At 23.8% G+C, this 72,089-nt stretch overlaps 2 protein-coding genes and 2 pseudogenes across 2 annotated transcripts in view; 3 read left to right on the forward strand and 1 right to left on the reverse strand.

The window, feature by feature from the left end:
* Positions 1-100, reverse strand: part of LOC145839322 (kelch-like protein 25) — a 1,434-nt gene extending 1,334 nt beyond the window's left edge. Inside the window, exon 1 of the mRNA XM_082946913.1 lies at positions 1-100. This exon is cut by the window's left edge and continues 1,334 nt beyond it. Coding sequence (XP_082803039.1) covers positions 1-100 — 100 coding nt within the window.
* A 24,094-nt stretch (positions 101-24,194) lies between these two features.
* Positions 24,195-39,576, forward strand: LOC145839323 (uncharacterized; annotated as a pseudogene).
* Positions 39,577-39,655: 79 nt separating this feature from the next.
* On the forward strand, positions 39,656-45,838 carry LOC145839324 (uncharacterized; annotated as a pseudogene).
* Positions 45,839-48,400: 2,562 nt separating this feature from the next.
* LOC145839325 (uncharacterized) lies at positions 48,401-56,538 on the forward strand. The gene is made up of 3 exons (XM_082946914.1): positions 48,401-48,709; positions 54,121-54,218; positions 55,716-56,538. The coding sequence occupies exons 1-3, from the start codon at positions 48,401-48,403 to the stop codon at positions 56,536-56,538; spliced, it is 1,230 nt and encodes a 409-aa protein (XP_082803040.1).
* Positions 56,539-72,089: the final 15,551 nt, after the last annotated feature.

Consider the following 72,089-nt stretch of genomic DNA (forward strand, 5'->3'; position numbering starts at 1 on the left):
AATGCTGCAAGAAGATGTTATAAAAGTATTCTTTTAGGTGTCTGAGGTTTAGTAGTTTACAAAGTTTGAAGTAAAAATGGTAATTTTCCAATGTAAGCATTTCTTCGCAAATATATTGTTGAACTTTGGTACCCCCAAGTAAATCTTCTGCCTTTAATAAGTCAATGATGTTTGTTTGATTCAGTTCTAGTTTACCTATAGTTAAAAAGCTTCATTAGTTTTCTATATTTCACACTGTGTAATCATTACTGTACAATTTCTTATATAAAATGTAAATATAAACTTTACCAGATAAGGAACAGATACATTTTAATAAGGAAAAAAAGTGTTTTTTTTTTCTCCTATGTAAGTTTATAGTTTTTGGCTAAGTTCTGTTGTTTATGTTAGTTAAATAAAACAAATTAAACAAGTTTTTTAACTTAAGTTAGAAAAAAAAATTATTTTGTGTTGTTAAATACTAACAAATAACATCGTAAAAATCGCTTCTAAAAAATTTAACTACTGTTATTACTTATTTTGTTTGAATTATATAAAAAAATAATATTTTTTGTTTTTTGGTTAGTAGGAATACATAAAAGTAAAATATACAGTAATGTTTAAAACTATATGTTTTTTAACCTTTTGATTATTAACATTTGCTTTTTATTTTAAAATATTATAAATATAAGCGTTTCAAAAAGTAGAAAACAACTACCTGTAGTTAAAAAACTAAACATGTTTTGCAATGTTAAATCAGATATACTCGTTAGGTTAAACGTTCCTTTCTTGATGTTCTTAAAATGTTTTATTGTTCTAAAGTATCCAAAGTTTTCGTAAAGAAAATCAAACGAAACATTAAAGTTATTCTGTCCACAACCTGCTTTTAACACCGCAGTAATATTTGCGTGATCTGACTTTCCAATTTGATATTTATTCAAGTATTTTCTTAGTACTTGCTTCAAACTTTGTGTTTTTTCTATACTGTCGTCGAGTAAATATGGTGAATTTTGTGAATAACAGTTTCCCATTTCTTTATATTATAAATATCTTTTATTTATTATTTTATTTGAACCTAAACTTTTTCTATTTAAATTATTAAAGATTAATTAAAAATATTTGATTTTGCACTTACTAAACTAAAGTTTTTTTGTTAATATATAAAGTCGACGCTAATTATGATGTTTTATTGTAAACATGTTTGTAAAATACTTAAAATTAAAAATAACATTAAGAATATAATGTATTTAAATTTTAATTGTAAACAATTTTACATGTCATTTCGTGAAACCTTTTTTTTTATAACACTACTTGCATTTAATAGTAAGATTTTCAATATGTAAACTAAGTTTGTTAGTTTATTAGTTTTAAGCTATAAACTGTTATTAGATGAAAACTTAAACTTAATATATAATATAAATAAGTATTATGCTAGTTAACGACAGCTATTTGTTATTTTGATTCTAATTCATTACACAAAATATTCAGTTCATTTATGTAACTATAATTAAGTTTTAGAACTGTTGAGTATAAATGTATAAAATTAACTAAACTAATCCGAACAAAAAAACTAACATTAAATACTAACTTAAAGTACATAGTAATACAAAATAATAATAAATAAACTTAAATGAAATGTCATCAAGACGCGTAGTTTAGAACGTTGCTGCATATCTGCAGAAATGTATTTTATTGTGCAAAAAAATCATTTTTGTTTCAATTTTTCAGCTTTGAAAGATTCTGTTATTTTAGCTTTTTGTTACATTAATACCTAGTTTTGCAATCTTGAGAGACAGTTTTTACATATAGGTACTTATTAGCACTTAAAGCGTTATTAGAAATAAATAAGATGAATACTATTAAATTTTATACAATTTGGTTAGGTCAGATTTCATATATAAAAAAGCAAAGCATTGTATCGAAATCGTTTTGAAATCTAAAATTATTACTTTTACTTTGAGAAAATAAAAAAAGTAAAAAGTTAATGAGATTTCTGTTTTATTGAAGTTTTTGTATCGACTTAGAAATAAGATTTTTAGGAAATTTACATTATTTTGTGTCACAAAAAGGCAAAAAAAGACAATATATATATGCAACAATTTGAATAACAAGAAAGCATCAACATTTAATTGCAATAAAATAGATTTTCTGAGTTGTAAATTACAAAATTGAATCACTGTTATAGACAAGTATACAACAAATAAATTAAAATACTGAGCATATCATTTTAATTTTTTTTCATGAAAATTTAAGTATGTAAACCTTTTTTTTGAATAAATAAATTAAGAAAAAAAAACGATAAGCTTGCAACATGTATAACTAAGATTTAAAAATCAATAGTTTTTTTTATTGGAAATAAAACAAACAAGTTGTAGATTCTTTTGTATAGTATTTGAAAATATTCAACTTGCATTTTGTTCTCAAGACTTTATAATTGTTGAGGTACAGTTTTTTTACAGTTTTCAGCTTAGTTAAAAAAATTATATTTTACATCAGAGGTCGGCAAACTGCGGCCCGCGGGCCAAATGGGGCCCTTTATGTCAAAATCTGCGGTAAATCTGAACTAGATTTAGGGATGGTAAGTTGATTAAGTTTGTACATTGTTAATCAAAATAGTTAAATTCAAGCAAATAAACAACTAAATATTGCCAAACGCTTAGACTATCAATATTTGAAGATTTTTAATCTCAGGCCAACTAAGTCATTTTTAAAATTTTTGGCTAGAATTGCTTTTTGTAAACAAAAATATCAGGGATGTTTTTGTTGACTCAGGCTGGCTTTTTTGCTTGAAAGAGTCATTAATTAAACTTATGATGTATGTTTTGCTAAATCCACAGTGTTAGTTTGAGCTATAATATATGTTAAATTTCAAGTCTTGGAGCTTATAAAATTTAAAGTATTATTTATACTAATGTGCACATTTAAGTGTGAACAATCAGTGTTACCAAAAAATTTGAACCCCGGAAAAGCTTTAAATTTGAAAATTTATGCTTAAAAATTCTGTAAAAAAACTTGAGTTTGAGAATTTTTGAAAAAACCTGGAACTTCAAACAATTTTTACATGTAAAGTAATAAAATTTCGATTTAACACAAAAAACTTATGAAATAATTATTTTTCTATTAGAAATTATATTTAAGTAGTTTAAGATTATTTTCTAATATTGATACATTTGTTAAGACATTTCCTTTAACTTTAATTAAACTTTCTAATAAAAATAAAAGAAGGAATTGTAATTCCAAAAACTTTGTTTTGGTGAATTGCACCTTTACTTGTAAAATTTCACCGATTGTTGTGCTTCGCCTTGAAACTGAACCAAGAAATTCTACTAAATGTCAAAGTTAGTAAAAACACCTTTAATAAAAATTCTCAGATGAGCAATAGCTTTTTTTATCAGTGCTCTCATGTTAACAGATTGATTAAAGTCTTAATTTGATTTATGCGACTATAACCTTAATGCATTTTCTAAACACGACTTCTAGTTGTCATTTAAGAAATAAATAAAAGCTTTTCATTACCGCCAACATAAATTCTTTAGAAAAATTTTCAATTATAAACAGTATCTCATTTTTAGTAGTAAATTTTGCTACTTTATAACTTGCCTTAACAATTTTTTCTAATCATTCTGTAGTAACTTAAGATAATCATGTGCTTTGTTGGCAAAACTGACTTTGGTGATTTGTTTTTTTATCGTTTCTCGCAATAACTCCAAGCTAAAGTTTTTGTTTTATTCTTGTAGCTCGTCTTATATTTTACAATTACTATTTTTAATGAAATATTCTTATTTCAGATAAAGAATTGCTTAAATGCTTAATAAAAAAATTAGTTTTTTTACTTCGCTAATGACTCAATAGAACTTTTGTTAAATTTGTTTAAAAATCTTAATTGCCCATTCCAGCTGACTTATGTTTTTTTGGCATGTAATTTATTTTCTGTTGATAACCTTCGTTATTTCTTTATGTTGTGAACTTTATTTTAACTTGGTTGCTACACAAACAGGCTATTTTAAAAGCTTGAAAACTCAGGTGTGTGTGAAACTTTTATTTCCAACACTTTAAAGAAATCTTTCAATTTTTAGAATAGTTTTTATGCCTGTAGTGTAAATTACTAATTGTAATTTTTTCTTGTTTTCCTAAATTTTGTGTACTTTTTGATAATGATGATATTTTAACTAGGTATTTAAGCTTGATTAACAACTATTTATAAGTTTTTTCAACTTTTAATAAACTTAGGCTGGTTTGATACAACTCAGACATTTTTGCTTTTTAAGTGGCAACCATGTAAAATACTAATTACTTATAAGATATTTTATTAAAAAATTTGAGAATTAGTTATGTTAAAGAATTTGTTTTAGCTTTCTGGAATACAAACAGGTATTACTTTTATTAAGTTAACTAATTAATAAATTTTCTAATGAATGTAAATTATTTAACAGGCAAATACTTTTTTTGAAGTAAATATTCTTAGAAAGATGAAATTAGGAAATTTGATAATATAACAAATGTATAAAAGAAACCCATAAACTGTTTTTCAAGTTAGGTTTTTATATAGAGTTAGGTTGTAAGTAAAATTACAAAAGTATTAAGTTTAATTTTTTAAATGCAATCAAAAGTACATAGTTTATTAACACTTAAGTATATTAGTCAATGTAAATTCTATTCTAATAAATATTAATCTAAATAGGCATTCTATGTATTGCTAAAAGTCATTTAAAATAATAAGGTGAATAAAAGTAAAACCTTTCTTTAGTGTGACTAAAACTAAAACTAAAATATTATTCAAATGTCACTAAATGGAAACTTGAAATTTGGGCCGCGACCACCAATTGCCTGCCGACCCCTGGTCTAGTTAGCTAAAATAACTACTAAATTTTATACATGTTAGATCTTTCTGCAGATGATATCTTTATACTTAAAAACCATTTTAAAAGTATTTTAGGACTAACTTGTTGCTCACTTTCCTTTAAACTCCTAAGAAATTTTATAAAGTGTACTTTAGGATTATGGCAGGCAAGTTATTTTGAATAAAATGCGCTAAATATTTAGCAGTTATAATATTTGAAACTAAGATTTACGTGGCCAAACTTAGCTAGGGTTTTAGGTACATTAAGTTAGCTGGTTAGGTTGTTGAGCGTTTTTAGGTTATTTTTTACAGAGTCAGTAACTGCAAAACAATTGTATTTCTAAATGTATATTAGAGAAGCTTAAGATTGTGCTAAAGGGAAAATCAGGAAAAACTTGACGCTAAAACTGTTAAGGGAACAAAGGTAATGTAAATAAAGAAGAAAGGAGTTCAATATAGAATTAAGCATTTCTATAGAAGGACCAACTACACACACTGTCAACTTCAAAAAATTCAGAAAGTTATTATAAAAATGTCGGCAAAATTATAAAAGTATTAAGTTTTTCGAAAACATTTTAAAACTTTCATCTTGTTTAAATGAATCAGCTGAAAGCAAAATAATTAAAAACATAAGCTCCAGAGAATTAGAAAGTATGTTAAAGGCGTTAAAGTTAGTATTTTTTTGAAGCTCAGGAAACAGCACGTGAAGTTACTAGTAAATTTTTTTTTGAGTTAGAGAAAAGGTTTTTCGTGAGAGTTGTTCTAAATTTCAGTTTTTAAGTGATATTTCTGAAGTTTTTCCCATAATTAATATTCGTAAGCTTAGGCTAACACTTTGAACCATAAAAACAGTTATCCTAAAGAATCATTGGAAATTTAATAGTTCAAGGAAGAAGGTTTAGATCAGGGTTTCCCAAAGTTTGAAATAATGCACGCTGGGAAGATTTTAGTTGAAGAGGATGGGAGGGAAGATATTTTTTAATGCGCGAAAGAGTTTAAATCCCTATGTAAACTGCAGATACTAAATGAAAGTTTTGTTGTTTGAATAAAATAGAACAGGTTAAAAAGCAGGATGAGCAATACCAAGTTAAATGCATTGGTGTACTTTGAAATAGAAAAGCACTTAGTTAATAATAAGGTTCAAGAAGAAAAAACAAGAAAGCATTTACATGTTTTTTAGGCAAAAATACCAAAATGAAATTTTTATACAAAAAAAAAGTATTGTCTTATAACTTATTTTTCGTTTTTTGTAATAGCCAACATGGAATGCGGTTTATTACCCTACTAAAAGATAATAAATACCCTAATGCAGGGGTCGGCAAACTGCGGCCCGCGGGCCTATTGCGGCCCGCGAAGGGTAAATCTGCGGCCCGCGAGCATGTTATTTTTTTGAATGGAATGCGGCCCGCGAAAGAAAATTTTGTGGCCCGCGAACATGTAAATGTGGCCCGTTGAGCAAAATTATATTTCTAGTTAAATTTTTTCGGTAATTCGACTTAAGTTAATTAGTTTGATTTTAAGTCTCTCATTGTCTGTGAATACATTTAAAATAAAAAAGTAATAAGAAATAAGGTTCATTTGATTTTCGTTTTGACACATTTTAATTTTTTATAAGTTTTCTATGCACACCAACTTAAAAAAATGCTCATATTTTAAACCACTTTTTATTTATTACTTTAATTAGTTTAAGTTTAGTTTATGCAAATTTTTCTAACATTGTTATTTATACATGTCATATCTAAATTTGTACAGACACATTTAAAACAATATATATGACATAAGCTAATATAGTTTTTGTTAGGTATACATTCTATTTTTCAAACATTGTTTTTTTCAAGCTAAGTTAATTTTTCTGCCTTGCATATCAGTACAAACAATTGCTGTTTTTTCGAGCTACCTATTTAATATAAACTAGATATAGGGATGGTAAATTTATAAAGTTTGTACATTGTTAATCAAAATAGTTCAAATTCAAGCAAATAAACAACTAAACATTGCCACACACTTAGACTATCACTTTTTGAAGACTTCAAATCTCAGGCCAACTGAGCCATTTTTGAAGTTTTTGGCTAGAATTGCTTTTTGTATACAAAAATATCAAGAATGTTTTTGTTGACTCAGGCTGGCTTTTTTGCTTGAAAGAGTGGCAAATTAAACTTATGATGTATGTTTTACTCAATCCACAGTGTTAGTTTGAGTTTTAATATATGTTAAATTTTAAGTCTTGCAGCTGATAAAATTCAAAATATTATCTATATTATTGTGTACATTAAAGAATGAACAATCAGTGTTGCCAAAAAGTTGTATCCCGGAAAAGCTTTGAATTTGTGAATTTACGGTTAAAAATTCTAGAAGAAAACTTGAATTTGAGAATTTTTGAAAAAACCTGGAATTTCAAACAATTTTTACATTTAAAGTAATGAAATTTCGATTTGACTTAAAAAAAATTAACAATTAAATGTTTTTTTATTAAAAAATATATTATAGTAGCTTAACAGTATTTTTTAGTATTGATAAATGTTTTAAGACATTTTTTTAAACTTTAATTAAACTTTATACTAAAAATAAAAGAAGGAATTGTACTTCCAAAAACTCCGTATTGGTACATTGCACCTTTACTTGAAAAATTTCACCGATTGTTGTGCTTCGCGTTGGAACTAAACCAAGAAATTCTAAAAAAATGTCAAAGTTAGTAAAAACATCTCTAATAAAAATTCTCAGATGAGCAATAGTTTTTCTATCAGTGCTCTGATGTTAACAGTTTGATTAAAGTCCTAATTTGATTTATGCGATTTTATAACCTTAATGCATTTCCTAAACACGACTTCATGTTGTCATTGAAAAACAAAAGTTTTTCATTACCGCTAACATCAACTGTTTATAAAAGTTTTCAATTATAAACGATTACTCATTTTAGGTAATAAATTTTGCTACTTTATTACTTGCCTTAACAATTTTTTCTGATTATTCTGTAGTTACTGAAGTTAATAATGTGCTTTGTCGGAAATGACTTTGGTGATTTTTTTACTGTTTCTAGCAATAACTCCTAACTAACGCTTTTTTTTTATTCTTGTAGCTCGTCTTATATTTTACAATTAATATTTTTAAATGCAATATTCTTATTGCAAATAAAGAACTGCTATCATGCTTAATAAAAAAAAACTACTTCGCTAATGACTCAATAAGATTTTATACTTTCGTTAAACTTGTTTAAGAAACTCAATTGTCCATTCCAGCTGACTTATATATTTTTGGCATGTAATTTATTTACAGTTATTAACCTTTGTTATTTCTTTATGTAGTGAACTTTATATTAACTGGATTGCTACACAAAAAGGCTATTTTAAAAGCTTGAAAACTCAGGTGTGTGTGAAACTTTTATTTTAAACACTTTAAAGAAATCTTTACATTCTCAAAATAGTTTTTATGACTGTTGTGTAGTTTACTAATTGCATTTTTTTCTTGTTTTCTTTCACTTTGTGTACTTTTTGATAATGATGATATTTTAACTAGGTATTTAAGCTTGGTTAACAACTATTTTTTAGCCTTTTCAAATTTTAATAAGTTTAAGCTGGTTTGATACATCTCAGACATTTTTGCTTTTTAGTGGCAACCATGTAAAATTCTAATTACTAATAAAATATTTTATTTAAGTAATTGAGAATTAATTATGTTAAATCATTTGTTTTAGCTTTCTGGAATACAAACAGGTATTAATTTTATAATGTTAACTAATTACTAAATTTCTTAATGAGTGTAAATTATTTAACTCGCAAAAACGTTTTTTGAAGTAAATATTCTTAGAAATATGAAAAAGTGTTGATAATATAACAAATGTATAAAAGTATCCCATAAATTGTCTTTCAAGTTAGGTTTTTATAGAGAGTTAGGTTGTAAGTAAAATTAAAAAAGTTTTAAGTTTAACTTATTAAGTGATTATGAAAGAACATATTTTATTAACAATATTAGAACATATTTATTAAAGTATATTAGTCAATGTAAATCATAATCTAATGAATATCAATTTGAATAGACATTCTATGTATAGCTAAAAGTCATTTTAAATAATAAGATGAATAAAAGTAAAACTTTTCTCTAGTGTGACTAAAACTAAAACCAAAATATTGTTCAAATGTCACTAGAACTAAAACTGCGACCCGCGAATACTTTGGAAACTTGAAATTTGGCCCGCGACCACCAACTGCCTGCCGACCCCTGCCCTAATGGATGCTTATATCGTACTCAAACTCTAAACCATAATAAAACTTTAACATAATTGTAACTAAGTAGTCTTTAAGAAAGCTAGTATATTCTATCCATTTTTTAAACTAGGAATGACTTGATTGAACATTTGTTTTGAAGAACTATTGTAACACTAACAATTATTTAAAGAACTAAGTAGAGTATACAAAACTTTATGCTTAAGAAATACCTCAAATGTTGTTAAAACTTTTAAACTAATGATTTACTGGATCCACTATTTAGGATCCTGTCGGATCCAGATTCCATTCTTTTTTTTTTATTTAAGAAAAAGCCAGGTTTAAATATTGATTTAAATTATGATCCGGACGGATCCTTAATGTTTTAAGTTGAATGTTTGTTGTTGAATAATATAAAATATACTACTTAAATTTCTTTTGCATAGGTATGTATTAAGCTTATATTTTATAAAAAAAGTTTATGAACTTAGTTTATAACAATAGTTAAATTTTATCAGTGAAAAATTAGTATTGCAAATTGAGTAAGTATTAATAAAACATGTCTAGAAAATCTGGAGATTAAACTTTTTTAAGTTCCTAATTTTTAAATATTTCTTAAAAAAATTTTAAACTTTCTAAAAAATAGTCACACTGATATTCAAATAGTTAAAAACTACAGTCTATCACATAATTTTTTTTAATTTCTAAGTTTTTGACAATTGAAAAAAATTCTGAGTTTTTGCAGACTTTTTTATTTAGTTTTTTAAATGTCAGGTTTACTGGTTATATGACCACCAAGCATAAACTATAAAGCTGTCCTGAAAAACTACTAATTTTACTTTGTAACCTAAAACTAGCCTGAGTTATTCTGGTTTAAATATCCTGAAAAATACCTTTTTCTATATACCATACCTTTCAAACTTTGTTTCTTAATAAAAATATTTAAGTTCTGCTAAAGTTGATGTTAATTAAAATAATGTTGCGATAATTTGCCAAAGTGTAAAAATAGAAAGGCAGAGGGATATTATAAAATTTAATTAACTTTTATAATCAAGTCTTTCATTAAAGTACGGTTAAATAAAACAAAACAAGTAGTAACAAGTATTGCTTTTGATTCATTTATTCTTATCTAATATCTAAAAAAACAGTTATGAAGTTTAAAAAAATTCTAAAACTATCTAGATATTTTTTATAAAAAACTGTTCAGCACTAGTTATAGAAAAAAAATAATGTAAGCATAGTGTCTTGAGTTATCTAAAATAATGAAAAATAAAAAAAAAACTTCCATAGTTATCCTATGTTTACTTTGTAGGCTGAGTTTGTAGCTGCCATTCTTGTTTAATATAAACATTATCCTTAATAAAATATTTTATAAGTATATAGAGAATAAAGTTTTTAATACATTAGGTTGATGAAATTTTAAGAGGCAGCAGTTGTACAAAAAAGTTTAAAACTTTTTACAGAAAAACTTTTTACTCTTAATATTCATCTATGACAGGGTTGGTAAAAAAAAAATTATCAAATGAAAAATAAAATCAAAGTACACAATTACTGCAAAAATTTTAGTAACAGAATATTGAATAAGCTGTATTTGCAAAGTTTTACATAATTTAATATATTCAAATGATAATAAATTAGTTCAATTAACAATGTAAACACTTTAAACAAATTCAATTACATTAAAACTGAAATATATGTTTTATATTCCAAAAAACAAAATATTAAAACTTTCTAAATAAAACTAAATTATAGACTAAACTGTATACTAAATTATAGAGTCATTAGAAGAATATAATCTGCGAAAAACTGAAATTAACAACTGACTTTTTCTACTTTAATTTATGTATGTACTTGAATGTTTACAACAGAAGATTGAATTAGCTAAACTTTAAGTAGTCTGATTCGCTTGACTAATTTGATACATATTAAACATTCAAAACAGAACAATCTAAGTATACAAAACTAAAAGAAGCTGATCAAAGTAATTAAAGCTTTTTTAAACTTACTAGATCTGGATCCGGCAAAATTTCATCCAGGATGATTCAGATCTTTTTTAAAATTTAAGATCCGGCCGCTTCAAGAACCAAAGAAAAAAATGTAAGGTCTGGCCGGATCCGGATATTTTTAAGTACAACATTTCACCTTTATTTAAGTATTGCTCAGTTATAACCCGCAAAAAAATTAATGAACTATAGTTAGTATTTTATTATTATATATTACTTTTGATCTATAAATTCGAATATTTAAAACTGAACTTAGAGCTTTAAACGGGTATTGCTCAGCTATAACACGCGCACAAATTCACCACGATCAAATCTCAACTGTTTACCTGAACTGTGATATTTGTGAAAAAAGTTTTAGTACAAAAAGCAATGTAAAAAGACACATGTTAGTTTATACTAAAATAAAAGAACATCAGTTTGAAGTTTGTGAGAAGAAGTGTTTTCAAAAAAAAAATTAAAACAACATTAGGTGACTTTTACTAAACTAAAACTTTATGAAAATGAGTTTTTTTTTCTTTAAATTTTTCAAAAGCACGTTGCAGAACTTTTGCTTGACTTCTATTTTGTTAGCGACAAAAATTTTACTGATGTCTTAATTCCAACAAGATGTTTTAGTTATGTCTTTTAAAAGTCAATAGATAGTATAAAAGTTTAGAAATTTAAAAGTATTAAGATAAATGCTATTTAATTTGTAGAAGAGTGACTATTTACTTTTTTTTAATTAAAAAAGCGATAATAAAAGGGACTTTAATTATATTATTATGAATTACTTTAACAACAAATTCTTTTAATAAAAAAATAATTATTTTTTACTGTAAATAAATTATTATATAAAATAAGGAGAAGTATTGTTTATAACTAACTTTAGACAATATCTGAATTATAAATTTGGTATGTCTTGTTGGTTGCGGTTTTTAAACGACACTTATTTACGCACACGTAAGAAAAGAGAATTCAAATATAATTTGTTTGACGAAGAAGAATTTAGATGTGATTTATTTGACAAGCATTTAACTTATAATAAAAAAAAAATTGAAATTATGTGTAGGATGAAATATCAAAAAATAAGGTGATAAAAATAAATAAAACCTATGTTTAGTTAATACTAAAGTTAAAGTTTATACTAACTATGTTTTTTACGTAACACATTAAATTCATAATGTTTCAAAGAAACCAAAAAAAAATTTAATAATTTCATTAAGACTAGTTAGTTTTTGAAGAAATCTAGATTGAAATTAAGAGACAAAATAAACAAGTAGAATGGGTTAGAAATGATCAGGTTAGAAGTGATCGGGTTAGAAGTGATCGGGTTAGAAGTGATCAGGTTAGAAATGATCGGGTTAGAAATGATCGGGTTAAATTAGGTTAGAAATAATCGTGTTAGAAATGATCTTGTTTGAAATGATCGGGTTTAGAATTGATCTGGTTAGAAGTGATCGGTTTAAAAATGATCGGGTTAGAAATGATCGGGTTAGAAATGATCGGGTTAAATTAGGTTAGAAATAATCGTGTTAGAAATGATCTTGTTTGAAATGATCGGGTTTAGAATTGATCTGGTTAGAAGTGATCGGTTTAAAAATGATCGGGTTAGAAGTGATTGGGTTAGAAATGATCGGGTAAGGAACTAAATGAAGAGCAAAAATCAGAATTGTAGTGTAAAATACAAATAACTATTGTTCATGACTATCTGAAGCAAATACCTGAATTTAATGCTAAGTAGACCTATTGTTAGCACTTAATTTTTGTTGAGTTAAGTATTCAAAACATTAAAAACAATACATTTTTTCATACTTTACATTAACTCATTACACTCTAACTTAGTTTTTTATATGTAAATAAAATAATTGAATTTAAAAAAATCTGGTTCAAAAGCTATTTAAACATAACATATTAAACCTTATAACTCAATTGAATTTTTTATAAGTTAAGTTGAAAAATTTAGTCGTATTATGCAGTATTTAAATAAACAGTTTAAATTCTTATAAATTTTCAATTTTTTAGTTTAATAAGTTCTCATATAAAGGAAAACATTAAAGCATTTAGATGAAATTTTAGTTCAAGTTCATAAACATTTTTACTTTGATTCTGTTAATTAAATTTAATTCTTTACCCGTTTATAGTGTTTACTTTAGTTAGTGTTATTTTAAGTTTATTAAAGCTTACGAACTGAATTTGTGATAAATTTTTGACATTACACTCTTAAATTCTTTTTTTTTTTCAGTAATAGATTTTTTTCTGAAGTAGCTTTTAATTATACACATAAGTAAATTACATAACTGTCTAGTGTCTATGATTTTCTAAGGTAATTATAATTTTAAAAGTTCAATCAATCTGAAAATACAAGTTAAACAGAAAAGTTTATGTTTTCATTTGTATAAACTAAATAGTTTAAAGTTTAACACGTACTATATTTCCTAAGGTACATATATCTTAGCCTTAAATATTTTTTTACTTATTTTATAACTTTAAACAAATAAAAGAGCCAAAGTTTAAACTAAAAAAAAATATTAACTTTTCAAATTATTTTGCACGTTTAGTTTTTATAAGTTAAATGTCATATTTTAATTAGTCATTCCACAATATCAGTTGTTTTTATATTTCTAAATTGTAAAAGCTTTTAAAAATAAAAGTTATGTTCTTGTTAATTCTGTAGTTTAAAATATTTAAGGTAAATAAGTAAGTAGTACAAACTCCCTTATCGATATTAACAACTTTAAACATTAAATTAAAAAATATTAATACAGAAAAAAAGTGATAAAATAACAAACAGCTTAAAAACGTTTACGATAAAAGCTTTATTGCTCTGTCTAGTATAAAAAGATAACATATTTTTGTTTCTTATTTCAGTTTTTTTATAAGGCATCTTTATTTAAATTTCTTAAACATTGTTAATTTTGTAAAACAAAAACTTGTTAAAAACTATTATAAGATTTGTAACTTATAAATACACTTTAAATTTTTATAAATAAAAGAACGTCTACATTACATTTTGTGTATAAAAATACTTGTTGATTTTAAATTATAATTCTGGTTAGTTATTCATTATTAATTACTACAAAAGTTGTTTATATTTTTCTTATAATTAAACTAAAACGTAAAATTATATATTGTTTACACATATCCAAATACTAAGTGTTCTTATATTTATTAATCATGTAACTCAGTAATTTTACTGAATTTTTATAGTTATAGCTAGGACTAGCTAAATTATGAGCATTTTATTAGATGATACATAAAGTTATAATTACTTATAGTATTATACCTAGACTATAAACTTTTATTAAGACATGCAATTTTTACTAAGTTTAAGTAAACCATTGATAATAATAGTTAGTTGATTTATTATATAAAAAAATATGTTTATTTATAAATACTGTAAAATTATAAAATAAAATATATAATCTATAAATAAAAATGTTAACTCACAATACAGATAAACCATTCAAATATTATCAGTGTTAAAATATTTACTCAAAAAAAATCCGTAAGACAGAAATGTTAATACATACTGGTTTAAAAAAAATTTCAATGTTAAGTTTTGTCTTTTAAAAAATACTCGGCATTGTTTTTTTAATTTTTGTTTTTGTATAATTTTTAAAGTTAGTTGAAATATAATATTTTTCAAAATGTAAAAATTTTCATATATTTTTATAACTCGTTTAAAAATATTTACTATGCTTTTTTCTTGTTATTTAGATATTTAGTTTTACTTACCATTAAGTTTTACGTTTCAAACTTGCCATAAACCTGTTTTTCACTAAGTTTTGTGTTTTACATTTTTCATTTAATGTTTATTTTTTTGACAAGTTTTGATTTTTATTTAATTAAAATTTTATAAAAGCAATAAGCTAAGTTCACCTTACTTTAACTTTGCTATAGTTCAAATTTTATTTGCTAGCATTAATACCTGACTTACACTAAGTAAACAAGCAGCATTTTATTTTTATAACATATCACTTTCCTTTACAAAAGTATAATTTTGTATAACATATAATGTGCAAAGAGGTATTGTTATCACTGTTGTATTGTATATTAAAAAGATTTAATTTTTTTACGTGAATAAAAAAGATACTTTTAAACTATAACTTTTAAAGATGTAAAGTTTACTAAAAGTAAAAAAATAATAATTTAGTAAGTTTATATTTGTTCAAGTATAAGTAATTCTAATTAAACTCATACAATTTTTTGAATTGTTTAGTTTTAAAAATATAAGTGTTGTTAAAAAAAGTAACTTCGAAATTATTTTATCTAATGGATTTATTTTAATTAAATTACATAAAAATATATCTTTTTTTTACCTAATTACAAATTTCTAAAGTTTTGAGAAAATATATTTGCGCAGCCCTTGACCAAAATACCACGCTACGCTACTTCTTTAATTAGTTTGATATTTTACGTAAAATACTTAAAAAAATGAAAAAAAAAACTTTGAACTAAAATATGGTTTTAACTAGTTGACCTCAGAGATTATTTTAATTTAAAAAAATTAACAAAAGATCAACTCAATATGTTGTAAATAAAATAATGTTGTAAATAATATAATATGTGATATAATATCTATATAATAAAATAATATAAATAAAATAAAAACTAAAATGTTGTAAATAACACAAATTTAAGAAAAGTTTATTTCAATGTCGTCTACATGACAAATGAAGTTTAAATTAAACACTAATTTGTTTTCAGAGTTTATTTAGTTTGTATTTAAAGTTCTAAACATAAACTGGTAGAATTAATTCAATTATATAAACATGCGTATTTATATTTCATACCATTTAATTACTAATACTACTAAATGATTGTATTATTGATAACTAATAAAGTCGATGTTTAAAAAATTGTTTTTAAGTGTTATAATAAAGAGTATAAAAACTATGTAAGCTTTTATTTATGTTTATTCACTAAAATGACTACTAAATTTACTTTAATAACTAATTTAAAATACTACCTAAATTTTGTTCAATATTGATACTTAAATGTTACAATTAAATCCTTAAAACTTTGATAATCAATTACAAAAATTCTTCAAACTTTCAAACATTGTTAATTTAGAAAAGCTTACTAACATTATATAAAAATAATCTTTCCGGAAATAAGTTAGCAAAAACAATATACAGAAATTCTAAAATGTATTTAACAAAATACACCTTCAAATTTATTATATTTTGTTAAGCTTATTGGTATATACTTTTTAATATGTTTTATTTAACACTAAAATTTACATAAAAGTTAATCTATGTTTGGTTAGAAAAAAAGATTAAACCCAATGAACACATTATTAATATAATTACATAAAAGAATGACATTAATTTTTAGTTAACATTAGACCAATTATAAGTGTATAACAGTTTAGGTTTAAACATTTGAAAATTAACAAATCACATTTAAAAAAAGAGATAAAAACTCTTAACTGTTTTGATTGTGAATTCTACGATAAACCATTCAAGAATAAATCTTAATTGACTGTTCACAAAAGAATTCATTCTGGAGTAAAACCATTTAAATGCGAAGATTGTTGTAAAAGTTTCAGACAAAAAGATAAGTTAAAACGACATATGTTGGTATATAGTGGTAAAAAAGAATTTAAATGTCATCTTTGTCTAAAGCAATTTGCATATAAACATGTATTAGAGCATCACATGGTTACTCATACTAAAGATATAGACTTTAAATGTGATATTTGTGACAAAAGTTTCAGTCGAAAATCTAGTGTTAAGACACACATGTTAGTTCATTCCGGAATAAAAGAACATCAGTGTGAAATTTGTGAGAAGAAATTTGCAGTTAAATGTAATATAAAACAACACATGTTTTTTCATAGTAAAGTGAAAGACCATGAATATGATACTTGCAAGAAGAAGTTTTTTAGAAAGGAAGTTTAGTCTCACATTTCAGAATTCCCTTGGGAGAAAAACCTTATGGATGTGCAGAATGTGGTAAATGGTATACTGCTAGTTCTGGTCGAAATTATCATATACGTACTTATCATAAGAAACTTAGTAAAGAAAAGCAATCAGAACTAAAGTGTAAAATACAAAGAAGTAGAGTTCATGACCATCTTAACACAATATCTGAATTCAATGCTAAGGAGATCTATTGTTAGCACTTATTTTTTTTATAAATTAAGTATCTAAACAATATGAACAATACAATTTTTAAATTTATACTGATGTTTGAAACTCTAACTTAGTTTGCTATATGTGATTGAAATAATTGAATCTTAACGAAACTGCTTCAAAAGCTATATAAGAAAAATATTTTTTTATTTTTAATTTTATTAACTTTTATATAAATTAAGGTACGTAAGTTGAGTAATTTTATTCTATTACAAAGTATTTAAATAAACAGTCTAAATTCTTATAAATTTTGAATTTTTAAGTTTAATTTGTTTTTATATGAAAGTAAAATTTTATGTATTTAGATAAAATTTTTAGTTCAAGTTCAAGAACATTTTTTTTCTTTTTGTTTATGAAATTTAATTCTAAACCCGTTTTCAATGTTTGCTTTGTTTAGTGTTGTTTTAAGTTTATTGAAACCTACGAACTGAAAATAGTTTAAATTTATGATATTAATTTTATAAATGGCTTTTGTTCAGTGATAAGATCTTTCTGTAGGAGCTTTAAATAATAAACATTAGAAATTTTATAACTATCTATAACTTTCTCAGGTACATGAAAATGTTATAAGTTCAATCAATCTGAGAATACAAGACCTAAAAGTTAAACAAAATGCAAGACCTAAAAAAATAGTTCGGTTTTTATTTATTAGTAAAATATCAATAATATAAACCTAAGTTATTTTATTATAAACAATTTTAAAATTCTCAAACTAAAGTTTATAACGAAAAATTTTATATAAAAGAAAATAAAAACGAGATACTAATCAAACTAGTAACTAACTTATTTTAATATAACATAATATCTAAATGATATGTTAACAATTTCCTTAGTCAAACAGTTACCGTTAAAATAATTCAGCAAAATCAAATTTAAATAAAAAATAATAATATTTTAGATAACAAACTAGTAGCAGTCGGCAATAATTAATTTACAAGTTGATAAAAAAATAACAAAATTTCTAAACTATGGTTCTCCTAATGTTAGAAAAATAAAATACATAGAAACTGGTCGATAGTTTCCTAGATAGAAAGAATAACCTGAGAGAAGTAAAATCATTAAAATATTGTTTTTTTCTAAAAGCTTTCAATAGTCTTGTGAGAAAAATTAGATTCTTTATTTGATATGCTTCTGAAATAATTTAAAACTTTCATATAGTTTATAATTTTCATCTACCGTTATAACCTTTTAAAAATACATCATTTTTACAAAAAAAGAAGAAATTTTACAGCAAAATGCTATTTTTAATGGATATGAATTTTTAATCAACTAATAAAAAATCTATATTGAAGTTGTTTTAACAATAAATTTTTAAAGAGCTTCACAATTAAGGAGCCTTTATACAATTATGACAAAAGTTAAATTGTTAACAAGTTTATTACTTAACAATTGTTTCACGCTAGTGCGATGATCACAAGTAAAAGTAAACAAACTAATAAGTTGCAACGGACAAAAATTTTATATAGTTTTAGATAAGTAATTAGTTGATTAGGTGATTAGTTAACTAATTGAATTTTAGTAATATTCAGCAAGATAAATTGTAATTAACGTAAATACAATCATAACAAAAATCAAACGATAAAAACTAAACTACATAATGAAAACAAAGGTAGATTAAACTTAAATCTAGCAAATTAAGACTTTAAATAAAATTTTGTAAAATATCTACATTTTCCCACCAGTTCTGATCTCAAGTTTAAAAGTTTGTTTTTATCCGCAAATGCGATTTCGAGTCTTTCTAAGTTACATAGGGTGCACATTTTAATGGGCTTGTTTTGGTTACTGCGATGAACAATTTCCCATTTTATCATATTTCTCCAATCAGGGTTACTATTCTTTATTTTGTGAATGAATCTACTTAATCTTGTGCTTTCTTTATTCTTTACATCATTAAAGGATTGTGTGTGTTCGTAAAATCTATTTTTAAATTGTCTCCCAGTTGAACCAATATAAATATGTTCTTTTTTGTTATACATGATTGTTGCTTTGTAAATAACTCCTTTGGTAAGACATTCACCTTTAACTGGACAATTGTTTTTTTGATCTACAATTGCATAATTTGCGGTTTTTTTCAGTTGTATCATTTGAGTTTTGAAGTAGTTTCTGGTTGTGTTTGGACATTTCTTTTTCCAAATTGGACATGCAAGAATATGAAATCTTAATTGTGTTTCTATTAAATATAGAACCATAAAAGCCTGATTTTGGAAAATGTCTGGATACTAATTTTAGGAATTTTTTCCCTATATTCGTCTTTATAGAATTACTAAAAGGAGGATTGAAGTAAAAAACTTTCTAAAGTAAAGCACAAGATTAAGTAGATTCATTCACAAAATAAAGAATAGTAACCCTGATTGGAGAAATATGATAAAATGGGAAATTGTTCATCGCAGTAACCAAAACAATTATTTATTATAAACAATTTTAAAACTCTGAAACTAAAGTTTATAACGAAAAATTTTATATAAAAGAAAATAAAAACGAGATACTAATCAAACTAGTAACTAACTTATTTTAATATAACATAATATCTAAATGATATGTTAACAATTTCCTTAGTCAAACAGTTACCGTTAAAATAATTCAGCAAAATCAAATTTAAATAAAAAATAATAATATTTTAGATAACAAACTAGTAGCAGTCGGCAATAATTAATTTACAAGTTGATAAAAAAATAACAAAATTTCTAAACTATGGTTCTCCTAATGTTAGAAAAATAAAATACATAGAAGCTGGTCGATAGTTTCCTAGATAGAAAGAATAACCTAAGAGAAGTAAAATCATTAAAATATTGTTTTTTTCTAAAAGCTTTCAATAGTCTTGTTAGAAAAATTAGATTCCTTATTTGATATGCTTCTGAAATAATTTAAAACTTTCATATAGTTTATAATTTTCATCTACCGTTATAACCTTTTAAAAATACATCATTTTTACAAAAAAAGAAGAAATTTTACAGCAAAATGCTATTTTTGATGGATATGAATTTTTAATCAACTAATTAAAAATCTATATTGAAGTTGTTTTAACAATAAATTTTTAAAGAGCTTCACAATTAAGGAGCCTTTATACAATTATGACAAAAGTTAAATTGTTAACAAGTTTATTACTTAACAATTGTTTCACGCTAGCGCGATGATCACAAGTAAAAGTAAACAAACTAATAAGTTGCAACGGACAAAAATTTTATATAGTTTTAGATAAGTAATTAGTTGATTAGGTGATTAGTTAACTAATTGAATTTTAGTAATATTCAGCAAGATAAATTGTAATTAACGTAAATACAATCATAACAAAAATCAAACGATAAAAACTAAACTATATAATGAAAACAAAGGTAGATTAAACTTAAATCTAGCAAATTAAGACTTTAAATAAAATTTTGTAAAATGTCTTCATTTTCCCACCAGTTCTGATCTCAAGTTTAAAAGTTTGTTTTTATCCGCAAATGCGATTTCGAGTCTTTCTAAGTTACATAGGGTGCACATTTTACTGGGCTTGTTTTGGTTACTGCGATGAACAATTTCCCATTTTATCATATTTCTCCAATCAGGGTTACTATTCTTTATTTTGTGAATGAATCTACTTAATCTTGTGCTTTCTTTCTTCTTTACATCATTTAAGGATTGTGTGTGTTCGTAAAATCTATTTTTAAATTGTCTCCCAGTTGAACCAATATAAATATGTTCTTTTTTGTTATACATGATTGTTGCTTTGTAAATAACTCCTTTGGTAAGACATTCACCTTTAACTGGACAATTGTTTTTTTGATCTACAATTGCATAATTTGCGGTTTTTTTCAGTTGTATCATTTGAGTTTTGAAGTAGTTTCTGGTTGTGATTGGACATTTCTTTTTCCAAATTGGACATGCAAGAATATGAAATCTTAATTGTGTTTCTATTAAATATAGAACCATAAAAGCCTGATTTTGGAAAATGTCTGGATACTAATTTTAGGAATTTTTTCCCTATATTCGTCTTTATAGAATTACTAAAAGGAGGATTGAAGTAAAAAACTTTCTAAAGTAAAGCACAAGATTAAGTAGATTCATTCACAAAATAAAGAATAGTAACCCTGATTGGAGAAATATGATAAAATGGGAAATTGTTCATCGCAGTAACCAAAACAAGCCCAGTAAAATTTGCACCCTATGTAACTTAGAAAGACTCGAATTCGCATTTGCGGATATAAACAAACTTTTAAACTTGAGATCAGAACTGGTGGGAAAATGTAGACATTTTACAAAATTTTATTTAAAGTCTTAATTTGCTAGATTTAAGTTTAATCTACCTTTGTTTTCATTATATAGTTTAGTTTTTATCGTTTGATTTTTGTTATGATTGTATTTACGTTAATTACAATTTATCTTGCTGAATATTACTAAAATTCAATTAGTTAACTAATCACCTAATCAACTAATTACTTATCTAAAACTATATAAAATTTTTGTCCGTTGCAACTTATTAGTTTGTTTACTTTTACTTGTGATCATCGCACTAGCGTGAAACAATTGTTAAGTAATAAACTTGTTAACAATTTAGCTTTTGTCATAATTGTAATTAAAAATCTATACATTATTTAACGGTTTTTTTATAACGCTTACTTTAGTTTTTTTTAGGGGTTGCACAGGAAACAGGAAACCAGTCAAAACACAAGTCAGGTCCTCATAGCTAGTTTGAACTGTTATACGTAGATATTTTAAAATAAAGGTAGTTTCAATAAAATCCTAGTATATTTACTTAATAATGTGATAAAATACAATTTAAATACTTTCGATTAAATAATTTTCTATATAAAAACTTGAAATATTGATATTTAAAACTTTAAACACATAAATTTAAACTAAATTATAAGATTTAGTAGCTACAGTTATAGTAAATTACTTGATACAACTTGTAGTGGTATTCAACAAAATGGGAAACATTAGTAAAAATATATTTTTAATAGCTTAATGAAGTATACTACAATATTTTAATATCTACGTGTCATATACGCATTAAAAATTTGTGAAAATCATAACCTTCATTAATCAATAATTTTTTCTTAATCAAAAAACATTAGCCCTTTCAATTTTTATTTAATAAAAAAAATTAAATTTTCGTGTTTTTTAAAATTATTCACTCTAAGTTTTTTTTTTATATAAAAATATTTTCTTTGTTTTTTATGTAAAAACGTAAATACTTTATATTCTTATTCGTACTAAGTTTCTGTCAATATTTGTGCTTGGATATTCTATTATAGTATATTTTTAGCTACTGTACCAACAAAATATGTCTAAAAGTTATTTAAAACGATATATATATACAACTTTACTTGTTTTCTTTTTGTTTATTAAGTTTCATTTTACAAACAAAATTCATTAAAATATAAAATAAATAAGTAAAGTACGTACGATACATGAAAAACATTAATTGCATTTACTTAATTAAAAAATAATTAAAAACTTTAGTTACGTTTTAGTTTTCAGATTTAGAAAAATAAGTTCTAAAGTTAAACAGGCTTCCAAACTTTAGGTTAAAAATTAAGCAAATTGTACATGTTATATAATGATTTTTTATTAATCTTCGTAAAAAGTCAATTTGATCATTTTAGAAAGTTTTTTTTACCATAAACGCATGATGACCAACTTGATAATAAAATAGTTTATAGGTGTGACATCAGAAAAGTAAAAAGTATTCTGCACAACAGATTTCTAAGTAAAAACATAAACATATGTTTTTTATTGGTAAGTATACTAAATTTGATGTCATAGAAACAATCCTTTTTTTTCAGAGTATACATTAGCACTTAGAGTAGGGTTTCTAAACCTTTTTTTAAAATGCCCATTTTGATGAAATTTAAAAGGCTTTAGAAATATCCAACTATTTTTTTTCAAAAAACTGCCATTAAAATAACCTAAGATTTCATTGGTCTTCGTTATCTATTCTAGAATATCTAGTGTAAATTTCAAATTATGGTCTTGTGGCTCCCCCTCCATGGCTCGAAGCCCCCTTAATTTCATAAATCGATCATGATATCTATTATAAATTATAAAACTACCATTTAGCACGCAAAAGAACTTTTTTTTTTACTGTTCATCATCAACTTCAGAATATACAGTGTAAGTTTCAATTTAAGACCTCATGGCACCCTTTGGATCCTTTGCAATTCATAGTCCCCTAAACTTCAGTAATGGCGCCCAAGGGGGTAACTTAGCCCAGTTAGGACTAGTAGCTGAGATCAAATTATATATAATGAGTTATTTTTATTGTAAATTTTGTATTTGTAATTTAAATTACGTATACGTTTCCGTTTAAGAAATTTGTATTAACATTAGTACAATTTTAGACTTTCTTCTTAAAAAAACATTTATTAGTCCTTGACAAGAAATTAAACCGTATCCAAGTATAACTGTTTAAGAAAGAGATATTTTCGTACAAAAGGCCGAAGGAAAGATATTTGATAATCTTAGCGAGGAAGTATTGTGATCGTTTTTTTTTTTTTGTCCTTAATTTAACGGTAATCAACTTTGTATTTTCTTTAATACAGTACAAACATTATAAGAAACAGAATATATTTAGTATATTAATTGGTTCTCATTCAATGGTTTGAATAAAAAACAATCTTATAAAGTTTAGTCGGTATATATGGTTGTTTATAAAATTGTTATTTTCATAACTTATGATAACTGTTAAAAAATCTTTTTTGAGTCCATACTCTGTTACTTAACAATTAAGCTTTTTCATAATGAAAAGAAAAAGCTGTAAATATTAATGTCTTTTTTATGTTCAATGGATCGATCATTATAAAATTTAGTTTTATAAGTCAAGCAATAAAAGCTATTGACTTTTAATCACAAACTATAAATTATTTTGGTAGATATATTCTATTAGAACTATGATGATGATTTAGGTTAAATTAAATTATTTATTTATCTTATTGACTTTAATATTATAATACTCACTATTTTTGTTTTTTATAAACAACAAATGTAGAATTACACGTTTTAAAGAGAACTGACGCATTAAAACTGTATTTTTATTAAAATATATTCACAGTTTTTAGGTATTAAATCTGTTGTAAAAATGGACAATATTAAAAGTATTACTTGTGATGTTTGCAACAAAAGTTTCACAAGAAGGTCCAGTCTTAACGTTCACAAAAGAATTCATACAGGAGAAAAGTCATATAAGTGTGAAAATTGTGATAAAAGTTTTATTCAAAAAAGTCATTTAAAAACTCACATGCTGGTACATAGTGAAATAAAAGAATTTCAATGTTATGTTTGTGGAAAGTATTTTTCTGAGAAATCTAACCTAAAGAGCACTTCGTTACTCACACTAAAGATAAACTTTTTAAATGTGATTTGTGTGACAAAAGTTTTGCTCGAAAATTTCATGTGAAAACACACATGTTAGTTCATACTGGAATAAAAGAACATCTATGTGAAGTTTGCCAGAAGAAATTTTCTCGAAAACGTGATATAAACCAACATATGTTGACTCATACTAAAGTTCAAGCCCATCAGTGTGATATTTGCATGAAGAAGTTTTCTCGAAAAACTAGTTTAGTCACACACTTCAGAATTCACTTGGGAGAAAAGCCTTATGGTTGTGCAATATGTGGAAAATGGTATAGTCAACCGTCAGGGCGAAATAAACATATACAAACTCATCATAAGGAATTAAGCAAAGAGCAACAATCAGAACTGAAGTGTAAAATACAAAGAAGCATTGTTAATTTAAGTATTATTCATGACTATCTGAAGAGAATATCTGAATACAACACACAAAACTTATAGCAGTTTTTTGCGGTTTATAATTTTTGAATTATATCTTATAAAGTTCAGTTTTGTAAATAACAATTTACAGTTTTGCTTCAGTCTACAATGTACATTTGTTTTCTCATTTAAGTGTTGAATGAGCAAGTTGTATTTGTTGTGAAAAATCCTTTAAGATAAATAAAAAAATTAAATGTATAGATTTAATTACTTTTAAATAGTATTTTATTGTAAAATAGAATTTCTTAAAATGACACAAGTTATGAAGTCTCTCAAATATAAAACTTTTATATATTATTTTCGATTTCAATTTTTTTACTCAATAAACACAGTAATTTTTTTTTAATTTTTGCGTAAACTAAGTGAAACTTTTTGCAAATTTTTAAAGCAAAGTATATATTTCTAAACGTCCAACTTAATAATTATAACATTTGTATTTTACTAACGGTTTTTTTATATATTTAAATAATACTGAGATTATACGAATCGTAAAAGACTACTTTACTTCAAAAAAATGGTAGCCATCTTTTTTGATCTACGAAACTTACTTTTTAGAATCCGGCCGGATTAGGTAGATCAATAAGCATGTTTAAAAATCCTAATGTTTCCATTAATTTTAAAAAGATTAAAACAAGTGTTTTAAAAAGTATATAAAATGTAATATTTTAATTAAAACTTTGTATTCATATTTAATACTTAAATTATTGATAGTTTATATTTTTTTTAAATACGAGGCGTCTATTAGTGCAATGAGCGGTTTTTTTTTGTTGTTGCATTTAATTACTAAAAAAAAGCTTATTTATAAAGTAGCGGTTAAAAGTCTTATTTAAATTATCATTTTAAAAATCTGCAAGAAAAGTGAAAAGCCATACTTGGTTGTTCAAATAATATTTTATTTAGGAAAACGTCAATTAAGTGAACTAATTGAGAAGAAAATTGTTTTATGAAATACTGTGTTTCTATGTTACAGCTACTAAATATAGGTAAAAAAAATAAAACGATTATGCGACATTTACTTACATTTTTTTCTTACTCGGTAGAGTTTTACAATTCTGTGGAGAAATAAAGTGAAGTTTTATATATTTTTAGTCTATTAAACTATAATCTAATAACTTGTGTACAAATACAATTTTACGATTTAAGTATTTACATGTATTAAGCTTTATTATAAAATACGTCTTAGTTTATCAAATATATTTGTAAGATAAACATCCTAGTCTACTAATTTTAATATTAGCTTTATAAATATTAGTGTCTAACTAAAGTTTCTTTATTATATTAAAGAAAGTATAAAGTCTTTCATTGTAATTTTTATCGAACAAATACTATTAAAAAATATACAGTATATTATTATAGTATTATATATCTTGATAAAAACCAGTATATTTAAAACATAGTCAGTTATAAGCTGGTAGTCTAGTAATTCTTCAAGTATAAACTAATATTACATATATATTATTTAAAATAAGTGTTTAAACTCATCTAGTCATTTACTTGTGATTACCATATAGTAAAAGCAGAAAGTTAAGTTTTGTATGTATTACTTATGATATGTATATAAAGCAAATAGCTTAAAAATATTTTTCAGCATTTAGTGCTATCATTAAAACAGCACATTTTTTTATAACGAACTTTATTTTTTCACATATTCCATTGTTTAATTTTAATAAGTCAACAAATATTTTTTAATTAAGTAATAGCTACGAATGGTCAAAATAAAGAAAAAAAATTACTAAAAAACAATAGTTTTATTAGTGGTGTTTGCAAGTAAACATTTATAAGAAAATCGAGTCAGTCACAGTTTATATAAAAAAAAGTATATATATTACAAAATATAATCAATCGATCAGAAATACTAGTTTTATTTAACTTATTAATGATAAAATTTGGGTTTTAGTTAAGTTTTAGTTTTTGAAAACGGTTAAATATGTTTATTGCTTGTACGTTTTAAGTTTTAGATACGAGTAATTTAGAAGTTATGTCAAAAAAACGGTATATTTATTTTTATATATTATATTGAAACAAATTAAATTTTAAACAATAAAGCTTGTTAAAAAGTTTAACAATAGATTAGGAACACCAGATTTATTTAAGTTAAAGTTTAATTTCTCTGGTTTAACTTAAGTTTTTGAAAACGGGTTTAATATGTATATTGTTTACATATTTTAAGTTGTTTCAGTTATAATTTTTAAATCGATTCCAATTTGATAATCAGATAAATATCTGGTGAAGATTGACTGTTGTATAAAGTAAGTTTGATTACTTTAGACAACTTTAGCTAGTTTTTATTATAACTTATATATATGGTGACAAAAAAGTTAAGATAAAAAAAAAAAAAACTGTGATAGTATTAAAACAAAGTAAAAGCCCTTGGAATTCACTCAAAATAGCAAAAAAAGTAAAAATAAAGTTTTAATAAGTCAAGAGTAGACTACCGCTTAAGTACGCAAATTGAACCAGACAAAAGAGTGCGTACTTAGCACGAGTAGTGCGTACCTTTTGACGACATAGTATAGTATGAAATATAGTTATTTGTTTTCTTTTTTACAACTAGCCACTAAATAATTAAGCCTATAAAAATTTTTAATTTTAAATGTTAATAGTTTTAATCTTGAAAAATAAAACGTTTTGAAGTAAGTTTGAGAGTTATAATTTTTTTTTTTGCAACTAGATATTCATTTTGGAACTTAATAGTAAAATAACGCTCAGAAATTTTAATTTTGTTAATAACATTTGCATCTGAAATAAAATTTAATGTACACAACTTTTGTTATATATTATTATTTATTTTAGTTTTTTAACTTATATATAAATCTTAACCAAGTCAAAATAATTGTCACTGATATTCAACAAGTAATCTAATGAATAATGTTTAAAATTAATTGTTACTAAAAACAGTCTTGAAACGTTTTAAAATAAGTTGTTATTTAAATAAAAATGGTCATTTTTTACTATCTAATAAACAACTACACTGTTTTTATCTTCAGTTCATAAAAAATAATTAACTTAGACGAAAATTTTAAACTAATTAACTTAACTGAAAATTAAGTTAAGTTTAACCAACTAATGTTAATTTAATCAACATGTAATCTAATTAGTAATGTTTTATTAACTATATTTTACTGAAAACCAGTATTAATGCATGGTAAAATAAGTTATTTATACAAAAATAGATAAAGTTTTCATTTAGTACCATCTTATAAAAGAAATACACTGTTCTAACTTGATTTTAATAAGTATAACAGTTTGAGATGAAATTTTTCAAGTTTGTTTATTTATTAACAGTTTTTATAGATTGAGAGTTAATAAGCAATTAATTATTTTTCAAATTTTAGCATTTAAGTTTAACACTATGGGTGATTCTGGTCAAAACAAAACTATGGATGTCAAAAGTGTTTCTTGTGATGTTTGCAAAAAGACTTTCAACACTAAATCCTACCTGAAATTTCACAAAAGAATCCATACAGGAGAAAAACCATACAAATGTAATATCTGTGACAAAAGATTTATATTTAAAGGCAACTTAACAAGACATATGCTGGTACATAGTGGTAAAAAAGAATTTCAATGTCATGTTTGTCATAAGAACTTTACTTGAAAAAGTGGTATGAAACTTCACTTAGTTACTCACACTAAAGATAAACTTTTCAAATGTGATGTTTGTGACAAAAGTTTTGCTCAAAAATCACATGTAAAGACACATATGTTAGTTCACACTGAAACAAAAGAACATTAGTGTGAAGTTTGTGAAAAAAAGTTTTCTTGGAAAAGTAGTTTAAAACGTCATATGTTGACTCATACCAAAGTAAAAGCTCACGAATGTGATATTTGCAAGAAGAAGTTTTCACAGAAAATTAATTTAGTAAATCACTTTAGAATTCACTTAGGAGAAAAACCATATGGTTGTGCAGAATGTGGAAAGTGGTTTACTCATTCTTCTGGTCGAAATCAGCATATACGTAATTGTCACAAAGAACTAAGTAAAGAACAACAATTAAAACTTAAATGTAAAATTAAAAGAAGCATTGTCCATGACTATCTTAAGTCAATATCTGAATACAATTTAAATTATAACTAACTGTTTCCAGAAGCTAGTTTGCGTTTTATAAATTCTTGAAATACAGTTTATAGTGTTATTGTTTTGTATATTAATGTTTATATATTTGCATCTAACTTTGTTTATTTTTTAAGTGTTTAATGAACTAGTTGTATTTAAACAACTCCATGTCAAAATATAAAAACGTTAAAATTTTGTTATATATACTTTTTTGATATCGATTATTGTAAAATAGTAGTACTTAAATTTACAAAACTTTGATGTCTCCTAATTAGAAATTTATATCCATGGGTTTTTTAATGGTGTTGAAGTTTGTTCCTTTTAAGTTAATGATAATTTATTGTAAATTTCCTTAATTTTATAACTAGTTAAATAAAAATACAACAATCGAAACTTAAAGGCAAAATTCAATAAACAATTGTTTATGACTATCTTAAAAAAATATTTGAACATAAATCTAAATATCTTTAATGTTAGCGGTTTTTTTGTCTAAGCAAAAATGATTAGAAAACTTGGAATTTTTGTTAAGTTATATATAAATGAGTATCAAAATATATATATTGTTATACTTATATACAATAATAGACTTTTATGTGTAAATTTATGTGTTCCATGTCGTAATTTCATATTCTAAAAAGAATCTTTAGAATCAATAATAATAAATATCTATTTGTTAATTTCTTTATAATTTGACTTTAAAGGTATGTACGTAAGCACTATTGACAGTAATTTTAACGTTTTCTAAAACATTTTAATTCTTATTAACAGTTGTTCGTTTAGTTATTTAAATTTATATACTTTTAATGTTTATAAAAACTAAAAAGTTTAGTTTGTTTTAACTAATAAATAAAAGTAAAACTGGCTGTTTTTAAAACACTAGTTACAAAATTTACGAGAGTAATTCATAACTAGTTTTTTGTTTTATTATTGTAACTGTAACAACTTATAAAACTAATAAAGAAATAATAAAAATGAATCGAGATGCTATAACTGAATATAGCAAGGATACTTTTTTTTGCTTAAATTGAAATGTTTAAACAATTTATACTTTAGTAATATTTTTTCAGTTTTAGAAAAAAACTAAGTTATTAGTGTAGATCAATGATGTTTGGTTTTGGTTATTGTGTACAAAATTTTCCAACTAAAATGTTTAACAAAATTCTACTAAATGTTTTCATATTTTTAATCAAACGTTTTAAAATGGTGGAGTACTACTTTTTATAGTTTATTTAATAAAATATTTATTAAACGATGTTAATGTTTACAATAACGCTTGATTATTATAAGTAAAAGTAGTGTTTATAAAAATGTTATAACTAACCAATTAGTATAAATGTATAAAAAAAAACATTCAGCTCTTTTCTCTAGGAAATATTGTTAGTGTTAATTAATTTTAGCCAAACCTTACAGACAAAACATATAAGTTTGAAACAAAAACAAAAACAATTTAAGTTATTGTTTGTAAATAGATACTAAATTAAGAAAATAGAAACTTTAACAATGTTGACTTTAAGTGATGTACAAATACGAAAACAGTTCATTAATTTTTTCTGTGAAATATCAATACATTCTATTACTTGTAGTCAGTAATTTATACTAGTAGCTAAACAAAACAATATAAACATTTTTCTTCAAAAACAAACGAGTAAATAAACTAAATAAGTGATAAATGAGAATATAAATAATTATAAAGTAATCAATAATGAAATTAAAATAAACTTAATGGAAACCAAATAGTTAGCTAAACTAAATAGAGAACTTTAAATATATTTTTTTTAAATTTTTATACAGCTTCTAACTTGGAAATGTCAAAAAAATATTGCAAGAAATAATCATTTTGAATCTAGGTATTATAAACTTTTTGCTTAACGTTTATTATTTATTAATTTTTTACTAGCTAGAAATTTTTTAGTAGCGTTTGTCTAAACTTAAATTATTACTTCTAAAAATTTCAACACACATTTAGGTAAAAAAAAATCTATCTTAGTTTTATATTATTAGGAAGTTTGTCCGATATAGACACTAAGGAAAGGTAGTTCGATTTGTACAACTTTTATTCAACTCTGGTATTAAGCCTTTTAACTGCAATTTTAATACTAATTTCAAAACAAATATAATTCTCAGAATTCTTCATTGTACGTTGGTTTTATTAACATTTAAACTCTTTATTAACATTTTAAAGCTTTTATTTAACTTTGGTATTAGATCTTTCCACTACACTTTTAATACTGGTTTCAAAACAAACTACTCAGATTTTCTTTATTTTACATTGAATTAGATAACATTTTTATTTCATTCTATTATACATGATATTTATCCCCAATAGTAGTTTCAAAATTACTTGGAACTTCTCAGGTGTGTCTTCTTTGGCCAGTTTAGATTATTATCATCCAGAATTTAGTTTAATTTACAAATTTGAAATATTTCTTTAAAAAATACAAGTTTTAGTATTACTACTAACTAATTTTGTTTTAAAGTGAAAATAAAATGAATGATTTAATTTTGGTGCCAACATTATAAAAGTTTTTGAAATAATTATGCCTATTTATTTCGTACTTGATTAGTTGTATTGACATGTTTACTTTTTGTAAAATGAAAACTCAAAGTCGCAAAATTAAAAACAACAAATATTTAAAATAATTTATTATATGCTAGAAAATGTGCAAGATTCTATTTAAATGGAACTCAAGTTTAGATTATCAAAAGGTAGATAATTGTTTGTTATAGATAAAGATTTCTTTAGATATAAAAAATTTAATAATGTTTACAACTAAGTAATAAGAGCTAAATATACAATGTATAGATTAGATGTAAAGACTTCAAAGTTTCCTTTTACAATCAAACAGATTCTTAATAGTTATCAACTTTTAATGCCGTCAAAATAAAGTTTAAAATTTTGTAAAGATTATGTTTTTTAGTAAAGCGAGTTTATTAAAACTGTTTATATCTGTTTAAACATCTCTTTTGTTGAATTTAATTTATTTTCTGAATATTTTACAGGGGTTGTACTAGAAACCAGTCTAAACAGCGTCCCTGTCTTTGATATAAACGTATTTTACTATCAATTTTAATATTATTCATAAAAAATTCCCTAACTAGATAAAAAAAATAATAAAAAGTTTTTATACCTTAATCCAAAATTAAAACACGGAATTAATAAAGTTTTTAAAAAATCTATTATACAAGTTAATAACTAAAACACATGAGGGTTACTATTTACTAGTTTGTAGTAGTTTAAACTAATTTGGTTATCTTTGGTTTTATAATGTACAGAAACTTTTCAGCTTTATTTTGACCTTTTTTTTTTTTTTTGAGAATAAAATATTGGGAAAAATTTTAAAGTTACTGACTTAGGTATTTGATTTATATGATTTTAATTTGTGATGTTTAACAAACTTAGATGAAAACTTTCAAAACAAACAATTTTATTTTAAACAGTTTTTAGTAATGGAAAATAATCATTTAACAATTAAATATTTTTAAATCTAAATGAAGTACATCAATCTCAGTTATTTTACATTGATAAACATAACTTTTAGCATTTAAGTTTAAAATATTGATGATTCTGGTCAAAACAAAAGTAATATAATTGTTAAAAGTGTATCTTGTGATATTTGCAAGAAAACTTTTAAAACTGAATCCTACTTGAAATATCACAAAAGAATACATACTGGAGAAAATTCATACAAATGTGATATTTGTGGCAAAAGATTTACAATTAAAGGTTACTTAATAAAACACTTTTTGGTGCAAAGTGGTAAGAAAGAGTTTCAATGCCTTGTTTGTCATAAGACATTTGCTCAAAAATCCATTCTAAAACAACATTCAGTTACTCACACCAAATATAAACTTTTCTAATGTGATTTGTGTAAAAAATTTTTTTGTTCAGAAAAGTAATGTGAAGACACATATGCCTGTTCATATTTTGAATAAAAGAACATCAGTTTGAAATTTGTGAAAATATATTTTCTTGGAAAAGTAATTTAAAACGAAATATGTTGACTCATACCAAAGTAAAAGAATATGAGTGCGATATTTGCAAAAAGAAATTTAGTCTTAAATGTACTTTAGTAACAAACCTAAGAATTCATTTGGTAGAAAAACATTATCGTTGTGCAGAATGATGAAAATGATTTACTGATAGTTCTGCTTGAAATAGGCATATACGTAATTGTCATAAGGAACTAAGTAAATAGCAACAATCAGAACTGAAGTTTAAAATACAAAAAACCATTGTTCATGACTATCTTACGACAATAGCTGAATACAATGCTAAGAATACCTATTATTAGCAGTTGAATTGTTTTAAAATTAAGTTTATCTAAACATTTTGAACAACACACTGACCTATGACACAGTAATTTACTAATATTTTATATGGATTTAATTAATTTAATTTTAAATGATCGGCTTTATATATAATACTTTTTTATAATAAATGTACGTAAGCTAAGGAGTTTATTTGTAATATATAGCAAATAAAACTAAAATAAAGAGTTTGAATTCTTATAAATTTTGATTTCGTTAGTTAAACATGTTTTCAAATAGTAAAATTAAGCTTGATCTGACGGATAATAAATATTTTGCAATAAAATAAAATTAGGTTCTGATACATTGTGAAAATATTGAATCTTATAATAATTAGTTGATCTAAATTCTAATGTTTATATTAACAGTTAATGATTTTAAAGTCTTTAAAGTGCATATAAACAGCAAATAACATATTATTTATGAATTAAACCTAAAGTATTAAGTTTAAAGTGTTCATCAGACTGTCTTTATTATTAAATTAGAACCCAAATTTTGAGTTTTTATGTAATATTTTTATGTTTTCATCTGGTTCAGAGGTCGGCCAAATGCGGCTGGCGGGTCAAATGCGTCACCCAACTCAAAATATGCTGCCTGCAAGCTCTATTTCAGCCAGAAATATAAATTTTTAATTATAAAAAAAAAGCCTACCTGTAATAAAAGTTTTCATCTAGGCTTTTAATTTAATACATTTTCTTTATTAATGGTCTAATATTGCTTAAATTGTCATATCTTGTAACTTGTCTAACTAAATAAATAAATAATTGTTCTAACATAAATTTTGTCTACTAATTACTAGATTTTTTAATAAATGTTAAGTGAAATTGTTAGCGTTTAAATTTTCATTATAATTGTAATATATTACTTAAATCTTAATATAGTACTCTTAACATTAACTTAAAAATAGTTTAGGTTAATATCCCTTAAAAATTGACTAGTTAAAGTCAAACTAATTAAGTGTTGAAACTACTAAAAGTTTTGAGTGTGATATTTGCAAGAAATCTATTAATTATATACCACAATTGATTATTCACATAATAACTCATACCGGAGAAGACCATATCAATGTGAAGATTGTGAGAAAAGTTTCACTTAAAAAGGCAGTAAAACAAAGCAAATGTTGGTACATAGTGAAAGAAAAGATTTCCAATATGTATTTTGTGGAAAATACTTAATTAATATAGGTTACTTAAAACCACATTTAATTACTCACACTAAAGAAAAAGCTTTTAAGTGTGATGTTTGTAACAGAAAATTTTCACTGAAATATGAAAAAAGAAACATATACACTAGTTCATACTAAAAAAAGATTTTCAATGTAAAATTTTTGGCAAAAGACTTTATCAGAAAAATGATTTGGAACAACACATTTTGACTTATACTTAAGTAAAAGAACAAGAATGAGATATTTGCAAGAAGATTTTTACTCACAAAAGTTGCTTAGTAACATTTTTTATAATAAACTTAATAGGAAAACCTTATTGTTGTGGAAAATGTGGGAAATGCTTTACAGATAGTTCTAATCGCACTAAGAATATTCAGTCTCATCAGAAGTAGTCTAAAACAATTAGAACTGAAGTGTACAATACAGAGATGTATTGTTCATGTCTACCTTAAGGCAATATCTTAATACAATTCTATTAACTTAAGTGTTGTTTTTTTATAAAACGCAGTTAGCAAACTTTAAACAACTTAATGATGTAAATTATGTTTTAAAACTTTAAAATTTTACACTTACCTTTGGTGCTTTGGTGTAGTTGAAAAATTTTTTAAATTTGTATTTTCTATTGACGATATTTTATTTTAAAAACATTTTTAAAACCATGAAAATTATTTAAAAATTTAAAATTTTGTTTTTAAACTTATTTTGACTATATGTGCTTTAAGTGTAACTAATTTATATAGAGTCAGTACTTGTCAAACAAGTATATGTAATGTTTTGTTTTTGTAATCTATTTTTTATTGTTGAAGAACTGGCAAACTTTATGGTTTATTTTATTTTTGCTAATAAATTATAATATTGTAACACTTTTAAAAACTATTCGTCACAAAATTAGGACATTTCAAAACCTGCGGTGCATTATTTAAAGATCTATAAAATACTATCTTGAAACGGTTTAATTTACCCAGATATTATCTTTAAAACTAAATTAAAATAAGCTGAAATACTAATTTACTGTTGAAAATTATTTTTACCCATTTTACTAACACTTCGGTATTTGCTAAATTATAAAGTAAAATATTTTTAGTCAAAATTAGTTTTGAAGAAGTTTTAATTACTGGTTAATTTATTATTAAATTGTTAGATGAGTTATACCAATACAAAAACTTTTCCGTGACAAACAACTTAGAAATTAAATTAGTAAAAATTTAACTCTATATATGCCAAGAGTTAAAATCAATGTTCACAATACCTTATGAGAAAAGTAAGTTATCTACAATAATCAATAAACAAAAAAAGAAATTTAATTTTTTAGAGTTTTATAAAAAAGCATAGAATTTATACTATACAAGTGCTAATCGAAAATGCAATCGCTAATACAAACAAATGTACTGTACTATTAAATATGCCATTCATTAAAAAAAAAAATATTAATTAATTTTATTTAGCGCTTTATTATAACAAGCTTGCTTAAAACTATTTATTAAAAAACATAGTGTAAATATAATTATTTACGATGATTTTGAAATGTCAAGCTAAAAAATAGTAACTTAATAAAGAGTTTAGTGTAAACGTTTGTTTAAAAGGTATAAATAGAGTTAAGGTGTACTTTGCTGTTTATAAGTTCTTTATAAGACAAAATTCTTAAAATTTATCAAACATAAGATAATAAAATTTTTACTAAAAATAAAATTAAAAAACACATTACAAAAAACGATAATAATAGTATCAAAAACACGCTATTTATAAAGTTTTAAATTGTAGAAATTTCGTGTTTACAAGTTTTCTGTTCGCGAGTTCTAATAAACAATGATTTTAGAACTGAGAGATGGCAAGAATTTCTAGCTCTTGATAGAATTTTGAAATTAATATAAAGGTAGTTCTTATTACAATTAGGGTAATCGAGAGTTGTTATTTGATGGATTAGTGTTCGCCTTTTGGCTTAATGTCGTCATTAAAAATAAATCTTTTTATATTTTTTGTGACATGCTGCTCTCGCCTGACGTGTAAACGTTGAGATGTTCGACCTACGTAGCCATTTCCGCAATGATATTTAATTATGTATACTACATTACTTAAATCGAGGTTAGGTGTGACATAACTTTTATTGAATAGTTAATATAAAATATAACAGCTAATTACTGTTAGTAATTTTTAGTCTTTTAGTTATAATACGTTAATTAAGTTACATTATATAACAGAAAAACAGTTCTTGTAATTTATTTAAAAATATATATGTTAAATAGTAAAACTGCATTATTAAGTTAATAAAATATTTAACTGTATAAATTATATAACTTTGGTTGTTAGATAACTTTTGCAAACCAATGTTAAAAAAAATCTTGGTAATTTAATATAAAAAGTAATAAGTTTAACGAGCATAACGTTTTACCGTTTTATGAAGTATACTTAACATATTGTTTTATTTATTTTGCTTTAGAGTTGCAAAACTAGTTATTATCTATAACTATCTAAAACATATTTATAATTAGTTTATACGTTCTATACTAGATTAATAAGTTTAAAAGTTTACTTAGATTAATAATAAGTTGGCAAAAACAAGAACATAATTAGTTGAAAAATAGGTATTAAAATAAATTTTAAACTGAGTTAAGTCCTATTTTATTGTTTATAACTTTTTATATATACATTGAATTTATAATAGAATAAGTATGCTATTTGCAGTTAAGCTATTTTATTGAAACTTGTAAACTATGTACAAAAAAGTAGCATTGTGAAATTTTTTACAGAATACAGATAAATATTTGTTACATTTAAAAAAAAATGTTTTTCTTAAAAGAAGTTATTTTAATTTATTTTTACTACCTTATTCCTACATAATAATTATACCTTATTACGGAATTCTTAATAGTTATTGTAATTATTCATCGACAACAGCTTATGAAATATAGTCTATGCTTTTACCTTTTACCTAAAAATAAGTTTCTTTAGTTTGAAAAAAACATAGCTTTGTTTACTAACATCTTTAGCTAAACATTTAAGTTTATAAATGGTTAACTTAAATGAGGACACCGAAATTTAACCAACCTTAGAAAATAATTTTTCCTTGTATAATATTCGTGTTTTATATTTCGGGGCAATTTTTGTTTAACTTTAGCACCAAAAATGTAGTTATATTTAGTAAAATATTATATATTCTACTTTATTTTATGAAAATAACAAAATAATTCATGTTAAAAATAAAATTGTATTAAAATGATAATTTTTTAGTTTATCATTATTGGTTAAGTATAGCATGTTTATAAATTGATTATATTCATTTTTAAGTTAATAAATGATGCAACGAACAAACTAATTTAATAAAATAGAACGATGCTCTTGTCTTTAATACTTATCTTGTATGTAAGGGTAGTTAATAAAAAATGACTCTAAAAACAGGGTAAAAAAATATACTTTTTAAATACAAATTTATCATTAAAAAAACATTCGTGTCGTACTAGTTAAATTCTAATTGTAATTAGTAGATGATATATATAAAAAATTAAAAATATGTAGTTTTGAAATTCTAGTTGTAGTTTTTATGTTCTGAGCTGGTTTTACTTCAACAAGAACTTTAAAAAAATCATTATACATATTTATCACTATTTTTTTTGTATTTTTTATTTGTACATGCTTAACTTCAGCACTCAATGGGTTTTGATTAAGTATTTTATTTCTAATCAATATTATAATATTCTAAAATATTTAAGCTATATAAAGGTTGTAATTTATTTATACTCATATATATAATACATAACACTATTAAATCTTATCTTTTTTTTTGTTTTAATAAGTTGGATTAGAAGGCTTAAATTCATTAAACAATATTTCGATATATACTTTAAACTAATATAACTTAAAGCTATCAGTGTGAAACATATTTTACAAAAAACTTGTTTGATGTTTTATCACAAAAACTTTAGCAAGGTAAAATAAGATATCGCATTATTAATTAAACTAATTATATCATAAAAATGGTTCCTTACATAACGAAATATACTTTCAAAGTCTAGTGTGTAAAGATTATGTTTCCAGTAATTTACTGTCCATGTTTTTAAAAGTTAATAAGAGTTTGTGAACAATTTACCTAAAACGGTAGTACAATTCGTATATTTTTAATATTAGAATTGCTTAAAATAATATAATATATAAGTTAATAATCATTAAAAAATATTTGTGAACAATTAAAAAGATTAAAACAGGTTTATTAAGAAACTTATTTAAGATATAATTTTTGTGATATACTTTTGTATGTTATATGGAAATGGATGACAAACTTGATAAACATTTTATTTTATTTCATTTTAATTTATTTTCACATGAAATAGTTTTTGTCTAACAAGTTAAACTATGGATAAACATAGACCTACAATAGATAGTCTAAATGCTAAAGGTTTTGATTGTGATTTTTGTGAGAAAAGCTTTAAGTATAAATCTATTTTAAGAAGACACAAAAGTGTTCATTCCGGAGAAAAACCATACAAGTGTGATGATTGTGACAAAAGTTTTAAAGCTAAACAAAATTTGGTTATTCACAAAAGAGTTCATACAGGAGAAAAGCCATTCAAATGTGATAGTTGTAACAAAAGTTTTGCTTGAAAAGGAAACTTAACAAAGCACATGCTGGTGCATAGTGGTAAAAAAGAGTTTCAATGTCATTTTTGTCATAAGAAATTTGCTAAAAAAAGTGATGTGAAACGTCACTTAAATACTCACACTAAACACAAACTTTTCAAATGTGATGTTTGTGACAAAAGTTTTACTCGACAAAGTAGTGTTAAAACACATATGTTAATTCATACTGGCAATAAAGATTTTCAATGTAATGTTTGTGAGAAGAAGTTTTCTCAAAAGGGTTCTTTGAAACTACATACGCTAACTCACACTAAAGTAAAAGCTCATGAATGCGATATTTGCAAGAAGAAGTTTTCTCAAAAAAGTAATTTAGTTAATCATTTTAGAATTCACTTAGGAGAAAAACCTTATGGTTGTGCAGAATGCGGAAAATGGTTTACTGAATGTTCTAATCGAAACACGCATATACGTGGTTGTCATAGAGAATTAAGTAAAGATCAACAGTCAGAACTGAAGTGTAAAATACAAAGAAGCATTGTTCATGACTATCTTAAAACAATAGCAGAATACAACTCTAAGTATTAAAATCGAGTTGAAACAATTGTATAACCCTATTGATATATAATTTTGAATAATATAATTTATAATATTTCACTAATTAATAATGCTCCAGTTTGTTTTACTTTTTGATTTGATCGAGCTGTTTAACTATGTAAAAACTCTCTTTTAAAAATATAAAATATAGACTATTAACACTTATATAAATATATAAATTAAATATGAAATCAATTTCGAACGAATAGGTTTTATATAAAGGTAGGGAAATTATTTAATCTGTAATTGTATATACTATAATAAACTTTTATTTAAAATTAAAAAAAAAATTTTTGTGAATTTGCTGATTAAATATAATCATCTGCAACTAGAATATTAGATCTGATTTTAAGGAAAGTAAGTTTAATAAAACATTATATCACTTGTAAAAAAGTTAATTTTTTTTTTACTTTGAAAATTATTTTTTTAAATAATTAGCTTAACAACTTTTGTAAAGTTGATAATCGTGTGTTTTTTAAAAGTAATGAATGTATTTTTATACTAATATTTCGATGCAAAAAGTTTTTTATTTGTTTAATAGCCACTTAAATATTTTAAAACTTACTAGGTCTAAAAATTAATCTCTTTAATTAGATTTTTGGCACAACCAATAAATCAAAACATCTGAGGCAAATCCTTTTATAAGTTTTATTGTAAATAAAAATAGTAATAATGTTGATAAACGTATCAAAATTTGAAAAGTTATTACGTTTTGATATTTAAGATCATCAATAGTTTCTTTAGCAATATTTTATCATTAAAAATAAATGTTTTTCTTTAAATACGTCGAAGTTGTAGAACAACTTGTTAATAGATATTACAAAACTTTTTATATATTGGGTCTAAGTGTTTTTTCCGATAGCAGGTTTAATGGATAGAGTATCATTTTTATGAAATACATCCTAAAAACTAAACTCTAGACTAAAATTGGTTTATAACTAAATAGATAAAAAAAGATTCAGATGTCTTTGAAAAAAACAAAAGTTAGTTTTAATGATTTGAAGAATTTATTTTAAAGTATAATGTTTATCTTTTTCAAAATCGGTCTGATGTTCATTTGATGTCTTTTCAGAGTAAAATTTTCTTACTGATGTTCATTAGTTGTCTTTTCAGAGTAACATTGCGGACTGATGTATATTACTTTTCTTTTCAGAGTAACATTTGTGGACTGATGTTCATTAATTGTCTTTTCTGAGTAACATTTTCGGACTGTTTTTCATTAGTTGTCTGTTACCACGTCCCAATATCCATATTGAGCTAATAATTTTTGAATGACAGTAATGACTTTTCAATATAATTTAACTCTTAAAATGTTTCCAATCTTAGTCAGAATTAAAAAAAACTTTAAACATTAGTTTAAATATGTTATTTACCCAAATTTAAAGTTTATTATTCTTTAGATATTGATAAAACAAAAGCAAAATGAAGGTACTAAATTATATAGAAAATCATAAAAAAACTGTTTGTTTTGCCTTTTAAGATTTCTAAATAGAAATCAATTTAAAACACATTAGCTTACTTTAAAACAAAATACAAAATAAATTTCATAGATGCATAATTTTTAAATAAAGTTTTACAATTGTAACTTAGTGTAAAATTAGCTTCACTTAAAAATTTTTTGTTTTGTAAATTAAACATTATTGTTTTACAACTTTTTTTAATTCATTGTAATAATTTAAAGTTAAGTCATCGTTTTAAAAAATCTCAAATTTTATAGTCTCAGATATTAGTTTCAGTTTGTATATTACGCAATAAAAATATGATTCGAAGTCTTTAATTACTAATCAAGTCTTTTTAATTCTAAAAAGTAGTTTCAAAATTTTTTTTGTTTTTATTTTAGTCAACTTAAAACATTTTACAGTAAGTTATAGAATATTGGATACACTCAACAACTGATTATGATTGAAGTTTATTATTATATGTTCTGGTGTTCGATTAAAAAAATAGCTTTTAGGGAGTTTTAACTTAGAAATTTTCACCTAAGGTTTTGTAATTTTTATACAGACAAAAATACATTAAATAAAAAATATTAATAAAAACATGCGACAGCTTCAGTTGGAAGTAATTATATTTATTTGTTTATGTTTGATGATTTACGGAATCAAACTATTTATTACATATTTAGTATGATCGTTGTTTTGAAATAAATTTTGTTTATGCAAAAAATATTATTATTTATTGATTGTACATCTATTGAATGATTCAAAACCAAGTTGAGGTTTCTTAAACCAGGTTCCGGCGAGATTCGGTAAAGAAACAAATCTGGTACTTTAAAGTTAATTATTTGTTTATACAAAATATCTTTATTAAATTAAATTATTAATTAATATGTAGTCTTTACTTATAAAAAGTTTCACGATCTAAATGTTTTTTGCAATTGCCAATCCACATTCTATACAGCGTTTAAAACCATATGTCTTACAATGTTAATTTTAAAAAAGTTTGTTTCCTAATAAACCAACATATGCTTCTTCAGATTAAACTTTTATGTATAAGTAACAAACGTCACAATTGAAATTCTTAAAATAGTATAAACAAATAATTATCTTTAAAGTACTGGATTTGTTTGTTTAACAAATCTTGCCGGAACCTGGTTTAAGAAACCTTAGTTTGGTTTAGATGCATTCGATTAATGAAATATGCAAAGAAATATTTTTTTAAACGTTGTTTATAATAGGTATTTGCAATTCAAAAGTGTCTGGACCGTGAAACTTTTTTTGAGTAATCACTACACATTAATAATAAGTTTTATTTAATAAACATATCAAAATGTACTCTCAGTATAATTTCTAACTATGTACTGTATATTGTCGTAAATATAAAATGATTGGATATTTAAATTTTATTTTATTAATAGTTAAATGATGAAGTGAATAAGTTTCTACTTTACAAAAAAATTAGACCATACTTTCTTCAAATTACTTGGCCTGCCAAAACTTTTAAAACAAGTCTATCCCACAAAAGACGTATTCTGCTAATTTATTCTAACCTTCTGTAAGTTACTAGTAAACGTCGTATCTTGAATACCACTGTTATAAAGATTGTTTTCAATCGTATCATTTACAAACTTGGACGTAATTTTATTTTGATAATTCCGATATCACCCTAAAGAAAAGCCTGATTGTTTATATATTATAGAAACTGGTTAACTCAAGCTTCTGGCTAACTAAAACAATTTAAACTAAGTTGTAATAATACTAAAAAGTACTGTTTTTGAAATAAATCTAAGTGTACTTGTATAAAGCTATAAAGACTTTTGATAAAACTATAAAAAAGTTATTTTTGACAGCTTTAAAATTGTAACTATGTATTTTCAGATTTTAAATATACTTATGTATAATAATACTAAAAAACTTTAGTTTCATTTAACAGTACTTGCAATATTTTTTAGAACTGTCTATCTGAATAACATAAACAATTCAATTGTATAAGCTGTGTTATATTGAATATCTTTTTAACTACAAACCAGGAACTAAGTTAAATTGTATATAAGTTAAAAAATTTACTAAATGCATGTATTCAAAAAAAAAAACAAACGAGGTTGTGTAATACTGTCATAATTATAAAAAAGTTTTATAGACATAATCATACTATTGTTTTTGATATCTAATACAAACAGTTAAAGTAGATAAATCATCAAACTTTAAAAACAATTAAGTCTACATATTACTTTTTGTGTTTATTATTGTTAAAATAGTAAATATAAATTTATAATAGTTCTGTTCAATTTAAGTAATTAAAACATAACATGAAGCTTTCAAAATTAAAAATACTTACTTTACTCTATTAGTATGTAGAAGCTGTTTTTGATGTAACTTTCCATACTAAATAAAAAAAAAATTATAATCGTTAGTAAAAAAACTACGAGAAATTTTTATACAGTTGTTCTATATTTATAAATTTAATTATTAAAAATGCTTCAAATAATTTTATTTCTTAGGTTAACTATCATCTATAATTATTTATCAATAATAAAAAGAAAATAAAAACATATGGTTTATTAAAAAACTTATTATAGTCATACTTTTTGTGATGTACTTATATATATGTATATATATATATATATATACCAAAATGCTATTTTAAAATGGATAATAAACTTGATAAACATTGTATAATATTTCTTTTACAGTGAATAGCTTTTGTCTAAGAAATTAGTATCTACCAGAGACAGTCTAAATACTAAAAGTTTTGATTGTGATTTTTGTGAAAAAAGCTTTAAATATACATCCAGTTTAACCAGACACAAAAAAGTTCATTCCGTAGAAAACCAATACAAGTGTGATGTTTGTGATAAAAGTTTTACAGCTAAACATAATTTGGATAGTCATAAGAGAATTCATATGGGAGAAAAGCAATACAAATGTAAAAAATGTGACAAAAGATTTATTAACAAAAGTGTATTAAATCGACACATGCTAATATATATTGGTAAAAAAAAATTTCAATGTCAAGTATGTTTGAAATCATTTTATCAGAAGAATAATTTGACAAGACATTAAACAAGTCACACCAAAGAAAAACCTTACAAATGTGACTTGTGTGACATGAATTTTACACAAAAAAGTAGTGTAAAGACACACATGTTAGCTCATACTGAAACGAAAAATTTCCAATGTGAAATTTGTGAGAAGAAATTCGCACTTAAATTTGGTTTAAAACGACACATGTTGACTCATACTAAAGTAAAAGACCATAAATGTGATATTTGCAGGAAGAAGTTTTCAATGAAAGGTAATTTAGTAAGACCGTTTTGGAACTCACTTAGGAGGGAAACCTTACGGATGTGCAGAATGTGGAAAATGGTTTACTGATTGTTCAACTCGTAATATGCATATACGTAATTGTCATAAGGACTTAAGTAAAGAACAACAATCAGAACTGAAATGTAAAATACAAAAAAGTTCTCTTCATGAATACCTTAAGACAATATCTGAGTACAGTTCTAAGTATACTTAATGTTAGATTTTTTTGTATTAGATAAAATGAGATTGAAAAAAATTGATTACTTTTCAAATAATATATAAATTTGTATTACAAAAACATATATGTTTACATTAATCTATAAGGAATACTTTTGTGTATATTTTTGTATGTTAGATGTCTTAATTGTATATTGTAAAAAAAAATTTAGTCTTTAAAAACATCAAATTTTTGTACTTGTTGTTTATTTAATAACTAATCTTGAAAGACCTAAAGATATTAATTATAACTTTTGCAAAACTATATACTTTTTCTTTGATAGTTTAGTTTCTTTAATTTATATTTATCTCGTGAGAAAAAAAATGAATATAAGTAATTTATAGTTACAAATAAAATTAAGTAAAATATTTTAAAAACATTAGTTCGACACTGTTTTAGAGATTGATAAATTTTTTTCAAAGAAAAAGTAGAAATTTGTTTTCATTCTAGGCTTCTTAAAACTTTTAATCGTATATTTGATTTACTGTAACTAATTTTGACCAATTCATGTACTTTAAAGTCAACAGGTAATTTAATTAAGTATATAAAAAACCCTAAAAAAAAACTAGTTTAAATACATTGAAAAATAAGTTAATATTTCAAAAAAAATATTGATTTATAACTATTTTATAATAAAATACACAGTTTTTACCTAGAACTTGTGAAGTTTAAAAACTTAGATTAACATTTTTACAACAAGCATTTGTTTTTATTAAATAGTTTTTATTACTCAAAAATTATAATTAAACAATTAATAAGTTTTTAAATTAAATTAAGTACATCAATCTCTGTTTTTACACACTATTAATAAACAAAAGTTAATTTAAAATTAAAAAGCATTATTTGTGATGTTTGCAAGAAAACTTTCAAAACTAAATCCAAGTTGAAAAATAAATAAAAATCTAAACCAAAAGAATACATAGAGTAGATAAATCGTACAAACGTGATATTTGTGACAGAAGATTTATAATTAAAGGTAGCTTAACAAAACACATGTTGGTGCATAATTATAAAAAACAGTTTAAATGTCATGAATTTTGCTCGAAAATCTAATTCTAAACAATATTAAGTTACTCACACCAAAGATGAACTTTTCAAATGTGATGTTTGTGACAAAATTTTTACTACAAAAGTTAATGTAAAGACACACATGTTAGTTCATACTGGTATAAAGGAACATCAATGTGAAGTTTGTGAGAAAACGTTTACACAAAAATGTACTTTAAAACAATACATGTTGTCTCATACTAAAGTAAAAGAATATGAATGTGGTATTTGCAAGAAGTTATAATACAGTTAAAACTTATATGTAAAAAAATGAAAATAGTGGTTTACTTTTAGTTTAAATAAAGTTTACATTTATATTTTATGTATCTAAAATTACTTATTTGGAAAGAATTAAAAATTATTTGACATTTAGAACAGCTTTAAATGCAAACGTTTTTTAATCAACAGTTACACTAAACCTTTAAGTCGTCAAGAAAATATTCTTTAATTTTTTTCTTTTGCTCTTAGTAAAAAAAAACTGTAATATGTTAATTGACAATTAAGAATAAATAATACGAGTATCTGAGTGTTTCAGTAATAAAATATATACGTTTAAGTTTTACATAATAACCTCTAGAAAGCCTGTTAAGTAACAAAAATTAGTATATTAATATTCTCGTATGATTTGAAAAAAGAGATATTTTATTGCAGTTTTAAATACAAAATAGTTATTGACTATAGTATTGGGGATCTTTAAAACTTTTCAAACAAAATTAAAAGTATAACAACTTTTTGCGAGTTGCCTTTGTAATATTAATCAGCGGATCGTTTAAGTTATTTAGTTGTACTATGAAATAAAGAATGCAAAATTTAAATACTTTTTAGTTAAATAATAAAAACATAAACCATTTTATCGACATTGTAAATTTCTTACATTCCATTGGAGGCTAAAGTTTATAACGAAAGGTTTTATATCAAAAAGACTAAAAACAAAGTACTAATATAGTACACTTTTTTAATGCTATCAAAATATAAGTTAAATAGTTATGATGAAATGTTTTTTTTATTTAAATAAGTTATAATATTATATTTAGTACATTAAACACGTAAGTTTAAAATAAATTTTGAGATGCAGTAAGTCGAGTCATAGCAAATTCAAGATGCAACTTGTAAATTGCGTTTATCAAAATGGTAAGTTTTAGTAAAAGTAATTTTATAAAAGTTTATAGAATATTTAATTATACTTAATATATTTGTATCATAAATGTTTTATTGAGTAAAGGAAACTCAAATTTTCTTGTTTATAAAAACTATAATCTCAAAATGTTTTTTTTTTATACAATTTGTTTTAGATAAATGCGTAAGTTTTTTATATACTTATTGATATTAAATTTTTTTCAAAAGTGGTTCTATAAAAATTCTTTTAAATATGTATGTAGCTAATGAAGAAAAAAATTTGTTCAAAAGTTGTTTTAAACAATACAAATATTATTTTTTTCTTTTTCTAAAATAATACTGTAAATTTGTTACAACACCTTTAGAACATTAGTTGTATTTTAGTTTTTTAAATAAATTTGAAAACTTTGGTTACGTTTTAGTTTTTGAATTACAGATAATAAGTTCTAAATTTAAATATGTTTACATGCTTCTAAGTTTTAGATTAAAGTTTAAACAAAGTTGTACAGTGAGATAGCTAGTTTATAATGAGCTTTGTATTTTTTCTTTTTTTTCAGAAAACTTTGGTTAATTTTTTTATAATTTAAACGCATGATGTACCAACTAGATAGTATTTTAGTTTTAACAAACTGTGACAGCAGATAAGTAAAAAAAAAACATTCATTAATTCTTAAATGTTAAGTAGATACTTGAAATTATAATTTGTACATGTAAGTATACGAAGTTTAATGTCTTAGAGACATTTTCCAAGTCTGCATTAGTATTTATACGAAAGCTCTACCTATACACTATGAGGAATTTTTACTGTATTCATTTAATAAGTTTAATTTTACCAGTAATAACAATTCTGTAAGTATTGAAAATGGATAAAACTTATTTGTATAAGTCAAGCAACAAAAGTTACTAATTTTTACTCAAAAATTAAAAAAAACTTTGCTACACACATTAAAATAAAACGATAAAAATAAATCAAATCATTAAGTTTATATTTGAATTTATAACTTAACTTGGTTACTAAAATACTGTTAAGTTTATTACTTTTTTTAATAAACACGAAAAGTATACTATAACCTTAATATTACAACCCAAGTATCAAAATTGATTTCGAATTTTTAGTAATTTAAACACGAAGATTCTAAAAGTATTACTTGCAACAAAATCTTGTAGCAAAGTCTTACATAAATTTTTAGTTTCTTTTTATGCTTTTAAAATAACTCACTAACGTTTTTTTTCTAAATAATAGTTGATTGCTTAGTTTGTACTTTATAAACAATTTGAGAAGAAAACCCATTTTTTTAATTATCGTTTTAATCAATCTGTTTGATATTTATCACAAAAGTTTTTTTATTAATTTGTTTTAGATATGAAAAGTAGTAAAAGTATTAGTTGTGATATTTGTAAGAAAGCCTTTAAAAGAGAATCTTATTTAAATGTTCACAAAAGAATACATTCAGGAGTAAAACCATACAAGTGTGAAGTTTGTGATAAAAGTTTCATCAGTATAAACAATTTAAATCGACATAAGCAAGTACATAGTCTTATGAAAAAGTTTCAATGTATAGTTTGTTTAAAAGACTTTACGTACAAAAATTGTTTAAAACGACACATGGTTACTCACACAAAAGAAAAGACCTTCAAATGTAATTTGTGTGATGAAAGTCTTACTCAAAAAGCTAGTGTAAAAAAACATATGTTAGTTCATAGCGAAAATAAAAATTTTCAATGCGAAGTTTGTGAAAAGAGGTTTTTACGAAAAGATCATTTGCGACAACACATTTCAACTCATACCAAAGTAAAAGCTCATGAATGTGATATTTGCAAGAAGAAATTTTCACGGAAAGGATGTTTAGTAAGACATTTTAGAATTCACTTAGGAGAAAAACCTTATGGATGTGCAGAATGTGGAAAATGGTTTACTACAAGTTCTGATCGATCTAAGCATATACGTACTCATCATAATGAGTTAAGTAAAGAGCAACAATCAAAACTAAAATGCAAAGTACAAAAAAGTATTGTTTATGACTACCTTAAGTCAATATCTGAGTACAATTCCAAATATCCTTAATATAGTAGGTTTGATTGTTACTTAAAAACGTTGGTTAGGTAACTAAAATGTTTGGTACTTTCTAATTCTAGTGTACCTTGTTGTTAGCGTTTCACTTAAATTACAGTTGAAAAATTTTATGATAACTATTTATTATGGATTTATTTCTTAAAAAAAAAACACTACTGTTTGATTATTGTTTAATGACAAGTTGTATGTATTTAATAATTATTAATAATTTTTTATATAATTTTCAGTATAACACCAATCTACAACGCTCTATTTTGATGACTTAATTTTATAAAATTTAGTGAAAACATTTTCCCTTATAATTTTTTCTTCTTATAATTTGTTTGATAAATTCATCTTATATAGATAATATATTTGGATAGATATAGGGACAATAGTTGTCATATATCATATTAAAAACCTTAATGTATTGCTTTATTTTTATACTTTGTTATTGTGTCTTTATTTTAAATTTTAAATTAAGTTTTAATTAGCTTACAATTTTCTTAAATATTAGAAACCAATTAACATATGTAGAGAGAACTACTACTAAATTGAGTAGTTATCAGTATACTTCTAAAGCTTATAAAAAACCATTTTCTTATTACGTATACGGCCCCTTAAGCAAGTTTTGAATCATTGATACACTAGATATGCCGCGATAATTATGAAGAGCTAAGAAAGTTCTTAAGACAAGTTTACTGGATGTTTAAAATATATTAAAATAAACGAGTGTTATAGATTTTTTTCGAAATGAATATGATTATTGAAGAGTTTTTATAAAATATAAATTAAAATGTTTTGACTTGTCAAGGAATAAATCTTTACTCATCTGACGAAGTATCCTAAAAATTTTGTTTACCCATCATAAAATTTAAGGTCGTCAAGTTATACACTGGTGCACACCAGTGGCGTAGCGTGGTATTTTGGTCAGGGATGCGAAGATTTTATTTCTGAAAATTTGCCCTAAATTAAAACTTTTGAGCCGCAAATTTTTCGTGGTCAATTTTCTCGTAAATTTAAAAAAAATACTAAAAATCTATATCCTACTTCATTCTTCAAGTAATCTTCTTCAAATTTTAGAAAATGTTCCTTACATTAAGAGAAAAAAATTTACTTATGAATTCAGATAATTAAAATAAATATAAATTTTATAAAAAAAAAAAACAAAAAAAAAAGTCTTTTTTTTTCCAAAACAAAAAAATTTACTACAAATATCTAAATTCACAACTAATGTTTTTTTGTTATTGTATAAAGATTAAAATGTTAAAGTTTAAAGAAGATTGCTAGAACAGTGTATTAGGAGATAGGTTTTAAACAAACTAGCCATTTTTGCTGTTTTAGTTTTCCCTTTTTATAGAGAACCTATTATGCGGCCCAACTTTGACTGGTAATACCTCAAAAAATAATTCGAATTTTTTATTTTTCAAAACAACAAAAAACATCTTAAAGCTTAAAAAATCTTTAAAATAAGACCAACTTCTAAAAAACATAGCTTACACCCCCCTATGGCCTTAAACTACTAATAAATAGTCAACTAAGTATAACAACTAGTACCTCAAAACATTTTTCTCTGTGCAATTTCTAAATAATGTTCAATACCTGTTTTATATCAACAAAAAAGTATTGTATTAAACTCAAAATAACTCATTCTTTTAAATCGTTTCAACTTTTAGTATACTATCTTTATCTTTTATATAAAAATATTAGATATTCAGTATTAAAATTGAAAGTTTTATTTTTTTTGTAGAAGAAATCTAAAGAGCTAGTTTATTTTTTAAACTTCTTCATTTTTACTTATATTACAATATAAAACTGTAAAAATAAATCTAACAAATGAAGAAAATCTGAAATATAAAAAAATTAAAAATAAAAATTTCATATCACTTGAACTGCAGTCTTGAGTAATAGCAATATCTGATGTTGGTCTGCAATTTTTTGATTTAAGCTTTTGAATTTCAAAAAATTTTACTATCTAACATATTTTTAGACTTGCAACATTCCATTCAATATCACATCGCATGTTTTTTTAAATAATATACTAAAAATTAATAAAAACAAGTGTTTACTTTTTCTTTAGTATAATAAAACATATGTTACAAAAAAAAAACAAAAAACAATTAACTTTGAAAATATCAGGATTGCCTTGCCACTCTTTGAGTCAAAATAACTGTCCTGAGTTAGTTTTTTATGTCATATGTCATCCATCATAAGTATTTTAAATTCTTTTTAACTTATAGAAACTAGGCTTTATAACAAAGCTTTTAAAACAACTAAATCTACCCTGAGTTAAAATATAAAACATATCTGTCCTTAGCCAGCCTGAGCTTAAAAATACTTAAAACATTCTAAGTTATCCTGATTTTTACTGAGACATACTAAAGTTTTCCAAAACTTCATTAAATCATGAATTATCTTGAGTGTGTGGAAACATTTTACTAAATGTTTTTGATACAAACCAAAATGTTTAAAAGATAATTTTTTAAGGTCAACTTTTTCAATGCTTTTAAAAATTTACAAGAAATATAATTTTCACTTATCTTAAAATCAGTTTTTCTAAGATCTTTAGGGAATAGCATTTTTAAAATACTACAAACAGTTGTTAGAAAGAAACTTTTTTAAATTAACATTTAAAATTTGATTTAAAAACTAAATAAATTTAAGTTTAAATTTAATCTATTAAGTGTTTTAGACTAAAAATTGATTGTAAAAATTTTGATTTACAAGTTGCTATAAATTTATTTATGATGTGACTTTAGAAATTTTAAAATAACTTGCTACAAAAACTGTTTAGTTTTTAAACTTTATGGCTTATAAAATAAAAAAGTTTTATTTGTTTCTTATTTTAATAAAAAAAGAATCCTCTTTTAAAAAAATTTTAAGTTTAGATAATTTCAACAATATTTTTTGTATAGTAAGATTTAAACTGTAATCACAGTATGAAGTGTTTGTTTATTATTTATTTTAATTTATTTTAACTAATTATTTTATTATTTTAATTTTTTTATTATTTTTATTTCAAATTATATTGTTAATATTTTTTATTCTGATTATCAATTTATTTTTATTTTATTAGCAGTTGTTTATTGCTATTTTTACTACAATTTGTTTATTCTTGAGTCATTATTTCTATAAAACAGGTTTAGCTTCATGGTTTGTTAACAAAATATTAGCATTTGTCCTTGTACAAAACTCTGTCATAAGGTTATACTACTGCGCAGCACTAACTAGTTGCGTACTAACTATAAAGTTAATGAAGTTATAAAATGTTTCCTTATGCAGTTTTTCATCAATATCGGTGCGCATTTGCAATTACGCACCGAATCAGTATACTAAGTAATTTCCCTAACTTGACACTAATTGGTATTCGAAATTTCGTTTTACTTTTCAAATACTAGAAAAACATAGTTGAAAAAAGGCAATTTAAGCAGAAAAAATTAATAATAAAGTATAAATATATTGAAATTTTTTTACTTCTTTTTTTTGGGTGGCACGCATGCGCCAGCGTCCCTCCCCACGCTACGCCCCTGGTGCACACTAGGGTTTATCTGTTGACCTTGGGTTTTCGCTTAGTAACATTTTTTGACGTTTTGAAATCACTTGAATAGAAAGAATTAAAAAATTGTACCCTAGGTTTAATCCTATCGGAGCAAAATAGTTTTGAGAATTCTGGTTATATCACGATATCGGTATATTTAAAGAGGGGAAAAAAGACTTTTTCACTATAAACTTATTTTCTCCCACGTTTTTTGAAACAATTATCTGAAACGGTTATGAAATGTTTCTTGCCATATTTAGAAAATTCTGCATAAAAAATTTTAATGTTTTGAAAAACTTAAAAGATATTTATTTTCCATAAATAAAGGAAAAAAAATCAGTTATTTAGTAATTATCAAACTTAGAAAACGTTTTACCACCATATACCTTTTGTAAACTATATATTCTCGACTCATTTATTTAGTTTTTTTATTATGTTATACAACATACCAAAAACTAAGTAAAGCTGCTTTTTAAATGTATATAATTTCTATGTTAAGAGACTTAAAAAGTAAACATAACCATACTTATACTTTACGATGTAAAAGAATTTAATATCTTTTATAATTAACTACATAATTAAACATTTTTTTAAACTACGTTAATTTTTTCAATAACAAAATCTTAGTACTACATAATAATCTAAGTTAATATTTTAATATAATAAGAGCCATATAAGAAGTTTTAGCTACTGAATTGATGTTTAATTTAGTTATGTTTATCTAATTTTTCGTAATCGTTATCAGTTTTAAACATATTTTTAAAGACTTACATTAAACTTATATAAAGTTTTGTTTTGTTTTTACTAAATTCAAATATATACAATATTAAACATGTTACAAACATTCTAAATAAAATAGTTCATGATTGTGACAGTTACAAAATTATATTCAGTTACATAAAATAGATTATAGTTTTTATCTTTGGTTATAATAATAAAAACGAATTTCGTTGAATAAATTTGCTCGAAAAGACTTAACACTACACATAGCTATCTAACTAATGTACAATGTGTAATGTATTAGAAACCTTTTACTCAAAATTGTAGTTTAAATCTTCACATGTGAATACATTTCAAAATGTGAAAGTCATGAAATCTAAATGGTTTATTTTTATTAAACAGTTTCTACAAACTTAGATTTTTAAATGGTCAGAACGAGTTTTAAAAATTTTAAGGTAATAATATATACTTAAGAGATTTACAATGTTTTAAGTATAGTCTAAATACACTTTAAACATGTTACTACTTTAAGCAGTAGTCAGTTTGAAATTAAATATTAACGATAAGAATATTTTTAGACCAACGACCTATATATTTTGGTTTATAATTAACATATATGCTAATATAAATATGTAGCATTTAAGGTTCATTCAAATTATAAATGAATAAGGCACATTTTACTGAATAAATAAAAATGTGATGTTCGCAAGAAAATCTTTAAGTGTAAGTCGCAATTTTTCTTCTTCACAAAAGAGTTTATACGGGAGAAAAGCCATACAAATGTGAAAAATGTGAGAAAAGTTTCACACAAAAAATCAGTCATGTTGGTGCATAGTGGTATAAAAGACTTCTAATGTCATGTTAGAAATAAATATCTTTCTCTAAAAGTTAATTTAAAGAAATACATGCTGGTACATAATGGTACAAAAGATTTTCAATGTGAAGTATGCTTTATATCTTTTTCCCAGAAGGCTAACAAAATATTTAATGAGTCACACAAAGGAAAAAGCTTGTAAATGTGGTTTGTGTGACAAACATGTAAAGACATGTAAAGACACATATCTTATTTCATACTGGAGTTTAAAAAAATTAATGTGAGGTTTGTGAGAAGAAATTTTCTCATAAATTTAATTTGAAACAACATATGCTTATTCATACGGAGAAGAAAAATCATGAGTGTGATATTTGCAAAAAGAAGTTTATTAAAAAAAGTAACTTAATTTAACACTTCAGAGTTATTTTAGGAGAAAAACCTTACGGTTGTGTGGAAAGTTGTAAAACAATTAATCTAATAGAAATTAGCACATACGAGCTTATCAAAATAATCAAACCACCCAATTATTATTAAAAAACCTCCAAGTAAAATTTAAAAAAAGTATTAACAGACTCTCCATAAAAAAATATTTTAAAGCTCTGTACCCAAATAAACTAAATAACTCAAAATTTAAACACATGCTAAAATACTCGGAAACTAAAAAACCTCATACTATAAAGAAAAGAAATCGACCACGAAAAATCGTTTACTTCAAGTATCCTTTCTGCTAAAAAAAATTTAGGTAAAATATTCTTTGAACTCATCGATAAAAATTTAAAAAAAAGTAAATGTAAAATAATGCATTAAACTGAATAGAACTAGAATTTGATTAGTCATTTGGTTGCCAAATTACTAATTTTTGAAGAGAATTAAATGCTGAAAAGTAATCTTAAAACTTTTTGATTCAAGTTATTAGTTTAGAAAGAAAGCAATAATTATTTATGTGAAATTTAAATAAAAACAAAACGAAAATGGTATAAAATTTAATAAACTCTAAAAACAATAACATTCGATTTAAGCAAAAGTTTTTGTTATTTGTACAGTCTTGATCAAGTTGAATCTATCACTAGTAAAAAAATCTTTTTTTTTTGTATTTTTATGAAATTCTACAGTTTTCACTTTTCCTTTAAACTGAATATAATTTTCAGCTAGTTAAAGTTTAGCTATGGATAATTTTGGTCAAAATAAAAGTGAGATGGTTGATAAAAGTATTACGTGTGATGTTTGCAATAAAAATATTAATAGTAAATACTACCTTAAAGTTCATCAGAGGGATCATACATGAAAAAGCTTTACAACTATGATGCATGTGATTTAATTTTTACTACGAAAAGGAGTTAGACATGTCATAGTGGTGAAAAAAAAATTTAATGTTATGTTTGTGGGAAATACTTTAGACAATAAATAATATTTTCAATAAAAATGTGTCTGGTAAAAAGTATACTTTTTAGTATGTTAATATAACTTTTCCAGTAATTTTATTTGCTAAACTTTTCATAGTTAATAACCGTTTGTAAACAAACTACGAGAAATTATTGTGCAACTTTATTATATTTACAAATTTAATCATCAAGCATTTCTGAAACTAATACAATTTTATAGGTAAATAATCATCATAAAGTATTTAAGAACAATATGAAAAGAATAAAATATGGGTGTAAGAGCTTAATATACATAGTTAATTTTGTGTAGCATACATTACTATCATAAGCTATTTTAAAATGGATAAAAAACTTGATGAACACTATACTATTTTTTATTTTTTACTAATTTTTCACATAAAATAGCGTTTGTCTAAAAAGTTAAACTATGGATAAATATGGACCTACCAGAGATAGTCTAAATGATAAAAGTATTGATTGTGATGTTTGTAATAAAAGCTTTAAATATAGATCAAGTTTAATCAGACACAAAAGAGTACATTCAGGAGAAATACCATACAAGTGTGATGCTTGTAATAAAAGCTTTAAATATAGATCAAGTTTAATTAGACACAAAAGAGCTCATACAGGAGAAAAACCATTCAAGTGTGAAGTTTGTGATAAAAGTTTTACAACTAAACATATATTGGTTGTTCACAAAAGAGCTCATACAGGAGAAAAAATATTCAAATGTGATTTTTGTGACAAGAATTTTGCTGGAAAAGGAGTTTTAAGAACGCACATGCTAGTACATAGTGGTAAGAAAGAATTCCAATGTTTTGTTTGTTTAAAAGAATTTGCACGTAAAGATGTATTAAAACGACACATGTTAACTCATACTAAAGATAAACTTTACGAATGCAATGTATGTGATAAATCTTTTACTCTAAAGCATCACGTTAAGACACATATGTTAGTTCACACTGGAATAAAAGAACATCAATGTGAAGTTTGTCGAAGGAATTTTTCTCAGAAGTGTAGTTTAAATCGTCATATGTTGACTCATACCAAAGTAAAACCTCATGAATGTGATATTTGTAAAAAGAACTTTGTTCACAAAGCTCAATTAGTCGCACATTTCAGAATTCACTTAGGAGAGAAGCCTTATGGTTGTGCAGAATGCGGAAAATGGTTTACTCAAGCTTCTATTCGAAATAGGCATATATTTGCTTGTCATAAAGAATTACGTAAAGATCAACAATCAGAACTGAAATGTAAAGTACAAAGGACCACTGTTCATGACTACCTTAACACAATAGCTGAATACAATTCTAAGTATTGAAATCGAGTCGAAACAATTATAGAACTCTATTGATATATAATTTTAAATAATTTAATTTATAATGTTACACTAATTTATAATGCTCTAGTTTATTTTACTTGTTGAATCCATGGATGTGTTTAACTATGTAAAAACTCTCTTTTACAACTATAATATACACGGTTAACAATGTTAAATAAACATGTTTGTGCCGAGAACTACCTGGATAATAGGTTCGAAATTCTATCCCGAGCTAGAAACACCTACCATCTTTCAGTTCTAGAATCTCTATTTATTAGATCTCGCGAGCCAAAAATTTGCAAACAAAGAGATTTTTACAATTTAAAACTTTACAAATAGGGTCTTTAGTAGTATTATTTTTTGTTGTCGTTGTTGTCGTATTTTTAATGTGCTTTTTATTCAATTTAGTTTAAGGTAAAAATTTCTACTATTTTAAATGTTTTTGTTTTAGCAATTTTGTCTTATAAATTACTTTAAGTTAGTTCAGTACAGCTCTATTCTATTTTTCAAACTTTTTCTAAACAGACTTTTATACTTTATGACGTAACTATTTTTTGTTAGACTTTTCAAATTCATTATATATAACTAAAATTACTCTACAATATTCATAGTTTTTAGCAATGTTATTCTGAAGAGAGCTAAACGAAACTAATAAATAAACTTTTTTCGAAAATGAGTCGGTTATGTTTATACTTTTTAATTAAAACCAGTACCAAAACCAAACTATACAACTATATAAAATACACGGTTAACACTGATATAAATATATAAATTAAATATAAATCAATGTTAAATAAATAAGTTTCATATAAAGGTACGGAAGTTATTGAATCTGTAATTGTATTAAGTATAATAAACTATAAAAACATTGTAAATTGTTTTTTATATTAAATTTGCTGATAAAATGTAATATTCTGCAACTAGAAAATTAGATTTAATTTTAAAGAAAGTTAATTTTATGAAACATTAAAATATACCACTTTTCAAGAAGTTTATATTTTTTTTACTTTGAAAAATACTTTTTTATTTAATTAGCTTAACGAGTTTTGTAATGTTGATAATCATGTATTTTACAAAAGTAATGAATGAATTTTCATACTAATATTTTGATGCAAAAAGGTTAATATTTGTTTATATAGCCACTTAAATATTTTAAAACTTACTAGGTCTAAAATTGATCTCTTTAATTAGGTTTTTGGCACAACAAATGCATTGCTTTATTTAAGACATCGTAAGCAAATCCATTTTTGAGTTTTATTGTAAATAAAAAAAGTAATAATGTTGATAAACGTATCTTAATCTTGAAAAGTTTTTAAATTTTGATATTTAAGATCATCAATAATTTCTTCAGCAATATTTTATCATTAGAAATAAATGTTTTTCTTTAATTATGGTGAAGTTGTAGAACAACTTGTTAATAGACATTACAAAACTTTATATATACTGGGTCTAGGTGTTTTGTCCGATAGCAGGTTTAATGGATAAAGTATCATTTTTATAAAATACAACCTAAAAACTAAACTCTAGAAACTGTTTATTGCTAACTAAAATTGGTTTATAAATAAATAGATAAAAAAAAGATTCAGATGTCTTTGAAAAAAACAAAAATGACTTTTAATGATTTGTAGAATTTATTTTAAAGTATAATGTTTATCTTTTTCAAAATCGGTCTGATATTCATTTGATGTCTTTTCAGAGTAAACTTTTCTGACTGATGTTCATTAGTTGTCTTTTCAGAGTAACATTATGGACTGATGTATATTAGTTTTCTTTTCAGAGTAACATTTGTGGACTGATGTTCATTAATTGTCTTTTCTGAGTAACATTTTCGGTCTGTTGTTCGTTAGTTGTCTGTTACAACGTCCGATTATCCATAATGAGCTAAATTTTTTTGAATGACAGTAATGACTCTTAAAATGTTTCCAACCTGGCCAGAATTAAAAAAAAACTTTAAACATTAGTTTAAATATGGTATTTACCCAAAATTAAAGTTTATTATTCTTAAGATATTGATAAAAAAAAAGCAAAATGCAGGTACTAAATTATATAGAAAATCATAAAAAAACTGCTTGATTTGTCTTTTAAGTTTTCTAAATGGAAATGAATTTAAAACAACTTTAGCTTACTTTAAAAATAAGAAAAAAAACAAAATAAATTTCATAGATGCATAATTAAAGGACTAGGATTTTTTTTTTAAGTTCATATTCTTTTAAATAAAGTTTTACATATTAATTTATTGTAAAATTAGCTTCACTTAAAATCTTTTTTGTTTTGTAAATTAAATATTATTGTTTTAGAATATTTTTAAACTCATTGTAATAGTTTAAAGTTAAGTCATCGTTTTAAAAAATCATTTAAAGATAGTTAAATTACTCATAACGCTTGTATTTCTAAAAAAAACATACCTGAACTTGGAATAATTTCAGATACTTTGTTTTACAAAAACTTTGAAATTTAAAATTTGATGTTTAGTAATAAATTCAAGAAAAGATTTCTTTGTTGTTTAATTCTTAAAGTGTTGTTAATAAACTTTTAAAACATCTATTTTTTATAAGATAGAATTAATAATGTAGTGTTTTGTATTAAAGTGGTTATTATCTATAAAAATTATGCTATAATTTTAGTTGTTTATAATTAGTTCTTAACAGTATTACTAATTTTCACGAGAAGAAAAAATTGCACGAAGAAATTTTGATCCAATGGTCAAATTTCCACAAGTAACAATTTTTCACGGAGGATAATTTTTGAACGAGAGTAAAAAAAAAAACAGAAAAAAATGATAAATTAATAAATAAGAAAAAAAAAAAGTTACTGACCAAGGGTAAGTGTTAAGGGTGACAGTAATAGTAAAAATAAAAATTAGAAAATTACTAAGAAAAATAAAAAAATAAACTTAATAAAAACAATCTTACTAAAAAGAAAAAAAAAAAGCTACTGACCGAGGGTAAGGGTTAGAATAAAATAAGTTATAAAAAATAAATAATAAAGTTTAACCTGTGCGAATTTGTCTTTGCAAGCGCAAAAGTTTCTTCGTGCAATTTTATCCCTTCGTGCAATTTTGTACGCTGGTGCAATTTTATTCCCTCAGTGCAAAAGTACCCTCGTGCAATTTTGTCCCTTCGTGCAATTTTCACAGCTACCCACTTTTTATATAGCTTGTTGCCATATTTATTGAATTTAATGCATGTTAATAATGATATTTTTGTTATATAAAAAAAGTACATTTATACTGAGGTATAACACTAATTAATTAGGTTTTGATACAATAATTCTAGTATATCAGCTTTTTCTTAGCTTTGCTTTAAAATTGTTTGACATACTTTAAGTTTTAAAAAACTTATAGCTTTAAAACAAAAACTATTTTCTTATAAAAAATATTTAAAACTGTTTATTAACAAACTTAAAAATTGACTATTTGTTATAATCAACTATCTCAAACATAATAAACTCGATAAAACCATATTGTTTGTTAATTATTTTGTTCTGAACTCTGTTGATGAGCTAAAAAGTTTACGTGAACCAATAATAAGTTAGCAAAAAACAAGAACTTAACACACAAAATTTATTGTAATTGTTTAACAATAACAGTGTAAAATATTTAAGCTATGCTTTTAACCTTTTACTTAACTACTTCAAAAAAAATTCTTTGGTATGAATAAGCATAGCTTTGTTTAAAAATTATTTAGCTAAAAATTTAAGTTAACGTAATATTAATTAAAGTAAGGACATTGTAATGTAACCAACTTTAAGTGAAAAGTTTTCCTTACATAATATGCGTGCATTTAATTTCTTAGCAAATTTTTATACTATAGCGTCAAAAATATATTTTTTTTTTATAATCATGATATTAATAATTACACTTTGACCCAATTCTTTTTTCAGTAGTTTAAAAATAAAAATCAACTAATTAGTTCATTAAAAAAGAATGATGCTCTTGTCTTTAATAATTATGTAATATGTAAGTGTAAGTAGTAACAAGTTATACTAAAAACAGGGTTGAAAATAGTAGTTAACATTTTTAGAATACATAATTCTTATAAAAAACAAGTCGTTTCGTGAATAGTTAAATTCTAATTGTAAGTAGTAGATGATATCTAATAAAAAAAATCTGTAGTTTTGAAATTCTGATTCTAGTATCAAATTTTTGAGGCTGTTTTATTCCAACAATAACCTCAAAGAGTTTATTATATAATATTTATCGCAAATTTTTACGCTTTTCCTTGTTTATATGAGCTTAACTTCAGCTCTAAATGGGGTTTTGATTAAGTATTTTATTTCTAAACAATATTTTAATATACAAAAAACTTAACTTCAAAAACGTTGTAACTTATTTATAATTATATATGTCAGATATCATTTTTTAAATATATATACTTTTTTTTTGTTTTAATAAGTAGAACTAGAAACCCTTAATTAGTTTTTATATGTTCTGATACTTACTTTAAATTAATATAACTTAAATCTAACGGTGTGAAATAAATTTTACACAAAACTTGTTTGTGATGTTTTATTATAAAAAATTGGCAAGGTGAAAGAGAAATTAAACTGCATTTTTTGAAAAAACTAATAATAACATAAAAATCGTTTTTTTTTTGTGATAAAATTATTTTCATGGTTTAGTGTCATGAGATAATATTTCCAATAATTTATTGTAAAATTTTTGAAAGTAAATAAAAGTTTGTGAACAAACAAGTGAGTGTTTTATACAAATATTATATATTTACAATTTTAAGTATAAAGATTCGCCTAAAGTAATATAATATTGTAGGTTAATTATCATCAAAAAAGTATTTATAAAAAATGAAAAGAGAAGGAAACTTTTAAAACTACTTACTAAAAATATAAAGTTTTTACTTACATAAGCATTGTTTGTTTGTTTTTTCTACTTAATCTCTTTAAAAAGTATACATTTACTTATTTTTTTGTATCTATATTTTAAAATAGTCATTATATTATTTATATATTTCTTTGAGAATAAAACTGTTGGATATTTACAATTTGAAAATTGAATGAAGTGAAAATTCACAAAACTTTATAGTCTGATATTGTTTGTGAAGTTATTTTTTTACTCTTTCAAATGCTTGCTTAATTTAATGTTGTTTTAATTTTTTCAAAACCATACAAACCTAAATGAAGTTAAGTTTTTGAAATGAAACTTTTTAAAACTTATAGAAACAAAAAGAACTTGTACTTGTATAAACAGAATTTACTTTATTATAATTAGATAATAAATTTCATAAAAGAAGCTACATGTTAAAATTTCAATGATTAAAAGCAATATAATAATAATAACTAGGTCTGTCAACATCAAAAGTGTGTTTAGACACTTTTAGTGGGGTAGCTTAATTTTTTTGTTCAGTAATAGAACCTTTTCTGTAGTGGATTTAAATAATACATTCAGGAAAATTTCATAACTGTTTATAACATTCTCAGGTATTTATAAATGTTAAAAGTTCAAGCAATCTGAATAAAACAAGCAAAACAGAATGCGAAACCAAAGTAAGTAATTAAGTTCTTTATCTTTTAATTAAACTATTAAATTATAAACCCTAGTCTTATAATTTTAGACAATGTAACAATCTTACATTACAATCTGAGGTCAAGTTTTTAATTAAAACAGCCCATGTTAAAATAATTTAGCAAAAATAAAATTCAAAACGAAAATAAAATTTAAATTTAGAATAAATATCATTTTTAAAAACAAACTAGTAGCAGTCGTCGACAATAATTTAATATTAATGAAAAAGAGTAAATTGTAAAACTACGGTTTTCCTAATGTTTGAAAAATAGAAAAAATGTACAAACTAATCAAAAGATTTCTAAATAAAATGGAAAACTTTCAAGGTGTGACATCATTAAATTTATAAAACACTTTTAATTTTCTGATTAAAAACCAAAACACCTTTATTAAATGTGCTTCTGAAATAGTTACATAACTTTATACAGTTTATACTTTTTATCTACCATTAAAACCTTATAAAACTACGTAAATTTTTATAAAAAATATAAATAACATTTACTTTACAGCAAAAGTAGGTGGATATGAACATTTTGTCCACTATTTAAAAAGTGAAAACTATATTCAACTTTTTTTATTTTCTTGTTAATGAAAGTTTTTTTTGGGGAAACCAATGAAAACACATTTCTAGTCAACATTAAAATTCTGTGAGATCTATTATTTTGAACTCTTTTACGCAGCTTTTTTACAAACTTGTAGTGATGAAGAAAAATAGTACATTTACCTAATGCTTTAATAAAATATAAATTGAATAGTTTTAATGAAGTGTTTTTTCAATTAGGATTACAATTATTACTTATTGAAACTTTAAGCATGTAAGTTTAAATTAAGTTTCACATGTAGTAACTCCAGTCCTAGCAAATAACATGATATAATTTTACAACTCGTGTTGTTAGTAGTTAAATTCTAACTGTAGTTATTAAATTTTATAAACAATAAATAAAAATCAGTAATTTAAAATTTTGATTTTATTTTTAAGTTTTGAACTGGTTTTACTCTAAAAATAAGTTTAAAAAATTTACTGTACGACATTTATCACTAACTTTTTTATTTTTTATTTTTTTATGCTTATTTTGTATGCTATTTTTGTAACTTCAGAACTTAGTGGGTTTTGATTAAGTATTTCATACTTAACCGGTGTTTTAATAATCTAAAATATTTAACTTATATAAACTCTGTAACTTATTTGGATGGTTCCTCTATAAACATATTTTCAGAGTCTAGTATGTGGAGATTTGTATTCAGTAATTTATTGTGCCAACAACCGTTTGTTGACAATTTAAGAGAAATTTTTATACAATTGTTCTATATTAAAAACTTTTAATTTCAAAAACTGCGTAAAAAAGTATATTGTTGCCGGTTAATAATTATCAAAAATATTTTATGAAAAATTAAAAAATTATAAAATAATGTTTATTAAACAGCTTTAATAAGTTTGCATATTTTCAACCTTAGAAAACTGAACTTTTAAACTTATTATTAAAATTCTGTGAAACAACTAAATTTGTTTAAATCCACACGTAGTGTAATAAGTTTACAGTAGTAATACGAACAAAACTCAAAAACTACTTTTTAAAATGTAAAGCTTACTAGAAAATATAAATATACTAACTTATATTTTTGTAGTTTTTTAAACTACTTAAACATTGTTAATATGAAAATGAAAAAAACAGAGACAATGAAAAACCTTTGAAGGTTGTGAAGAAAACCAAAAACTCAGAAAAAGTCTTCATATAATAAAACAATATGCTTAGTTAAAACACATTGTAAACAAATAATATAAAAATATAAGTAAAATAGGTATTAACAATAGCTCTACCCTATGACCAACACCAATTCCAGGATTTTATTTTTGAATGTTTCTTCTTATTTTTTGAAATAAGACTAACTTTTCTAATTTATTAATGTTTTTTTTTTACAAACTGGTTTTAAAATAAAAAAATATTAAAACTAGCTAGCAAAATCTCATTCAAATCTAGAAAAAAATCTGTTATGACACTATTAACAAACCTAAAATGTCCTTAGTTTTTCATAGATAAAAAAAAACTATACTGAGTCAGCCTGACTTCAAAAATAAAACTCTAAATATCCTAGAGTTATCCAGAATACTTTGAGTGTGTGGCTACAATGTACATTTTAAATCTTCTAACTTTGCTAAAAAAAGTAATAAAAACTTTAACTAAGGTAAGCATTTATAAAAACTTTCAAAACCAGTTTTACTTCAGAATTAAAGTTCTAAAATGAAATAAGTAAACTATAATTTATTTATTTTAATGTTGAAAAATAATAACTTTAACTTACTAAGCATTTATAAAATCTTTAAAACGAGTTTTAATTAAAAAATAAATTTCTAAAGTATAAAAAAAAATTGTGTTTAAGATTTTTTAAAAATGTTTATATTATTGAGTTTTTCAAATTTCCTTCTTGTTGCAAGCTATTTGTATTATTGTGTTATTTTTTCTGATTTAATAGATTATAATTTTCCTGATAAAATATCAGGAAACAAGATAAATATCACTTTTCAAAAGTTTTTCGTTTTTGTATATATTTAATCTTAAAACATTTAACTTAGAGAGTCAATTTGATTTCAAAAAAAAGTTAATTTTTCATCCTAATTTACTTTGAGGTTGATCTATTCTATAATTTATCTTTTCATATACAGTGCTTCCTCGCTAATCCGGTCAAGTTAGGCAAGATTTTTTTGAAAATACGGCCGGATTTGCCTTTGGCCGGATAAGAACAAAATATTGCTTTTTTACAAATTAACTTCCTTAGTTATATTATGAATGTATATAACAAAACGTACTATAAAATTTCTTTTAATTTATTTTGTTTAACTTTAACGTTTAATTCAAAGAAAAAAGAATTAAAGCAGACAAAACTAAACGAAACAAAATTTTATAAGTTCAAAATTAATGGAAAAAAACTACACTGTTAACACTTTAATTAAATTAAGATTTTTTTTGAAAAAAGAAAGAATGGAAGATTGTTTTACAGTGCTTTCTCGTTTCTTAGCAGAAAACTCATGAAATTGGATAAGTTTTGACACATCTGTTGATTGTAGTATATTAAAGTGTAACTTGCTTAGCAAAGACAGAAAAATTGCAAATGAATAATAAACAAGTTTGTTACAACTGAGCGGGAAAATATTAAAAAAAAAACTAAAGATTATACAAGTGATACTTTATTATGACGTATTAATATATTACTTGCATACTTATAAAACTTAAATTGAATACTTTTTCGAAGTAGAATGAAATTAAACGCTAAAAACGCTAAAGTAAATAAGTCGACTTCTCGACTAAGACCGGCCGGATTAGCGAGGAACCAGATTAGTGAGGACCGGATTAGCGAGGAAGCACTGTATCTTATATCTGTATTTGCTCTTTTGTAAGACAAAAAAAAGTGTAAAGTTCTTTTTGACTCACCACAAGCATTTTAATAGTACAAGATCCTCTCTTACACTTACTTTTTTTTATTCTCTCACATCATTTAAACCAAATCTACAGCCTCGAAATGGATTTTTTTACAATAGTTTGCTATTTGTTTATAGATTTTTACAGCAAGCTATTTGCATACAATTTAGATGTATTCAATTTGTTCAATATTTACGACTTTAAAAGTGCTACAGAACCTGTAAAAACAAAATAATTTCTCAGGAGTGCAAAGTTAAATATAAACGAATACTTGAAGCCAAAGAAACAAGGTCCTAAAAGCTAATAATCGAAAGACAAATTTTTACGTTTCTGTAGATTTGCAGAAACGTACTAAGCTACGTGCCTGGTTTTACCTTTTGTTGTGCTTTGATTTGGAAAAAAACCTAGAAACTCTTCTGCAATGGCAAAATTAGTAAAACCAACTGTAACAAAAATATAAAATGAGGAATATCTGTTGTATCAGCTCCTCATCTTAATATTTTAATTTAAATCCTAATTTGGTTTATGCGGCTTTATAATCTTCAGAAATTTCCTAAACACAACTTCTTTTTAACGTTTAAGAAATAAACAAAAATGTTTTACTAACATCAACAAACGTTATTTAAATGAGTTTTTAGCTCTAAACGCTATCTTGTTTTAGTAATTACTTTTGCTACTTTATATTTTGCCTTAGCAGTTTTTTCTGATCACTCTGTAGTTACTGGAAATAATTATGTGCGTCGTTGAAACTGACTTTAGCGGTTTTTTTTTGTTACTCGCAATAACTCCAAACTAAGGTATTATAGTTTTCGTACCTCGTCTTATAATTCACATTTGCTCTTTTTAAATGCAATATAATGCACAATAAAAAATACGTTTTTTATAATTTCATTAATAGCTTAATATTTTTTAAACATTTGTTAAAAATGTTTAAAAACTTAATTGTCTATTCAAGCTGAATTATAATTATTTTTAGTGTTTTAAAATATTCACTATTAGTAAACTTCAATATTTCTTTATTTTGTGAAATTTATTTTAAACAGGGTTGCCTAACAAACAGGCTAGTTTAAAAATGTTGAACTCAAAAATCAGAACTGAAGTGTAAAATACAAAGAAGCATTGTTAATGATTACCTGAACAAAATATCTGATTAAAATTTACATAGCTTTTTATTGATTGTGGTTTTTTATTCAACTGAAAGAATGTTTAAAATATACAGAAACTCGTTTAGCTATTAAAACTAAGAAGAAGCAATATTGTTATAAGTTTGTCTGTTTTTTAATAAATGCAGCTTGAAAACTATTGATGATTATGAGATTATAAAAATGTTGCAGTTTTACGCTAAGCTATGATGTTAAGGTTTTGTTTATTGCTTTATAAGTTTTTGGTGTGATGTTTCATTACTAAAACTTTTTTTTTAAACTATAAAAGTACAATACTTTTAATATTTTAAAGGAATGTATACTGTAAAGAAAATGTTTCTAACACATTTTGTATAAGGTTTTTATATAGTGATTTAATTTTTTTGTTTTTTTATTTAAATGAGCTTTATTTAATTCAACATTTTAAATTTTATCTATCTTTTAGTAATAAACTAAAGTTATAATTAGCATCTCGTTTATCTAAACTAGTTTTTATTGATAAAATAAAACATCAAACATCATATAACAACTAAATGGTTTATTTTGATGATTTATGTTAATGCTATGGCAATTTAAACCGTTTATGGTTTGTAGATTAAACTTGGTTAATTTTAATTAATAACTAAAAAAATTATCATCAGTTAAGAAGTTCTTTCTGTCCAGATTTTTTTTTCATATCCAAAGAGAAAAAATTACTTACATTTTACTTTTGTCTAATACAAAATATTTTTGAACCCAGATTAAACTAGTACTTGACAGCATACGTTTTTATCCAGATTTGAATTTATTTGGTTTACATCAACTTTTTAAAACGTTTTTGAAATATATGTATTGAGGTAGCATTAATAAATAAAAGACAATTAAGCGCTAAAATTCAAGAACAAAAGTATATATGTAATAAACAGTCTTACTTTTACAGTTTTCAAACAAGTTTAAGAAATATTATAGTTTTTCTGCAATTAGATATTCATGTTACAGTCTGATAGTTAATAACCTCAGAAATGTAAACATTTTTTATAATTGTTGCATCTAAAATAAAAGTTACTTTACACAATTTTTTAACACTTAATTTTGTTAATTTTAATTTTTATAACGAATTTTGACAAATTCATTTAACTTTTAGCTATCAGGTAATCTAATAATGATTAAAAAAAAACATTTCAAAAAACCAGTCTTAATACATCGTAAAATAAGTGGTTACTTAAATGATAGATAAAACATTGATTTAAATTATCTTAAAATAAAACACACAGCTTTTAGCTTCGATTTGTTAAGTTTGAAAATTTTTATAAACAACAAGCAATTTTTCATTAAATAATTAATAACATTTTAGTTTAAATAAGGTACATTAATATCTGTTTTTCACATATTGTTTTGATACTTACATAACTTTTAGCACTTTAGTTGAAACTATGGTTGATTCTGGTCAAAAGGAAAGAAATATAGTTGTTAAAAATGTTACTTGTGATGTTTGCAAGAAAACTTTCAAAACTAAAAATTACCTGAAAGTTCACAAAAGAATACATACTGATGAAAAACCATACAAATGTGATAGTTGTGACAAAAAATTTGCTCAAAAAAGTCATTTAAAAACACATAAGTTAGTTCATAGCAGGAAAAAAGATTTCCAATGTGACGTTTGTGACAAAAAATTTGGACAAAAAGTAAGTTTAGAGCAACACAAGTCACTTCATACAGGTAAAAAAGAATTCCAGTGTCATGTTTGTCATAAAAACTTTTCGCAGAAAAGTAATTTAAAGACTCACTTAGTTATTCACACTAGAGAAAAAACTATAAATGTAATCTATGTAACAAAAGTTTTACTAGGAAAGGTAGTGTTAAAATATATATGTTGGTTCATACTGGAAAGAAAGAACATCAGTGTGAAATTTGTGAAAAGAAGTTTTAACTAAAAGTTAATTTGAATCGACATATGTTGACTCACACTAAAGTAAAAGACCACGAGTGTGATATTTGCAAGAAAAAATTTAGTCAGAAGAGTGGTTTAGTCAAACACTTTAGAATTCACTTAGGAGAAAAACCTTATGGCTGTGCAGAATGTGGAAAATGGTTTACTGACAATTCTACTTGAAATAGGCATATATGTATTTGTCATAAGGAACTTAGTAAAGAAAAGCAATCAGAACTGAAATGTAAAATACAAAGAAGTATTGTTTATGACTATCTTAAAACAATTTCTGAATATAACTCTATTTATTGTTAGCAGTTTGTTATAAAATGAAGATTGTCGGTAAACTTAAATATCTTTTATGTATAATTTTATATTACTTCTTTTATATACACACTAAATTTTAAGGCTCCAGTTTTTTTTTTATGATGGAGCTACATCATAAAACAGTATTCTTTAAAGCTATGAGTATATAACATTTTTGTTGTTATATCTCTGTTTAAAAACTTATATTAATGAAGTTATTTTTAAATAAACGTTTTCTATATAGCCTTATTTTGTGTATATTGTACATTTAATTTGTTTTTTATCTGTTTAAATTAGAAGAACTAGAATTTATTAATTTGTTTTAATACCGATATCTAAGTTATAAATCGAAATTTGTCACATTTCTGTAATATTTTTAAACACAAAACTACTATTCGAACATAATTAAAATGTTTACTATTGTGCATAGTTTAATGACTAACATATTGTAAATTTAAGAACTGGTTGTTAATAGAACTGTAAAAAAAAAATTATTGTTAAACATTTTCTTATGCCATTTAAAATAGTAATGGAAAATAAATAATTTCTCTTTCAATGTATAACAATTTTAATTAACTAGTCGGCATTAAAATCAAATAATAACACATTTAGTTTTTACTTGGACTTTGCTGCGTAAGAGTTTATATTTACATTTCTGGTATCACTATGGACTATAATACTATAACTATTTGTTATTTTATTAGAAAAATTTGTTTATTTATTAGCGCTAGCTTTCAAGTTATTACAAAGTTTAATATTTTAAAATCTGATCGCATGGAGTATTGAGTAAGTGTACTAAATAATTAGCTTCTTTTTATAATAGTAAACAGACTAAAGATGAATTTTTATGGGATAACGATTTTTAAAATAGCTTAAAGGTGAAAAAGATTTTTTTGTCGTTAACAATTTAGTCTACTTGTTAAAATAAGCTCATTTTTAATACAAAACTATACCTTTATTCGGGAATTACTAAGTTATAACCAGCGAACAAATTCCAACCGATCAAATCTGAGAACTGCTTACCGATATTAGCCTACTTCAAAAACGAGAATACAAAAAAAAAACCATAGACGCTTAAAATATCGATGTAAACTATATTATCTTAAATATAATTCAACAGATGTAAAAAATCTTTAAAAATAATTTTAATTAATGATTATAATTGTAAATTTTTTTAAATTCTTTATAAAAAAAAGAAAAAGTTTAATGTTAAGTCATCATTTTAGAGAATCTTTCATAATAAGAATTAAAAAAAAATTAGTATTTCTTAGTGACCATACTTAGACTTAATATAGTTTTAGATACTTCCAATTTTTAACATAATTTTTTTAGAAATTATTTACACTTTTAGAAGGTTTTAAGATCTGCATTGTTAAGGCTTTTATAAAAATTAAAAAAAAAAATTAGCAAATACTTAATAAAAATGTACTTATTTTCTAAATATTTTTATTTAGACCACAACAACAGCTGTTTCGTTATTTTTTTAGTCTATTTTATTATACAAGGGATGAAAAACTAAGTACACATACTTTAAAACTATAAATACATTATTTTTTAGAGAGTTGTGAACTTTACTTAGCAATACTTACACATGACTATGTGAAAGAATTTTAATTACTTGTATAAATCTGCGATTTTTTCAAACCATTTTAAATTGTTCCATAGAAAAACTTAGTACCACATAGTAGTCTAAGTAAAATTGTTAATATTATCAGAGCTACAAAACGAATTTTAAACATAAAACAATGTTAAGTCTAATTTTATTCTTTGCATAATCGATACTAGTCTTAACAATTTTTAAAGAGTTAATAAAACTTATTTAAAGCTTAGTTTTTTTTTCTACTTTATCTAAACATGCACAACATTGAAAATCTTACAAAAATCCAAAGAGTTCATTTTTGTGACGTATACATAAAAAATTTATTACATAAGTAAGTTGATAACTTATATTTTGGTCGTAATGATAAAAAGATTTTTGTTTGATTAAGTTTGCTCGAGTAGCTAAACACCACACAAAGCCACTCAAACTAATGTATAAAAGTTAAAATGTATAAAACGTTGAAAAAAAAGTCATAAATGTAGTGAAAACAAATGCATGTCAATACATGACAAAATTTAAAAGTCATGAAAATAGTTTTTTTATTAAACAGTTTCTACAAAAACATTTTGTTAAATTGTTTTAGAACTAGTTTCTAAAATTTAACGGTGATAATAATTATCTATCGAGCTAGTCAGTTTTTAAGTTAGTTTAGATATCTTTTTACATACTACTTAAACAGTAGTCAATTTCAACTTTCAAATTAATAATAAGATATTTCATGTTGACAGACAAATGTATTATGTTTTTGATTAACGTGTATATGTATGCTAAAAGAAAATACAACAATTTAGGTTTTTATGATTAAAAATGGATGAAGCTTATACTAATAAAGACATAAAAAACTAGCTTTAATTGTGATGTTTGTAGTAAAATCTTTAAGTGTAAGTCGCTATTGCTTGTTCACAAAAGAGTTCATACGGGAGAAAAGCCGTACAAATGTGAAAATTGTGATAAAAGTTTTACTCAAAAAGGCAGTTTGACTAAACATATGTTGGTCCATAGTAGTATAAAAGATTTCAAATGTCAAATTTGTCGTAAACGTTTTACTCAAAAAATTAGTTTAACAAAACACAGTGGTAGGAAAGAATTTCAATGTCATGTTTGTTTGAATGAATTTTCACATAAGTATGTTTTGAAACAGCACATGGTTACTCATACTAAAGATAAAGCATTTAAATGTAATTTGTGCGAAAAAAAAAATTACAATGAGAAGTAGTGTAAAGTTACTCATGTTAGTTCATACAGGAACAAAAAAATTTCAATGTGAAGTTTGTGAGAAGAAGTTTTCTCAGAAAGGCCATTTGAAACAACATATGTTGACTCATAAAAAATTCAAAAATTACGAATGTGATATTTGCAAGAAGAAATTTTTACATAAAAGTAGCTTAGTAACACACTTCGGAATTCACTTAAGAGAAAAACCATATGGTTGTGTAGAATGTAGAAAATGGCTTTCTAAAACTTCTAATCGTAACAGGCATATTAGTACATACCATATGGAACTAAGTAACGATCAACAATCAGAACTGAAATGTAAAATACAAAGAACTATTGTTCATGACTATCTTAAAACGATATCTTAATACAATTCTCAATATCTTTAGTGTTAGCAATATGAGTCTTATTTAATATAAAACATTAGTAAAATTTGAACATTTGT

Source organism: Thalia democratica, chromosome 6 (assembly GCF_965202585.1).
Source record: "Thalia democratica chromosome 6, ktThaDemo2.hap1.1, whole genome shotgun sequence".
In the NCBI taxonomy this organism is placed as follows: domain Eukaryota; kingdom Metazoa; phylum Chordata; class Thaliacea; order Salpida; family Salpidae; genus Thalia; species Thalia democratica.

Excerpts from the sequence above, each read along its gene's own strand:
- LOC145839325 (XM_082946914.1), top strand. The coding sequence starts at position 48,401 with ATGTTAGTTCATAGCGAAAATAAAAATTTTCAATGCGAAGTTTGTGAA. Across the intron at positions 48,710-54,120 it reads AATCAAAACTAAAATGCAAA|GTTTGTGAGAAGAAATTTTC; the intron begins GTACAAAAAAGT and ends AATTAATGTGAG. Across the intron at positions 54,219-55,715 it reads TGTGATATTTGCAAAAAGAA|CTTTAAATATAGATCAAGTT; the intron begins GTTTATTAAAAA and ends TTGTAATAAAAG.